The sequence below is a fragment of the Heteronotia binoei genome, chromosome 12, assembly GCF_032191835.1.
Source record: "Heteronotia binoei isolate CCM8104 ecotype False Entrance Well chromosome 12, APGP_CSIRO_Hbin_v1, whole genome shotgun sequence".
NCBI classification, from domain to species: domain Eukaryota; kingdom Metazoa; phylum Chordata; class Lepidosauria; order Squamata; family Gekkonidae; genus Heteronotia; species Heteronotia binoei.
The window spans coordinates 60,502,781-60,574,277 of NC_083234.1; the positions used below are offsets into that span (position 1 = coordinate 60,502,781).

Consider the following 71,497-nt stretch of genomic DNA (forward strand, 5'->3'; position numbering starts at 1 on the left):
TACTGGCTGCCACCACACTGGTAAGGGTCTCTCTAGGAGGGCCCAGAGCACGCACCCAACCCCGGTGTCCCTTATTAGCAAACATCATATCTCTGTGACCGAAGATACGTGAGGACCCAGGCAGTATAATAACAACAAGAAGCCTCCAGACTGCAGCCTCTTCAGAGAGAACAACTTCTCTTTCTTGCTGGGCCTTTTATTGCTTTCCTACCAGGTCCCACCACTCTTAGTTAGTTCACCCTGTCAGAGGGACAGAAGGGATCCTGGGAGATGTAGGGCCTGTAGCTACTCCTACACAGGCTTCTGTGAAGCCTGTAGGCCTCACTAGGCCCAGGATCACAACAAAAACAATCAAGAGAAAAGCAACTTTTTAAAAACTATTAAAAATTAACCTTCCCTTCATTTCCTAAAAACTAGCAAATCTGACAATTTCACCTTCATCAAAGAAGCAGGAGTACAAAATTCATTCAACAATCTGAAACCAGCCTATCTGATGTATTAGGAACAAAACATTTCAAAAAGCAGGCAAGATAAATATATTAAACCAACAAGAGGCTACACGGTAGTGAGAAATAATGTTTACCTCAAATAAATGGTGGATAAAGAATTATCCAGTGGAGTCTGTAACAATGCACTGAAGGGGGGGGGGAATTGCATTACTTAAAAAGCAAAATAGGCAAAAAAGATACATTTCAGCTTTGTATCACCAGATGAATTGAGGTAGGAAAGGCATTCTGCAACTCAGAGTGCCATAACATGCACACCATCACACTTTATCACTTGGCTGTAGTTTTCCATTTAGCAGTTGTGATCAGAGAATTAAAAATCTGTACCAGTTACTGATGGGCAGAACTGTTTACAACATATTTTCATCCCAGTGGGAGAGAGACAGATCTTAAGAGAAATGCTTCAGATCCACTAGGAATTTATAGGCTTTAAGCAGGCAGGCCACAAAGGAGTAAATCTCTTCTTCTTTCTCCCTCTCTTTTAAAACAATAGTAAAAAATGAACCTTGAGTACATTTAACCTTCACAGAAGTGCTATGTTCACGCATCATAATAAACCATGGTCGGAGCAAACCTTGGTTATTGACCACATCCAAATGCAGATTGCACAACAAACTGAGGTTCTCAATTGGTACCAAATCTGAATTTCAAATCAGGGCTGAAATTGCTAACTACAGTTTTCACTAAGTGGTGTTTGTTATGAGTTAAGCTGAGTTAATGTGAGCTAACTCAGTTTTTTAGCCTCTGGCTCACACATTTTTGTCTTAACTCAGGAAGAATGGCCCAAGAGCAAACTTAAGTTATACAGTGGCCAAATTGCTCACTAAGAACTTTAATGCCAGAAGCTCACAAAGTAGAATTTTTGCTTACAAGACTCCACAGCTTAGATGGAGCTTTCATTATGAGTCTAGTCTAGGGTTGCCAATTGGCCAGTAGAGAAAAAAGTCCTGTCTCTTGAATAAAGGTTTAATAATGTAGAAACGGGCATTTGAAGTTTTTGTGGCATGGAGCTTAACATCACTTGGTAATGGCTTATATCTTTAAAAAGGATATTAAAGGAACAGCTAGAAGGACTGATTTAAAAGTTGGCAACCATACCTACACACAAAGTAGGCTTCCCAATCCCCAGGTCCCAGCGGGGGATCCCCCCGGTTTTACAGGCTTCCCCCCTCCCCCAGCCAGCTGGCCGGCAGGGGAAGCCCAGCCCCCCCACAGCCATTATGCACCTCCATGAACGATTCCCATAGGGAATGATGGGGAATTGATCTGCGGGTATTGGGGGCTCTGGGGGGGCTGTTTTTTGAGGTAGAGGCGCCAAATTTTCAGTATAACATCTAGTGCCTCTCCCCAAAATACCTCCCAAGTTTCAAAAGGATTGGACCAGGGGGTCCAATTCTATGAGCCCCAAAAGAAGGTGCCCCTATCCTTCATTATTTTCTATGGAAGGAAGGCATTTTAAAAGGTGTGCTGTCCCTTTAAATGTGATGGCCAGAACTCCCTTGGAGTTCAAATTATGCATGTCACACCCTTGCTCCTGGCTCTGCCCCAATGTCTCCTGGCTCCACCCCAAAGTCTCCTGGCTCCACCCCCAAAGCAGGAAAAAAATCCTGCTTTCCCCTTCCATCCTGCTGCAAGCCCCTGATCTTCCCCTAGGGTTACCAATCCCAAAGTGGGTAGCAACTAGAGTAAACCACTGCGTAATTACACTTTTGCAATCATTTGCTTAACAAATTTCCTGTTGTATTCAGTAACACACATATATTTTCGTTACAAACCAAAAGTCTTTTCAAATCAAAGTACAGTCTCTAGAGAACCATTTACGTGCTAGCTGAAGAATGACATTGAATTGTATAAGCGAATGCCTAAGCACGAGTTCCGGATTATAAAGAAAGCGGCCAGTGGAAGGTGAACGAAACACAGACTAAACCTGGGGACCTGTGTAGCTGGGACCTGCCAGATTTCTGTCTGCCCCCTAAACGAAGAAGTGCCTTTCTTAGTTGTACTATCTACGTCTTTCAACATAAGGAGTATTATGACAGTGGACTATAGTGCCAACTACAATACTTATGAAAAATGACTGTACTTTGATTTGAAAAGACTTTTGGTTTGTAACGAAAATATATGTGTTACTGAATACAACAGGAAATTTGTTAAGCAAATTTTGCAAATGTAATTACGCAGTGGTTTACTCTAGTTATTGCGGCCCCATGGCGCAGAGTGGTAAAGCAGCAGTACTGCAGTACTGTGGTCTGAACTCTCTGCTCATGACCTGAGTTCGATTCCAGCGGAAGCTGGATTCAGGTAGTCAGCCCAAGGTTGACTCAGCCTTCCATCCTTCTGAGGTCGGTAAAATGAGTACCCAGCTTGCTGGGCGGAAAGTGTAAAAGACTGGGGAAAGGAATGGCAAACCATCCCATAAAAAGTCTGCCATGAAAACTTTGTGAAAGCAATGTCACCCCAGAGTCAGAAACGACTGGTGCTTGCACAGGGGACCTTTCCTTTCCTTTCCTTACTCTAGCTGCTACTAATAATTACACTGCGGTTTCTGGTTTGCCTAATCCCCAGGTGGGGGCAGGGGATCCCCTGGTTTGGAGGCCGTCCCCCACTTTAGGGTAATCAGAAAGCGGGGGGAGGGAGGGAAATGTCTGCTGGGCACTCTATTATTCCCTATGGAGAGCGATTCCCATAGAGTATAATGGAGAATTGATCTGCAGGTATCTGGAGATCTGGGGATGGGATTGTTTTTTGAGGTAAAGACACCAAATTTTCAGCATAACATCCGGTACCTCTTCTCAAAATACCCTCCAAGTTTCAAAAAGATTGGACCAGGGGGTCCAATTCTATGAGCCCCAAAATAAGGCAACCGTATCCTTCATTATTTCCAAAGGAGGGAAGGCATTTAAAAGGTGTGCAGTTCTCTTAAATGTGATGGCCAGAACTCCCTTTGGAGTTCAATTATGCTTGTCACAACCTTGCTTCTGGCTCCACCCCAATGTCTCCCGGCTCCACCCCCAATGTCCCTAGATATTTCTTGAATTGGACCTGGCAATCCTATCTCCCCCAAATGCTGTTCTAAGTCCTGGAAGGACACCAGACCCTCAGGAAGAGCATGAGAAGGAAATCAGGGGTCTGCCATCCCTGGGCTTGGGAAAACCTGGAGATTTGGGGGAGTGGAGCCTTTTTAGGGTAGGTATGGGAAAGGGAGGGACTTCAGCAAGTCATAGTGCCATACAGTGCACACTACAAAACAGCCATTTTCTCCAGAGGAACTCGGGTTGCCAATCCCCAGATGGGATTGTACCGGTTGAACAGCGGATTGCTGCCTGAAAGAATAAGAACGGTACTACCTGCAGCTGGAAGTCTATTCGACGGCAGGAGTTGGTACCTTCGTTTATTTTGAGCATCCAAGAGTGGATATTTTTCACTTATCTTGAAGAGACTGGGCTGCAAATATAGTTTAAATATTCTGATCTATAATTGAATGAAAATATTGATAAAGGTTGATGAATTATATATATGAATTCATGGTGTAATATATTCATTGAATTGTTTTGTACACAGCTTTTGGTGCTTAAATCCCCAGGTGGGGGCAGCGGATCCCCCTGGTTTGAAGACCTTCCCCCCACTTCAGGGCCATTAGAAAGCGGGGGTGGGGAATGTCTGCTAGGCACTTCATTATTCCCTATGGAGACTGATTCCCATAGGGTACAATGAAGAATTGATCTGCGGGTATCTGGGGCTCTGAGTCTGCCTTTTGAGGTAGAAGCACCAAATTTGCAGCATAGCATCTGATGCCTCTCCTCAAAAGACCCTCCAAGTTTCAAAATGATTGGACCAGGGAGTTTAGTTCTATGGGCCCCCCAAAAAGGTGCCCCTATCCTTCATTATTTCCAGTGGAGGGAAGGCATTTAAAAGGTGTGTAATCCCTTTAAATGTGTTAGCCAGAACTCCCTTTGGAGTTCAATCATGCTTTTCACACCCTGGCTCCTGGCTCCACCCCCAAAGTCCCTAGATATTTCTTGAATTGGACTTGGCAACCCTAAGGGGAACTGATCTCTTTTGTCTGGAACTCAACTGTAAAAGCAGGGGATCTCCAGGTGCCACCTAGAGGCTGGCAACCCTAGGTGAGCAAAGTGCAAGAGATTTGCAAGGGAGAACATAGAAAGCCCTGGCAGAGAGAATGGGGACTCATCCTTCGTAAAAGCAAGGGCTACTGCATATCTTTACAACGTTTAGCAGAGGGGGGGGGCGGTCTGTTCATTTCCCACTTTTGCAATGCATGACATAATTCATTATTAATCCATTTGAAAGTCCACTTAGACAAGCATAAGTAAGTCTTTCCAGGATGTTATTTTTAAATAAACACAATAGGCTTGTGCCAGATGTAATGCCATTCAAGCACACATGTCACATGCCCTTGAAATGTTTTTAGGCCCTGCCCTGTGATGTGTCAGATGTAATTCAATAAACCACTTGTGCAATGCATAAGAGGAAATCTTGAGGAATTATTTGAACCCGTCAAAAGAAAGAGATTAGGCCTCTGAGTCCATTCAGAAGCGGAGTTTCAGAACATGAAAGCTTTGGGTTGCCAACCTCCCTGTGAGGCCTGGAGATCTCCCAGAATTGCAATTGCTCTCCTGGCTACAGAAATCAATTCACCATGGAAAAGGCTGTTTTGGAGGGTGGACACTATGGCATTATAATCCACCAAGGTTCATCCCCTCCTCAAACGCTGCCTTCCCCAGTCTCCACTACCAAATCTCCAGGAATTCTCCAACCTGGAGTTGGCAACCCTAGAGGGCTGCAGTTATAAGCACATCCACTAAGGTGTAAGCACCACAGAGCTCCGTGAGACTTATTTACTGAGCAGATGTTCTTAAGATTGCACTTTCAAAGGTAGGTAAAGGAGTACCAGTTAGCCGTAGCAGCTTAGCGAGGAAAATATGGCTGGACCTCTTGCGGTGTTTTTTTGTAGAAGTAATAATAAGTGATGATCTGTATATTTACTCAATTTTTATACTATTGCAGCTTGATATATTTCCCTGCCCATTCCCAGTATATTCAGCATCAATGTGTGGATGTTTTTGCCCCTCCTTCCAGGGTGAGATGAGGACCAAGCAGGGAGGGACCTCTCTGCCTCTCCTGCTAGAATAGCCCTTGCTTCCAACAAGAACTAATTTGCATATTAGGCCACACCCCTGACATCACTATTACTTTGTGCAGGGCTTTTTTAAGAGAAAGCCCAACAGGAACTAATTTGCATATTAGGCCACACACCCCTGACTCCAAGCCAGCCGGAACTGCATTCCTGCTAAACAAAACAAAACCCTGCTTGGAAGTATAACAAGGGGAAAGCAGCTTTGTGATTTATTTGGATTGGAAGTATTCTCTTTATCATTATTATTTCATTTATACTGACACTGACATTTAACTCATTGGCCTGAAGCTAGAGTTGCTGCATTTCTTACTGGCCTCTCCTCCTATGCTTTTCACAACTATGCCTTCCAACTCTATGATTCTATGATTCTATTCTATATATTCTTCCAATCAGTTACCGGTTATCAACTGCAAAGCCCTTCTCGGCCTTGGAGCCACATAACTGCTGCAGGGCTGCCTCTCCTCTTATGCTACATTAGGGAAGCTTCCATCGTCCAAGCAAAACCTTTTGAAGGTTCCTCCCTGCATGGCGGTAAGATTAGCAACTGGCCACTCATACGTGTTCTCTGCGGTGTCTCCCACCTTGTGGAACAGCCGGCCCGAGGAGGTCAGGAAGGCTCCAGCAGTACTACAATCCTGCAAAATATGCAAAACAGAAATGCTCAGGAGGGCTTTCTTATAATGGAATTGATCTGTAGTGGGAGGGAATGATCTGAAAAGCTGCCTTCATATGGAAGTAAGGAGTGGGTCATGCATTGCCTTGTCCCTTTGTAATCCCACATTCCTCACACAGGGCAGTTTGCTGGTTCACACTGTCGTGCAATTTGGTATTTATAATCCTATCACATTGCTCATTGGATATTCTATACGAATTTAGGGTTTCCAGCTCTGGGTTGGGAAATACCTGGAGAATTTGGAGGTGGTGCCTGGGTGGGAGCATGGGATTTGTAGAGGGGAGAGACCTCAGCAGGGTATAATACCATCCAAAGCAGCCATTTTCTCCAGGGGAACTGATCTCTATTGCCTGGGGATCAGTTGTAATTCTGGGAGATCTCCAGGCGCCACCTGGAGGCTGGCAACCCTATTTCATATGATTATCTCTCTTTCTGCATTCTGTAATCCATCTCCTTGAGTCTCAGTGAGAAAGGAAGGCTATAAATAAGCCAAATAAAATATAATTTAAATCATGTGTATAGTGCATTACATAAGGGAAAGGTAGTCCCCTGTGCAAGCACCGGGTTCTTACTGACTCATGGGGTGATCAGGACGTTTTCTTGGCAGACTTTTATGGGGTGCTTTGCCATTGATTTCCCCAGCCATCTATGCTTTACCCCCAGCAAGCTGGGTACTCATTTTACCAACCTCGGAAGGATGAAAGGCTGAGTCAATCTTGAGCTGGCTACCTGAACCCAGCTTCTGCCGGGATTGAACTCAGGTCGTGAGCAGAGCTTGGACTGCCGTACTGCAGCTTACCACTCTACGCCATGGGGCTTCATAGTGCACATGCATATACCTAAAAATTCTTTTAGATTTGATGTAGAAAGCTGCTGGGAGGGAGACAGAGGATACCAACCAAGTTTCTTTACTTGCTGTTGTAAAAGGTGAGAAGAAAAAATAAGGGTTCTTTTTTTGGGAGGAGGGGTGAACTGTCACCTGAAAGATGCTTTACACAACTGAAATGGAATGAGGGAGGGATTTTTGTGAAAAGAAAGCAACTATTAATGAGATGGGGGAAATGCTGAATCCTGAAGATCATGTGCAGGCCACTGCATGCATGTTAACTCAAAGACGCTCCCTGCTCTGCTCTTTTTTATATATATAATAAATTTTATCAATTAGGAAGATTTCAATACAAATATGCAAGAATAAAGTTCCAATAGTCTTCCTCCTACATAACTGTGTTTCTGGTCTTAGTCAGAGCCGATGTCCTTCAAGCCAGGGTGTGGCTTCGCCTATCATTTCTCACGAGCTGAAAGTCACAACATAGATAAGAAACTATACTTTGTCCAAGCATAACTTTTTATTGGGGCAGCAGCTTTCTTGGATTGGGCCCAGATCATCATGGGATTTTAGCCTATGAAAAATTCTGATCAGTTTGTTCCATTTAATTTCCAGGAATATGAACATATTAGACAAGTGTCAGAGGGTCAGGTGCCTTGGTTTAAATATTTATAGAACAGAGAATGCATTCAGAAGTTAATAAGGATTTTCTATACTTTATGAAGGACAGTATTAGAGAACACTTCTTTTTCTAACAATAGGAAACATCTAACTTTTAGAATACACACGTTTTTTGTACTTGGATTTTTGTTAGGAAAAGAAACAAGTATATGTGCTATAGTTGGCAGCAAGATTTGGGAACAGCAATAACTTTTGTTTGTTTACATCCTACTTCCTCAGTAGGGTTGCCAGCCTCTAGGTGGGGCCTGGAGATCTCTTGCTTTTACTTGACCTCCAGCTGGCAGAGATTAGCTCCCCTGGAGAAAATGGCTGCTTTCAAGGGTGGACTCTATGGCATTGTACCATGCTGAGGCCCCTCCCCTCCCCAAGCCCCTCCCTCTCCTGGATCCACCCCCAAAGTCTCCAGATATTTTCCAACACAGACCTGGCAGCCCTATTTCTCAGTCATCCAGTTCTTCAGGCCGCTTCCAGCATAGACAAAAAGATCACATGTAAGCCTCCCTATTCACATTTATGTTACTAGTCATCAAAATAACAGTTCATATGAAAAAAAAATCAAGAGTATGACAAGATAATAACAGAAAAAAATAGAAGTATAAACATAACAAACTGGGGTCCGTCCAAAAAGGGAGGAATAGTTTGGAAATCCCTCCTTCCGCTTCTCCCTTTTCACTTCTGTTAGCTCCCACGGGTCTTGCCTGACCCGAATCCTCCGCTTTGTATTGTTCCTTTTGATTTAAGTTTCAATTGCTCTTAGCCTAGGGTTGCCAAATCCAGTTTGGGACATACCATGATAATTGGGGGTGGAACCTGGGGAAGGCAGGGTTTGAAGAGAGGCAGGCGCTCAGTAGGATATAATGCCGTACGCTCCCCTCTCAACAACTGCCATTTTCTTCAGAGGAAACTGATCTCTGTCACTTTGAGATCAGTTGTAATTCCAGGAGAGCTCCAGTTACCCCCTGGAGGTGGGCAACCTCGTTATATTATTTGCTTCTTGGCACATGCTCAGTCCTCATCAAACCACTTTGGTTGTCTTTTGACGCCCTAATGCACTTTCAGTCCACTTTCCATCTGGATTTTGCTAGTTCATGCAGTAAAATCCAGTGGGAAAGTGCAGGGAGCCCACACTCATTCAGGGGCCCCACACATAGATGCCCTTTGCTGCCTCATCCCATTTTGACCTGTTAACCTTCAAAAGAGCACATACAAGAGGCAGTCTGCCAATGTCTGTCTTGCCTAGTTCCTTGAATCTCCAGATCAGCTTGGGCCTCCAGAACCATATATCCCTAGATCCTCTCCCCACAGTGGCCCTCAAAGCAGGATCTGGACCATCTTAATATGCATGGTCTCATGGCCATGGAGCTTGTTATGCATCCAAGTATGGACTGTGGCCCTTCTCTTCTATGTTATGTTCCAGGCGTTGTCCTACCTTTGTTGGAAGAACCAGATGTGATGTCCCTGTGCCTCAGCCTCCAAGAAGCAAGTGACCAGAGAGTTACAGCTAAATAGGCAGACACTAAGCATCTTCCTGTTTACTCTTCTGTCACTGAACCCTCTGAAGTATAGATTGCTACTCTTCCATCTCCTTCCTTTTCTTCCAGCACAGACACAAAAAGGAAAGCCACGTTTCTCCATCTTGGATGCAGTGTGCCTTTCTGCATCTGCAGCCATCACTAGCTAGATAGACAGCATGGACTCTGTCTGCAAGCTGTACTATCCAATATGGATGACCTAAATAAAGTAGTTCTTATTTTCTTTTAAACTGACAAGCGACTCTGTGTAACTTTGTAGTTTTACAAGCATACACTGAACAAAAGTGCTCTGCTGCATTCTGAGCCTTTAGTGCAATCTGCAAATTTAGCAATGGATCTGGACTAACATTCCAGCTCTCCCAACAACCTTTACTTTAGCGACACGATCTTGCCAGCATAGTACTGCCCCTCTTTTCCCTTCAGTCTGAATAAAGGAAAAGCTAGTCATGGAAAGAAATAACACAGATTATGTTGATGTTTGATACTGTCATTTTTAAAATGACTAATAGTATACCCCATTCACTATCAGAAACTTTGATCATCTGTACTAAATTGCGTGTAGTTTTTGTTACACTAAGAGTGGAAAGTTCTATCTACTCCTTTTTAAAAATGAATAGGAACTGGTCATGTGAATGCTGTTGAAATAAAGTAATTTCCTTCAGAAAAGGAGATGACTCAGAGACACTATGACAGGTTCATTCAAGGTGAGTAATTTTTTATTGGCAATATACTCTTTCGATATGACCAGTATGTTGCTCAGACAACTGAGGATAATCACTTAATGCAGGGGTGAGGAACCTTTTTTCTACCAAGGGCCACATGGATATTTATAACATCATTTGTGGACCATTAAAAATTATCAACTTAAAAAACAGTGTTCCGTTGAGGGAGAATGATTCAGGCTAGCAAAATTAATGCAAATAATTGTTTTTCTATTTGAAGTCATGTGGGAAGAGCCTAATCACACACACGGCCTGCCACCCTAGACAAATGCATAGGTCCAGGGCTTTTTTGTAGAAAAAGCCCAGCAGGAACTCAGTAGCATATTAGACCACATCCCCTAATATTAGCATATTAGGCCACACCATCTGGGATAATCAAGTGCAAACTGAACTGTGACAGTAACTTTTCCAGGCCCTGCAGCAATTCTGGCCGGCCAGCAAGGCCCCAGGGAGGCTGCTGCACAGTACATCTGGGCCCTGTGATCCCTTCCTGGCCCTGGGGAGGCTGCTGTACAGCACAGCTGGGCCCCACGATCCTCACTGTCCAGCCAGGCCCCAGGGAGGCTGCCACATGGCTCAGTTCGGTCCAGCAATCCCCGAGGGCCACACCAAGTGACTTTGAGGGCTGTATACGACCCTCAGGATGGAGGTTCCCCACCCCTGAATTAGTGCAATCTTAAAATTCTCAAACACTTTTTTCAAAGAAGCCATTCGCTCTTCAGGCGCTGCAAGATACTTTTGCTGTTGTAGGCGCTAATCATACACACACAGTTATTGGGAAACATGTTAAGTCCCATTAAACAAACATGGGGCTTATTTTGAGTTAAACAAGCATAGACAGTTCCTCATCGGGGATTTTATATTTTCTTGTGCATGGAAGTTGCTTTTGCACAAAAAAAAGGGGGTCCCCTTGTCATGAGAAAAAGAAAACGTACCTTCAAGCAGGGTGACTTACGATTCCTTCTGCTTTTCTATAGAAATTGATGTTGGGCTGGATCTAGAGAATCACAAGAAGAATCTCTGTGTGGAATTGATCTCCCCGACCTGTTGCTGCTTCTGAGAGCCAGAGCCCAAGCATAAGGGAAGGGGGCTGCCTGGGGCTGTGTCTTGAGTGGGAAATCCAAAGAAACTGCAGATCCCCTCTCGGTATGAGCCTTCCATTTCTGCAAGGGCCCCCTGGCTCCAACAAGCAGGGCCTGCAGAGAGGACCAGCTGTCTCCTGCTGCCTGCTCCCCAGCCTCCAACAACCAGGGCCATTGAGCCCCCCTTTGGCCACTGGGGTCAACAGCCAATGATCCTCCATAAACCTGCCTGCTCCCTGTCCCCCATTTAAATCCATCTAAGACAGTGGCCATCACTACATCTTGAGGCGAGGAATTCCACAGACCAATTATCAATGGTGTGAAGTAGCACTTTTGCCTGTCTTGAATCTACTACCAATCAATTTCATAGGGTGATTCGCAGGACTTTTTTTGTAGCAAAAACTCCTTTGCATATTAGACCACACTCCCTTGATGTAGCCAATTCTTCAAGAGCTTACAGGGCTCTTCGTACAGGGCCTGCTGTAAGCTCCAGGAGGATTGGCTACATCAGGGGCATGTAACCTAATATGCCAAGGAGTTCCTGCTACAAAAAAAGCCTGATCCCAAGTCTGAGGGTTGTGGGAAAGGAAGAAACTTGTTTTCAGTTTCTCTGCATCATGCATGTTGTAGATCTCCATCCCTTCAGTTATCTTTTCTTTCCTCCTAAACTGAAAGCCCCAGATGCTCAGACTTTTCTGATAGAACGCCAAGCCCTCTATCCTTATGATCATTTTGTTGCTCTTTTCTGAAGAAGAAAAAGATTATGATACTCACTTTATACTCTGTCCTTCACTCAGAGTCTCAGAGTGGCTTACGATCTCTTTCCCTTTCCTCTCCCCACTTCCCTGTGAGGTAGGTGGGACTGAGAGAGCTGCTCTTGAGAGAACAGCTCTGCGAGAACTGTGGCTGGCCCAAGATCACTCCAGCAGTTGCATGTGGAGGAGTGGGAAATCAAACCTGGTTCTCCCAGATTAGTGTCTATGCACGTAATCACTACACCAAACTGGCTGTCTTTTATACCCTTAGAGATGCAATGATCAGGACTGTGCAGGCCTTGGATTCAGTGGGAGCTCACAGGAGCACAGCTCCTGAACTTTTCTGAGAGTTCCACCTCCTCCTCCTGAGAGTTCCACCTCATTGTCCATGGAATAGTATGTGCAGCTGCATAACAATCCCTGAATGAGCTCCACCACCTATTTTTTCTACAAAATGACCCCTGGAACTGTCCATAGTTCTATGCATTTATCTGAGAGAAATCTCTAGTAAGCACCAAGGGTTTTGATTCTGAATAACATGCATGCTGAGGATTGCCAAGGAAGTTCAGCAAGCATAGCATTGCCTGCCATGGCAATGGAGCATGCTGTCCCTGTTGAATTCTGTTGGTCCTGAGAGGCAAAGGAGGAGCTCTGCCAGGGCCAGGGGGAAAAAACATATTATTTAATAGCTTGACTGAAGAAACGGTTTGAATCCAGTGGAAGTATCTGAAGAAGTGTGCTTGCACACAAAAGCTTATACCCAGAATAAAACTTTGTTGGTTTTAAAAGGTACCACCAGACTCAAACTTCGTTCTGTTGCTTCAGACTGACAGAGCTACTCATCTGGATCTGAAACCATACGAACATCCATGCATGCAGGGCTGGGGGTGACACGCGACAGCAATTGTCAAAGCAGAAATTCAACAAGAGCAAAACTCGCCTGTTGAACTTTTTGCCTGTTGTGCCGCTCAAAGCAGGAGGGGGTAAACCTAGCCTAACAATTTCGCACTGGACCTTTAATCCTGGTTTAGCCCTGTCCCCAAACTGACATTCTACACTAGAATCAGAGAAACCAACTCTATATGACTCGCTTCAGTAGAGGTCTTTCATATCACTTGCTACCTGATTCTTAACTGGAGATGCCAGAGAATGAAGCTGGCACCTTCTGCATGCCAAGCAGATGCCCTAGCACTGAGCCATGGCCTCTCCCATTGTCTACTCAGTGACTGTCTAGACCAGGGGAAGCCACATGTGGCTCTTTCACACATATAGTGTGACTCTCGAAGCCCCTACTGCCCATTGACTGGCTCTTTCTCTTTAAATATCTCTCTCTCTCTCTCTCTCTCTCTCTCTCTCGGCTTGATTTCGCAAACGAAGATTTAAGAAAGGTGCAGTAGTCCACGTCTGCTGCAGGCTCGCTGGTGGCTGACAAGACCAATGCGGGACAGGCAGATCCGGCCACAGTGGCTGCAGGGAAAAGTCTGATTTGGGGTTGGTGCTGTAGCAGTGCGATTCTTCCTCAATCTCCTTTTGTCCTCAAGACCAGCTATGCGTGCGTTCTCAAAGGAAGAGACAGCCTGGTGGATGGTGTGCCTCCATGCTTTGCGATCTGAGGCTAGGTCAGACCACTGGTGATGGTTGATGCGACAGGTGCCAAGGGATTTCTTCAAGGAGTCCTTGTACCTCTTCTTTGGTGCCCCTCTATTTCGATGGCCGGTGGAAAGTTCGCCATACAGAGCAATCTTGGGAAGGCGGTGGTTTTCGATCCTAGAAATATGCCCTGCCCAGCGCAGCTGCGTCTTCAACAGCAGTGCCTCGATGCTTGTAACCTCTGCCCTCTTGAGGACTTCAGTGTTGGTCACAAAGCCACTCCAGTGGATGTTGAGGATGGTGCGAAGGCAGCGCTGATGAAAGCGCTCAAGGAGTCGCAGGTGATGACGGTATAAAACCCACGATTCGGAGCCGTAGATTAGGGTTGTCATCACAACCGCTTTGTAAACATTGATCTTTGTGCCTTTTTTCAGATGCTTGTTGCTCCACACTCTTTTGTGCAGTCGGCCAAATGCACGGTTTGCCTTTGCCAGCCTGTTGTCAATCTCCTTGTTGATCTTGGCATCTTGCCAAGATCTTTAAATCACTTCTCCAAGAAAAGTCAGTTGGCAGCTTGGAGAATACATTTAAGGTTAACGCAGCTTTCTTTCTACCTCTCCTTCTCTCCTCCCATTTATTTGCCTTCCTTCCTGTCCTGTGGCTCTCAGACATCTGGCATTCATGTTTTACAGCTCTCAAATATCTGCCGTTTATTCCATGTGAAGAATGTCAGCTTGGGAACAGGGCTAAACCAGGATTTAAGGTCTAGTGCATAGGAGGCAGGCATAGCATGGGGGCGGGGGGGGGTGATGAACCTTCCCCCCTCTCGCCTGCGAATAATGCTGCCTCTTCTCCAGTGTTCCCTCTAAGCTGAGTTAGTGTGAGCTAGCTCACAATTTTTTAGCCTCCAGGTCACACACATTTTTGTCTCGGCTCAGAAAAAAATGGCCCTAAAGCAAACTAATTTGTGCAGTAACTCACAACTTTAATGCCAGTAGCTCATAGCTTTAACGTCAGTAGCTCACAAAGTAGAATTTTTTGCTCACAGGAGTCCATAGCTTAGAGGGAACATTGCTCTTCACCTCTTGGATTTCTGCCTTCCGCACAGGCAGCTATTACAAGAGCAGAGAGAGGCTCCAGCTAGGACAGTCAGGCAGCAGAGGTAGGCGGGCCTAGAGGGCGGCGCTTGGCTGGTGGGCCGGGCTGAGACGAGGGACGTGGGTGGTGCCTCCGCTCCGCCTTCCCCCGAGTCAAGTTCGGCAGCTGGAGCCCCGCAGGCTGCACTTCGCTCGGCTGTCTTGGTGGCGCCGCTGGAGGAACTGATAGAGCAGGCAGGCTGGGCAAGTCAGTGGGCGTCATGGAGGATGAGGAGAAGGGCAACGCCAACCGCGGGAGGCGGGAACTCAAGTTCGGCGGTGAGAGACCCAGACCGGGGGCAACTTTGGGGCGCCCCATCTATATGGGGAAGAGGCGCGTTGTGTGGGTGTTTTTTCCGGGCTTGCCGCCTGTGGAGGCCTTTGTTACAGAAGCCGCCCCCCTCTTGCCTTTGTAGGCAGGCTTGAACTTCGGTGGCTCTCAAGCAGGCAGTGCCTCTGGGCGTGTGCAGAGTGCCTCTTGCTCGCCAGTTTAGCCACCCGGGAGATGGGGATTGTTCAGTTTGCTCTGCAAGGAGAGGTTATCGCTTTGAAACGTGCTCTCCCTTTAGTCTGTGCCGTAGCATGACACACCCTCCACCCCCCCCCTCCCCCGAATCTGTATTTCTTGGAGTTTGATTATCGAGCCCCAGAGTGCTTCTGACCCTACGCAGAATGTGCTTGAGAGTCGAGATCCCCTCTTGACAGGCGCTTGTTGCTTGTGTTGTTTCCGGATGGTGCCACAGAGAGGTGTCACGCTGCACCAGGCTTCATCTGAGTTTAGTGCTGACTTTCAAAAAGCGAGGCCACAACAACAGTGTCTGGGACACCAGCTCGCAGAGGTTCTCTAGTCTGCCAGGCTAAGATTTCTTGCTGCCGCCCACCTTTGATAAGCTGAGTTTTCTGTACACAGAAGGGAGTTTAGGGCCTCTTGGTGGGAGGGCTTAGCGCTTGCCGTATTTGGGGGGGGAGGGGGTAGAGTGTGACTTCAGTACAGCATTTCATTTGTAGAAATCTAAACCAACGAGGCTTGCAGCAAAATAGGAAAGCAGAAATTGGGAGTCTTGTTCGGCCTGATTTTTAAGTGGGTTCGCCAGCCTCCTGGAATTACAAGTGGTCTTCAAACTACAGAGATCGGTGCCCCCCCCCGGGGGAGGGATGGTTGCGTTGGAGGGTGGGCTCTATGGCATTGTACCCCACCGAGGCCCCTCCCCTCGTTCCACCTTCAAATCTCCAGGAATTCCCCAACCTGGAGCTGGCAACTTTTAAAGTTTTGTTGGAAATTTGGTGGAAATGCTGCTTTAATGGCTAGGAATTTGCTTTGGAATCAAGAAAACCCAAATGATGACCAAACTTCTTCCAAAGCTCCTCTGAGATTCAGCCTTCCAGACTTCTCAGCTGCTTCCCACACACCCCCTCCCCACAAGCTTCATCTCCTTTCCTGGAACTCACTTAAACTTTGTGTTGAAAACGGAGCGTGTGAAACTTTTCAGAAGCAGAACTCACCACCTCTGGGTACAGAAGCGAAATGTGACGTCAAAAAGTCACCCTCCTGCAGGAATTATAGGGGCAAATGCCAAGTATGAAAAAGCACAGGGGATTTGTTTGTTTGTGTTGTTGTAGCTGGTAACAAGAAAAAGTTCGGCTGAAGGCTGCTTGGTAGATTAAATGTGGGATGAGAGCATTATTAACCAGTTTGTGTAGAAACAGGGCAGGATTTAAACCAGCAGGATGAATAGATTGATTACAGTGGGGACTTCTTGTGCACACCAGGGTATCTTATTTGCACACATATGTGCACAAACACACACAAAATGCATGCCCCCATCGCATAGTTTGCTACACTCTATGTTTTGCAGAGAGAAAAATATCATGTGGCTCTTAAGATTCAGCATCCTTCAGCGCTCTGTTCCTTGCATGGAGCAGTGGCAGAGAGCCCGTGTGGGTGGATTTGAATTTGGGAGACTTGGGTTCGAATCCCCACTTTGCCATGAATGCTCACTGGGTGGCCTTGGGCCAGTCACTCTCCCTCTTTCTCAGGCTACCCTACAAGGAGGTGGTCATGAGGAGAAAATGCAGGCAGAGAGAATGATGTTGTAAGTTCCCTCAGATCCCCATTGGAGAGGAAAGTGAGGGGATACATTTCTAAATAAGTAGAGAGTCTGGCTGCTGATTGCATGAGCTTGAGGCTCTCAGCCTCCAGCATACAGACTGACAGATTATTGCTAAGGGGATGGTCGTGGAGGTAATTCCTTCCTGTGTAACAGAGAAACAGGTGGTCGGTGTTGCCCAAACCAAACCTGTGCTGTCTGACTCCCTTGTGCCAATTGCATACCCGCAAGATGCTGTCTATACAAATAGCGAATCAGCATCCACAAGAGAACAAAGTTGGAGTACACATGAAAGCTCAGACCTTGAATAAAACTTTGTTGGTCTTAGAGGTGCCACTGGACTCAAACTTTGTTCGACTGCTTCAGACCAACATGCCCCCACCTGAATCTATCCACAGGGGGACAGACATGGAAAAACCTCCTGCTGGCATACAGGGGAAACAGGGAGGCACATATTTTGCCTTTTCCTTCCCTAGGCCTTCCATGATTTTGCCCTGTTTCTAAAACACAAGCGCTGGATACCTACAAAGATTCCTCTTGACAGCTTAACATCCCTGGCTGGAGAGGGAAAGGATTGGACTTGTCAGAATGAGAGGAGAGCTTGCATTTTCTGCCACCTAACCCTCGGTTCATTAGGAGCTTGGGATTGGCTTCTCTGAGCACAGTGGGCCCCAAACATCAGATGTGTTCTCTTCAGACCCGTAGCTAACCAGGGGCCCACGGGGCCTGGCTCCCTGACAGGGGTTTGTGGGGGCCCCTCGCCCCCTTCCCATGAGAACCCCCTCCTATCTGATTTAAATTGCACCACTGCCCCTCCCATGCCATTTAAAGGGTCTGTCAAGCAGCTGATTGACAGGCTCTTTAAATCACATAGGTGGGAGAGGGATGGCCCCCAGCCTCTCCAGCTTTCTGCGCTCACTCCCATGGGCTCCTCCCCAGTGGCCCCCCTGGGGCCCCTTCCCCCTCTAGCTCCTAGCTACGGGACTGGTTCTCTTCTAGGTGTTTTCTTCTTCTTCTGCAAAGCAGTGGTGCTGCCTAAGCTCACACCCTTAAGCAAAGCCCCTTGGGTCTTTGTGCCTAGCTTCTCCCGGAAAGTACAGAGTCAAATGCTCTGGCCGTGCCATCAGTGTGCCATAGGTAGTAACCCACTGCTGTCTGTAAGCCCGTTTGGCCTTGGGGTAGACCAGGAAAAGGGTGTTGCTTTCATGGTATATCAAACCTGGAAGCACTCGGAGAGGCCCATCGGCTGCGTGTTCTCGAGAAGAGTGGAGAGGCAGGCTGAAAATCTTCCTGCTCTGTGTGTCACTTCCACCCAGAGCGGTTTATCACAAGTCTTGTCTTGAGTTGCATATTTACCAATTGTGGTCATGCGTGCCACTTGGCACGGTGCCGAGCTGTAATTCTGAGATTTTAGCTATCAGCTAGCTGTGAGTCTACTGGCGCTGGTGAGTAGAGGAAAAGGGAGTGCAGAGCAGGGACTGAAGTAAATTGGGAAGAGTCCAGGAAAGAAAAACCTTTCTGATTTCTGTGGGCCTTCCCTGGGTAGCCAGGGCAGTGTATTTAAGTGACGTCATGAGCGGAGTGATATTCTTTGGTCCTGCAGTTGTTCCAGGACACAGAGAGACAGTAATTGACATAAATTGCCAGTGCATATGCGTTCTGCAGAAATTCAGGAATATGGATTTTCTGGGTAGTACCACCTTAATGGGGGGTGTGGGAAGAGTTGCACATTTGAAGGTTTTCCCATAAGAACAAAAACATAACACGTTAGCATGCCAGTGAAAAAGCTAGTTACAGCTCTTTCCTTGACATGTTAGTTTTCTATAAGCAGGGAGGATGGGTTTCTGCCTCCCCCTTTCACAAGTACACAATCATGCAGTTCCCTGCCTGGTTTCTGGAGTGGAATGATTTGGGGGAAGGGGGGGAGGAATCAGTACCACTTGACTTTTGCAGATCATATTAAATGGATCTTTTTAATTGAAATCCAGAGACTAAAATTATGTGTGGGAGCAGCTGCACCAGCTGTTTGATTGAATTTAAGTAGCTCTTCCAGCTGCATTCCTCTGAAATGCATATAACGTTACCGTATTCCCTCCCCCTTTCTTTTGCCCAGCTCTCTTGATCTGTACTCCAGATGCATTCAGTGCCATTGGAAATAGGAGCTGTCTGACTCCGTAGACATTTTTGGCTGGAACCCATTCTAGCAGGCTTGCATAATGTCATGATATAGGAGGCCAAAGCTGGCATGCCTCATTGTGACTGCTTTGCGGAGCCAATACTGGGGGTGAAGTCACTAGTCCTTTTGTATTGAGCACGGCTCATGTCAAAAAATGCAGTTTTGTGTGTATATTTCATTTATACTCCACCTTACTCCTCAAGGTGGATCCAAAATAGCTGACATTACTCTCCTATCCCACATTTTATCCTCACAACAACTCTTTGAGGTAGATTAGGCTGAAAACCTGTGACTGGCCCAAAACATATGAAGCTGCCTTATACTGAATCAGACCCTCAGAGGTCCATCAAAGTCAGTATTGTCTACTCAGACTGGCAGCGGCTCTCCAGGGTCTCAAACTGAGGTTTTTCATGCCTATTTGCCTGGACCCTTTTTAGTCGGAGATGCCAGGGATTGAACCTGGGACCTTCTGCTTACCAAGCAGATGCTCTATCACTGAGCCACTGTCCCTCCCCAAAGTTCCTCCAGTGAGCTTCCATGGCAGAGTGGGCATTCAAACCTTAGCTGCCCAGATCCTAGTTCAACCTTGAGCCACCACGGCACACTAAATGAGTTAGGCTGGAAATGTTATCCTGTCACAGCCAAAACATCCCTGATCTGAATGCAAGTGAAGTGCAAAAACTTTGCCCTCCTGGTATCGACATTTTCCACTTGGATTTTGAGCCCTGGACAGTTAATATTCTAGAAATGGCTCCGCTCTCTCCAGCCAGCAAAACAATTAAAGGAATCCTTTCTTTGCCAAGCAACAGCTTTCTTTCTCCAGGGGTAATCTTAATTGGCTGACAATCACTTCTGTAATACTACTTTCCATTGCAACAACACAAACAGCACCAAGACCAGAGCAGGAATCTTCCTTCCCTTTCTCCAGCTCTTCTTGCAGTAACTCAAAAGGGATCTGTACCCTACCAAGCATGTTTGGGTAGAAGAAAGTCACAGTTGTGAATTGGCAATTCAGTGTTCTGCCCCTGTTGAGGAACAGTTTCCTCCAGGCAACCATATTTGCCCTTACAAAATTGCAGCTGTGCTGCTGCAACTGCACCCATGGTGCTTGAATTCTTCCATGTAGTCCTGGGAAGTTCTACGCAGATAACTGTCCCTTCTCCAGACATCCCCCAGGGCTTACCACGGATGCTGCAGGATGGAAGAAACCAAACCAAGATGCATCATCTAGGTGTGGTGTGACTTAGATGCCTAATTCCTCTGGTCAGTTGAGCAAGAATCTCTGTGGGACATTTGCAGTATCACTTCCTGTTGCTCTTTCCTCCTTACTCGGACTTTCCGGAAAACTGATGCCAAAACCAAGAACGGCAGAAGTGGCAGGCCCTTGAAATTCCCCTCTAGAGTACTGTGTGTACTTTTCTGGGAGTGAGCTCATATTCCAATCATTTAGTTTGAATGGGTTTCCTTGACTTGGCCTCTGGGTTATCACTTCCGACTGGGAGCCTGTTGCAGTTATTTGACTCGCTCTTTATTGTCAGATGTGTTGCCACTGCAAGCCACAGGGGAGTCTTCCACACAGATTCCAAAGATTAATAGTAGCTTTGGGGTGGGGCCAGATTTAAGAGAACTGCCACCATCTAAAATTAAACATAGAATGGGTCTAGTCGAGGGGGGTTGAACTTATGAGGGCCAGATCTGACATAAATGAGACCTTGCTGGGCCAGGCCATTTGTGTCATAAAGTGCAATACCAGGTAGTGGAGATATAAATCTTATAGGGCACAGACAAACACAACTAAAGTGGGGTTTTTTTTAACTTAAAATAAAACATGCTTAAAACATTACCATGTTTGCAATATTTTAACAGTTTCTGATAACTGAGCCCTCTTGTTCTGAATTATTCCATCAAAATCTGGAGACAGTGTCTGTGCTGTAGCAATCTTGACTATGCTGTTAAGGTGTGTATCTGTAAACTGCAAGCCTACTTTTGATTTATTGAAATGGCTGGGCATTGTGAGCATAAGTGCTTTGTGTGCTGGTCAAGAACATGTGAAGGCACCATAGACTGAGGGATATGTGTTTATCTATAGAACTGTAATCTTCCCCAGAAAAGTAACTGCAACTTCTATGAGGCAGTGCAAGTATAGAGAGACAGTCAATATAGTGGGCACTATCAATTTACTATCTGAGAAGCCTGGATTCAAAATCTGCAGTCCACATAGGAAATGTGCGCCGGCCGAGTGGCAAAATTTGGGCATTTGCCTATGATGCCGGGCTGGGAGGGCCCAATTTGGCGCCCTGCCCAGCCTGGCGCCCTAGGCAAATGCATAGGGAGGGCCGGCCCTGCTTGTATTATTTTATTTAATTAAATTTTAAAACCGCCCTCTCCTATGGAATAGGGCTCAGAGCGATGTACATCAGTGTATGTATCCAAACTATGTTTACCCAGTGAATATAATGGGATGTGTTTCTAAGTAAGTAGGCAGTGATACTGACACTGAAACCTTTATCAGGCATTTGTTGATAAGAATCCAGATAATAGGAAGTAGGAGGCAATACAATTATATTATAAAAGAAAATGCCATTTAAAACTATAAACAACTAAATTTAGTATAAAATCAAGGATAGACTTAAAAAATGTTCCTGTCGATACGTCATTTCTTCCCTAAGCTGATAAACCTGTCCTACTCAGTTTGATTATTGCCCAACAGCGAAAATATGCAAGGAAATAATAATATTAATTGAGACATACTTACGAGTAGAGTAAAGGCATATTTGTTTAAAGTTTAAACAGCACAGATCTTACTTTCCAAGGCACTGGATTTCAGTCATAACTGTAAGATTTCAGCTGGGTGCTCTCCATGGAAACGTAAATGGTGGCTGTGCTAGATATCTTATAGTAGGGCTCTCTGAAATATGTTGCTAAAGCATACTAGGGTTAAGGAGAGCTTTATTCAAATCCTCCCACCCCCATGTTTTGCTGTTGAGTTCTAGATGAATATTGTTTGATCGTGCCAGATGCCAACCTCACAAACATGAAGACTGACTTTTTCTTGTTGACCCTAGCATCTAGTATAATGCCTTTGGATCTGGTATAATGCGGGGGTTCCACATGGTGGTAAAGGACCAATCCGTGAACACTGTGTGACCTTTTGTGTAGTGTTTTGGACTGGAATCTGTCAGTTCCACACTGGGTAATTTTAGACTAGACCGGGGCGGCAAAACTTGCTTAACATAAGAGCCATGCAGAATAAACGTAAGATGTTTGAGACTCTCAAGACATGAATGTCAGATGTCTGTGAGCAGGAAGGTAGGCAGGCAATAGATGGGTGGAAAGAAAGTAGCTTTAACTTTAAATGCATTCTCCAAGCCAGGCAATGGAGCAGTGGGAACTTTGAGAGCGAAACAATGTGTGTGAAAGAGCCACATGTGGCTCCTGAGCCACAGTTATGGCTTTTCCAGGACTAGACTCTTGTTCTGATGTAAATCCACCTCACGGGGTTGTTGTAAGGAACAAGTAAGGGAGTGGAGAATCATGTAAGTTCTCCTGTGCTCCTTGGAGGAAGAATGAGCTAAAAAGTAATAGATGGGTACAGGGCTTTTTTTTGCAGAAAAAGCCCAGTAGGAACTCATTTGCATATTAGGCCACACTCCCTGATGCCACCACTGTTTTGCACAGGGGGGTTGTAGAAAACCCCCGGCAGGAACTTATTTGCATATTATGCCACACCCCCTGACTCCAAACAGACTCTTAGAGGAGGTTTCCTTACAGGAGGGGGAATTCCTTTTCTGAGAGGGTTCTGTCTGCAATGCACACATGCTTGAAGCATTTGAATGGGGCTTTCATTGTATGTGGCGCTTTCATTGTTTAAAGTACTTCACACTACTTCTAACTCTTACAGTAGCCGTGTAAGGTAGGTCATTTTTATTATTCCCCATATTGCAGATGAAAGGACTGAGGTGTTATCCCAAATGCAGTTTGTTGCCCAAAAGTGGGCTGTCTCCTTTTTGTTGTTGTGGGGAATTAGCAGTTAGACAGGGGTTTTTTTGGGGGGTGGGGGTGATCTAGTGAGATCCTTCTACCAGAGTTTATGGGGACTTTTTCCTTAGAGAAAGGGTCTTTTTATTGAAAGTAGAAATGCTAATAAAGTAATGCACACGTACAGAAATAAATGCACAATGGAAAGCAAACACATAGACTAACAGAAATATAAGTAGTAGGAATTCAGGAAGATATTTGGTGAATTATAGATACCAATCCAGAAGAGGCAAGGTCTGGGGAGAAGAGCATCTTGGGTGTGCAGTTTGGGATCCAGGAACACACACACTCACACTGCATGGAGCAGAGCATGTCCAGTTATAGGGAACATACTACCTGATGGCCTGGTGACATGCTTGCCCCTTAGAAAAATATTCTGATGGGATTAGCTGGAAATAAAGCGATGTGTTGGGAAATGCTGAATAGCATTCCCAGGGACTGACAACTATCAGGAGGAACTCATGATATTGAGCATGAATGTAACTAACAGTTGCTTGACAACCCTCTGTTGTTGTAAGGGGACACTACGGGGGATGGCTGGAAGGTGTTAAGTGGTTTCATAATTATGGTAAACGCAGTGGGAACGGTCAGGTCACATAGGGAAGTGATTAATCTGAGGTGAAACAATGTCATTTCCTGGAAGCCCGTTTTTGCCATTGTGTATAGTCTTAAGGTTGTTAGTGGATAAACACATGACTTTACACCTACAAAATCTCTACCCAAACATGTCTCTGGCCTATATTTGCTGGCATCCATTTTGCATGACACCAGAACCATTTTGCAGACCAGACAGTGCCCAGTATATGAGATGAAAGGTGCTTGGACTTACTCCTAGGTGCCAAGTTCTCCTTTCAGCAGGAGGAGGGGTCTGGGACTAATGGAGTCTGAAGCAGAGGGGCTTGCCTATGAGTGGATTGTGGCAGAGGTGTGATTTGAACGGGACACATCCTGCATCACAACTTGTGCCACATCAGTTCAGCCAAGGGACACAATCAGCCTTTGGCTCCAGAAAGATTATTTTACTCGCAGCTGAGCATCATATGCAAAATCACAGAAGCCATAGGATGAGGGACTAAGCTCTGCCCTGTTGAATTCATCTGGTCTTCCCCATTACAGTCAATGCTAAGTGATCTGGTATATTAGCTAAACTTGAACAGTCTCAGAATTCTAGGTTTTTCTTGGTGAAGAAATCTTGATTTGTGTGTGTGTGTGTGTGCATTTTCTATGTTAAATTTAAAACTGAGTTGCACTGACCTTCCCAATGTCTGTGTCTGTCTTTTCCAGAAGGTTCTGACAATGGCCTTGGGATGTGTGGATGGCTGCTAGTCATCGTCTCCTTCATTTTGACCTTGGTGACTTTCCCCATTTCCGTCTGGATGTGCATAAAGGTAAAAAAAAAATGTATCTTGGAAAACATTCAAGGTGTGGAATTTCCCTCAATCGGTTTAAATAGCCCTTTCATCCTTAGGATAGGGTGTGCCAGTGACTGAGCTTTTTTAAAAAAAATCTTGGACTTGACGCATCTTATTCCGTGCACATGGCACTGCCTTGTACACAATCAAATATTTGGTCTACCATGGTCAGTACTGAGTGACTACCCAGACTTGGCAGTGACTCTCCAGGGTCTCAGGTTGAAGTCTTCCGCACAGGGCTTTTTTGTAGCAGGAACTCCTTTGCATATTAGGCCACACGTCCCTCATGTAGCCAATCCTCCTGGAGCTTACAGTAGACCTTGTACTAACAGCCCTGTAAGCTCTTGGAAGATTGGCTACAGCAAGGGTGTGTGGCCTAATATGCAAAGGAGTTCCTGCTACAAAAGAAAAGCCCTGCTTCCGCATCATCTGCCACTTGATACAACTGGGAATTGAACCTGAGAACTTCTTTATGCAAAGCAGATGCTCTGTCACTGAGCCATGACACACTTTCTTACATTCTTGCACAGCCTCAATTTGCCTCATCACCATGCAAGGAAGGGAGAAGGGGGTTTAAACCCTTCCACTTAGTTTTAAAGATATAGGAAACCTGCTTTCTCCTATTCTGCTATTAGCATTTTATAGCATTTCCTTTAAGTGAGTGAGCCAGTTTTTGATAGGTTAACCCCCTCTCCTTCCCTTCATGTACCCAGGGCTAACGGAGGGTACACAAACCTGCAGTTTTCTGTTTGAGTTCTGAGTTGTTCACATTTTGCAAAAGAGTAAAGGTTAAGGGGAATATGAACTGCTTCAAAAGGGCAATCTGGTAGCAGCCAGCTTCCTTGCTAGGTACTAGGCACACAAAAAGGGGGCCTCAGTGGAGTAACATGCCTTCAGTAGCCTCAAACATGCCACCACCTCTCTCTTGCATGCATACATACATACACGAACTCGCACACTCACTGCCTTTCTTGCAGGAGGGAATTGGGCATGATTCGTTCCTTCAGGCCTCTTTAATCCCACAGTGCCTGCATATCTGAATGGAGTGTGGGAAAACTGCAGTTCGTGGCATCCAGCACCCCTAATGCAGGGAGTGGAGCTCATCCTTGCAGTGTTGCAGAAACATCTGGGGCAGTCACCTGTTTCTTGGGTGCGTCTGCCAGGAGATATGCTTGTTTGCAGCTGCCCAGACATGCCAACCCTTGGTCTTAGCCCTGGGATGGTTCTGGCTCTGTCTTGGGCTTGTTTCACACACCAAGGAGAATGGGGTGACAGAAGTGGTAAAATGACTATTCATTGTAGTCTGCAGGTGGCAGATTCCAGATTGGAATGTCCCTTCACATGATAATACACTCCTTGCAAGTGGGAAACTGGCACTTCTTTCTTTCTACCCTGCCCTGCCTTTCTCCTCCGTGGGGTCCCAGAGTGGCTTACATTGTTGTTCTTTTCTCCTGTACTTACAGAGGCATTGCTGTTTTCTTCAGGGTGCTATTGAGAGTTTGCTCTTTCTGTTTATATTTTGCTCCTAATGGCTTGCCTGTGTTTTACATTGATTTTATTATTTGTACTCTGGGAGTGTGAGCTGAGGCGAGAAGAGTGATGTGATAAGCTGCTTCAGGTCCTCATCAGGGAGAACAGTGGGGTGTGAATAAAAAGTGATACAATAAAAATACTATGCGTAAGCATTTTTGTGGTCAAAACAATGCACTTTTTAGAATCATGATCCGGTTTTCCCCAGCCTTATACACACAGCATCATAGATACCAAATAAGGGAAGCAGAATAGAATCATGAGTTAGAAGGTATCTCCAGGGTTATCAGTCCTCTGCACAATGCAGGAAAATCACAAATACCACCCCCCACAAACACACCCTCATTGATCTGTGCTCCATGCTCAGAAGATGGCTAAAAACCCTCCAAGATCACTGATCTGGAGAAAAAATGCTTTCCCTGGGTGTGTAAAAAAGGACCACAAGAACTAAGCACTGATGCAACCCTTCCTGCCCTTCCTCTCATGGTTTGCCCAAGTTCGCAGAATCAGCATTCACTACTTCATTCAAGATGGAAGATGCGACACCCTGGAATATGGAAATCTGCTGTTGGCAGGCTCTTGGAGCCAGTTTGTATGACTTGGAAGTGAAATTCGGAGTGAATCATGGCTGATTCAAGTCAACCGAGAAACATTTGCCTTACATTTTAATTGTTGTTCTTAATCTTGTGAGCTGCTTTGGAAATTGATTTTAATGGGAAAGCTCAGTGCAGTTATAACCTGTTTGGGGTTCTACCTCCAACTCCCATACTTCCTCATAGCATAAAATTGCATTTTATCATTCCTGTCTCGAAATACATATGCTGATATAATCTTTTTGGTTTTAGAAACCTTCATGTTGCTTGGAGGGTTACCTTTTTCCTTCTTGATCAACAGTTGGGAATAGTTTACACAGCTGGCAGAATGGGAATGGTTTTCCTTGCTTGTACAGATGGTGAATTGCATGTTTGAATGCTCCTTTCTATGGGTGGGTGAGGGGAGTCACTGTAAATAGAAAACTACCACCTTGGGAGAAGAGTTGAGCCTACCTTTTTGATGTACTGCTGTTCTAAGTGAAGGGAAGCTAATTTTATGGGGATAATTTAAGCTTTATTTATTTACTAGGTTTATATTCTGCCCTATAAAAAACGGGTTCAGGGTGGCTCACAACAATTAGGATATAAATAAATAACAATAACGTATAATAAAAGCCAAGTTAAAATAGACACACAATCAAAGCAAGATGGTAGCAAACAAGATAAAACTCCAGGGCACTCCTTAATGCCTCCTGCATGATGATTAGTCCAAGGATATATTTCACTATAACTTTTACTGCCATCCTGCCACTTGAAGCAGTACAGTCTACAAAGAAGCCCTTTCCCTCTTGATTCTTCTGATTTGGCTCCAAGAGCGTGCCAGCAGCAGTTTTCCATTTTCTAGTGCACTGCATCTTCCATCCTGAATGAAAAAAAATATATGGTTGCCTAGAAACCTTATGGAATTACCTGTAATCTTTTTCTGAGCTGTTACAGCTTTAGCTTCTTAACAGAGCCCCCCCCCCAATACATGGGTTGCATTCAGATGTAACACCAACTCTTTGTTACTATGGGAATGGAAATCCACATAGTGGTGCATAACCTCTTCTTGTCGCTCATGACACACCAACAGATATGGTGACTTCCTGGTTTCCAAAAAGCAACAGTTGTTATGATGCCCTGGTCAGACAAATCAACACACGGGAGTTTGTTCTTTCGCCTGCAAACCAAAATTAAAACTGGGCTTCAGAATCTGGGTCTGTAGCTAGGGGAACACACCAGGATTTGTTATTCTATCCAAATGGAACCCTGAGGGTTGGGTTGTCTGTTTCCTTTAAATTTATCTTTCGGATGTGAATATACAATGTTTCTGGTTTACATTTAGTTTCTTGCTTTTAGCGCTAATAATTGTACAATAAATGTAATAAAGAACTTTCCAAAACAAATGTATACCACAATCAACCCATGGTGCAATAAAAGTAATCTTGAATTTCATTCTTATAGCCAACCAAAACATATTTCCAAATCAGCAACAGATGAGAGAATGCTGGCTTGTAATCCTTTCTGGAACATTATAAGTTTTAGCCATTTTACATATAAAATGTCTGTACTGTTTCTTCTTCCCTTGTGCTCTCTGTTATCACAGTATTCTAATTTAGCCCTTTTCTCTAGCATCCAGAGCAGCAGAGGCATCCATGTTCTTTTCTGTATACTTTCGTGCCTATGCTCCCTGTAAATGTTGTACAAAAGCTTAACACAAAGAGCCTGAAAGATGATTTTATTTTTTCCACACAGTGGTTAAATTTCCCCCCCACTTATTGTTCTATTTGCAGATAGTGAAGGAGTATGAACGAGCCATCATCTTCAGACTGGGGCGTATCTTAAAAGGAGGTGCAAAAGGGCCAGGTGAGTGTTACATTAATATCAGCCGCGTGAGATAACTTTTGTGTTTGCCAACAATATGATAGCACTTGGCAGGATACAACATAACATGCCTTCTCCAGACAGGGCTTTAAACAGATGCTGCCCAGGTTCCTAAAAAGTGTGCAGTTGCTTCATCATGCACCCAAAGTTTGAAACTTGTATCATTTAATGGACCGGGATCACCAACCTGACCCTTCTCCTCCTGTTCTTCTGCACCCTACCACCACCTGTATTTTCTCCCAACTTGACCAGCAAAGATTTCTTGGAACCCCTGACCGGGGTGGCGGGGAGGGTTAGCAGTAGAAGGGCAGCTGGTGGAGGGGAAGAGTTTAAGCACCCCCTTTTGACTTTTGCCCTGCAAATCTCACTCTCTCACACAAACACATACACTGCTTGCCCTTTGCACAGCGCCAGCTAGTATGACAGCTTGGGATCCTGCTGTCGAGTCTTTGTGTTTTGTGTTAAAGGGCAGGCAGCTCTCAGAATCAAGGTGGGTTCCGAAAGCACTTCGTAATAGAGGAAGAAGAAGAAGATATTGGATTTATATCCCGCTCTCCACTCCGAAGAGTCTCAGAGCGGCTCACAATCTCCTATATCTTCTCCCCCCACAACAGACACCCTGTGAGGTGGGTGGGGCTGGAGAGGGCTCTCACAGCAGCTGCCCTTTCAAGGACAACCTCTGCCAGAGCTATGGCTGACCCAAGGCCATTCCAGCAGGTGCAAGTGGAGGAGTGGGGAATCAAACCTGGTTCTCCCAGATAAGAGTCTGCACACTTAACCACTACACCAAACTGGCTCTCCTAGTTGACCTACAGTCAACGGGAGGGGGTGTCAAGCCCCACAGACCATCCTTGGCTACATTAAGATAGCTCTTCTAAAATCTATTTACTGTCTGTACTTGTTTGAGCTTGTCTCTTAGCGCTAAAAACCTAACTATGAAACTCAAAGGAGGTTACTCAGGAGCCAGCTTTAAATGAAATTCCATGTGAGGAAAAACGTGGAAGTGTGAAGTTTGGTTTTAAATCCTTTATATCCCCTTCTGCCCACTTCTCCTTCCCAGATGGCATTTTATTGGCATGATCTATATATATATAGATATATTGTTTTCCAGCAGAAAAAGTGCTTGGTTTTCAGTGAGCTGTGTGGTTTTATTTAATTATAGCTATTTAATTCTGCGTTTGAGTTCAGGCTAGCTTGCAGCAGTTGAATTGTAAGTACTGGCTTCACACAAAGATGAAGAGAGGTTTCAGCTATCAAAAGATGAAGGTTACAAGAAGAACTACAGAACAATAGTTACCAACAGCTAAACCCAGAGCACAAGCCTAACCACAGCCACCAAGCCAGAAACACCTAGGCCAAAGCAGAGAAGCAGGAAGTTTATGTAAAAACAACAATGCTCTGCAGAATTGTTCACCATGCTATGCTCCCCTGTAATTTTTATGTCCTTCTCATGTTTTCCTACAAATTCAGCTAACCTGGTGGCTTGTGGTTCTGCCTTGGCCAGGACTACTCAGGAAAATTTGTGCTTGCAGAATCCTGTTGCTTACCTTGAATTTTCTTTTTCTTCACCATCCATCAGGTTGTCTTGCAAACGCAAATGTTCCTTTCACCTCTGCTCAGAAGTCACCTCCTGACCAGAAATAAGTGTGGCCTTCCATTATAAGGGTGACCTTATAATCTCCACATATCCTAACCATATCATTCCGGGGAATAAAAACAATAAGGGCAGAAGTGACTTGAACAGCAGAAATGTTATTTTGCTTCAAAGTGTCCTGTTCTGCCTCTGTCTCTTGTGAAGCGCCTGCTTCCCACTATTTTTGTAGTCTTTTCAAATAAATGTCTTGGGAGTGGTTGTAGCTTGTGCTGAAACAGTAGAGAATTCTTTGGAATGGGTCAGATATAAAAGTAATCTGCGTTTCTTCTTAGGACAGGTTTTTTTCCCCCTGCACCACATTTAATAATCTGATTTTCAGCCTCTCATTCTCTTTCTCTCAAGTCAGAGTTCTTAATTCGAAAAAACAAAAGTGATCTCTCAGAGCCCTTTTCCAGAACCACTGTCCCCTCAAAAGGTTACAGAAGGGTAGTTGCTTCTTCAAAGCTGCAAGGAATTCTGACACATTTCTCCTTTGGCCCCTGAGGGGGAATCAGTATTGTTCCATGAAGAAAATGTTAGTAGGCACAAAATGGCCTTTCAACATTTTAATAGTCTCTTTAAAATCCATTTATCCAGGTTCTTGTGATGCCCATTGCCAGCTGATCAGCAAAAGGCCTGGCCTGCTCAGTATGGCCAGGGCTTTTTTTGAGCAGAAACGCACAGGAACACAGTTCCGCCTGGCTTGGCATCAGAGGGTGTGGCCTAAAATGCAAATGAGTCCCTGCTTGACTTTTTCTAAAAAAAAAAGCCCTGGGTATGGCTGTTAGAGTTGCCAGGTCTGTGTTGGGAAATACCTGAAGATTTTGGAGTTGGGCTTGAGGACAACGGGGTTTGGGGAGGGGAGGGACTTCAGTATGGTATAATGCCATAGGCCTCACCCTCCAAAACAGCCATCTTCTCCAGGTGAAATGATCTCTGTCACCTGGAGACCAGTTTGAACAGCGGGAGATCTCTGGCCACCATCTGGAAGTTGGCAACCCTTCTACTTAATGCACTGGTGGGAAACCTTCCCTGATGGAGAGAAACACAATCAGTTATCCTTGCCTCCATGTTGAGCTGCTGTAAAAGACATAGCTATATTGGTTGGTTAAAAAGTTGGCAGCCTTACTCCCAGATGACATGTAAGTGGGTCTGTACCTTTGTGAACATTTCCTTTTTCTTTGCTTCGACCTAGAAGTTTCTACCTTGGCAGCTGTAGTTAACAGGGTATTCCAGGCCTAGTTGTTAGTAGTTGTTGCTGTGTAGTTCTTGTTACCTTCTAGACTTCAAGGAAGTCTTATTGAAGTCTTCTGGACTTCAAGGAAGTTAGCTGAGAGTTCACATTATGATTGTGTGAAGCCAGTACTTAACAGAATTATCTCTGGGAGTTTTATGAAAGAGGAGGCTTCTATGAGAGAGAGAGAGAGCGCGCGCTACTTATGAATGCGGGGAGGTTTCCAGTTCAGTGACAAAGAGGAAGCCTGTGTTCAAGGACTGGAACAGTATTTTAAAAGAAAAGGGAAAAAAGTGCAAGCTTGTGTTGGACAGTAACTGCTGCCCCTGCATTGTGCACAGAAGGTTCCCGCTTTATTTCCCAACATTTTCATGTTAATAGATCTTCTATGTTAGGGAAGGGCAGTAAAATGTCTCAGGTGGCATCTCTGGAGATCCGTTGATGGAGAGACAATATGGAGCTTCACAGACCAGCGTTCTGATTCTGTACAGCATTACATACCCATGTGTTCAATTATCATGGATGTCACATCCCCACCACCAGTGTTTTATGGTTGTATTTTTTTTCCTTTCCTACAGGCCTGTTTTTTGTCTTGCCTTGTACGGACAACATTATCAAAGTGGATATGAGGACAATATCCTTTGACATACCGCCGCAAGAAGTACGTATTCCCTTTCTTAGGTTGCCTTCTTTAAAGAGAGGCTGTCTCTCAGTGGGGGAGCATCTGCTGGACATGCCGAAGGTCCCAGGTTCAACCTGCAGCATTTCCAGTTAAAAGGGCCACACGCTTTCATTGCTTCCTCCATCCAGTTTGGGAAATCCCTTGGCCAGGGGTCCTTTTGTAGAAAAAGAGGTGCCAGAGCTCATTAGCACAACTGATTTGCATATGCCACGCACCTGCCATCACCAGAAGGTGCACTAAATTATATCAATCAGCATTTGCTTTAAAATGCTTCTTGAAGTATAATTGCCATAATAAAAGCTTACTCCTATAATACTTTTTAAATTACTTCCTCCTATGTGGCCACAGTGGCATGATGAAGATTTCCATCTGTCTGCTTTATATGTTTGGGTTCTTTTCTTTTCCTATTTTTTGTGAGAAAAATATTAGAAAGTTTGTCAGATCTTAGAGTTCAGCAAAATTCTCGCAGGGGGTTTGAACAATGTAGCCCAGAAGCAAGTATTTGTGGGGGTGGGGTTACTAAAGAAAGCACAATAAAATTTAGAGGTTCCGGAGCTCCGCTCCTATGAGCTCCTGCCCAAAATGAGGCCTGTCCTTGGCAGTTGTTTCCAAGTTAAAATTAAAATGTTGGAAGAGCCAGCTGAAAATCTTCTATAGCATATGTCTGCTTCTGTATTTCTCTTGATGGTACACAGAGGCTTTCTCAAAGTCTGGACTGGGCAACCCTGTCATCTGTCAGAGCCAGTGTGATGTAGTGGTTAAGATCAACAGACTCTAATCTGGAGAACAGGGGTTGATTCCCCACTCTTCCTCCACATGAAGCCTGCTGGGTGACCTTGGGCCAGTCACAGTTCTCTCAGCACTCTCTCAGTTTGGGAAATTACCAGGTTGCCTGTTGTGGGGAGAGGAAGGGAAGGTCAGTGTAAGCTGCTTTGAGACTCCTTAATGCAAAATAAGAAACCACCAAACATGAATCACAACAACAAGTAACAAAATGCAAAACTCTAATATTGTGAAAATATCCAACCAGTGGCTTACAGCCAAATAATAACTTAATAACTCACGGGAACCAAAAGTAAGCACATAAATATAAATAAAATAAGTGCACTGTTTCCCCAAAAGAAACAATTATATGTCCATCAATGCAGTCCGTAGACTTCCAAATCATTCATACAAGGAGACAACAATGAATCAGCCAAATGAAGACACCTTTTCCGGATACTGGAGAATGTTTCAATAAATTTTTCTTCACTTCATGTGGCTGTTGTGATGGAACCCAATCTCAGTATTTGCTAACATCAGACATAGAGCTCATATTAGAGTATTGCATTTTGTTAATTGTTGTGATTCATGCTTGCCTGTTTCTTGTTTTGCATTCCTCACCCTGAGCTCTCCCTTGTTTGTTGAGACTCCTTAAGGCAGAGAAAAGTAGAATATAAAAACATGCTTTTCTTCTGTCAGAATTGGAACAAGTTTGGCTTAGCGTGTTATGTTGTTGAAGTTGGAAATGGTTGTCCATCATCCTCAAGGAATGCTGCCTCTACAGCAGTTTCCATAAATTGTTACTTGGGGTCATCTTTGCTTGACTTCAGCTGTTTTTGTGGTTTCAGAAGAGAGATTATTCAGTAATTTGTGGTTTCCAGGTAGCTGAAAAGATACAGCGATCAACAAAGTGGGGGTTTTTTGTTTCCTGATACTTGAAACTTCCTGATAACTCCTAAGCAGGCTTCCCTGGGGCCTGCAGGCCTCACTAGGCCCAGGATCATGACAAACCAGAGCAAGTCCATCGTGTAAATGTGACCCCGGGATTAAGTCTGAGTGTGTGCTTTTGGGCCTTGCGTTCTATAGGCAAAGAATTCCCTTTTTCCACTGTAGAAAGGCACCTGTTTGGTTTAGTGAAGCCATTTGCAAACTCCCCAGCCACTTCTGTCAAAGCAGACAACTTGCAGTAACAGCCAGATCTATCGGTCCTGCTTTCCATCCACTCAACAGGCCTGCCAGTCACCAGCTATAGGCTTCTGTAGGCAGCAGCTGTCGCAGAACAGACAAAAGGTTAATTGGCTGGAAAACCCAATAATGGTTAGGCATAATGTGTTTTCTGTTGCAGATGTACTGTGATGGAGCCACCTCCCCTCTCACTTTCCTGTTGGCTCATTGGTTGGCTCCTCCTCATTAGGTTAAAATGTGCTTGTGTGTTTGTGTTTTGTTTGGGGGGGTGGTTTAGCAAATTTTCATTTGCAAACTGTTTTAGGTTGGAGGGAGGAGGCCTGTCCTCACCTTGTTTTCTTCTTCTGTTGCAACACTATTGCCCCAAGCAGGGCTTTCCCCCCGTTTTTTAAGCAGGAATCCTTTGCATGTTAGGCCACAAGCCCCTGATATAGCCAATCCTCCTGGAGCTTACAGTAGGGCCTCCCAAGAGCTTCTGTACCATGGAAACAGAGCCAGGAGGCTGCAATTATGTTGCTCATATTACTTAGAATACAAACATTGGTGTTGGTTGGATGTAGTTAAATAATGGGTTTAACCATGGCTTTTTTTTGTAGCAGGAACTCCTTTGCATATTAGGTCAAACACCCCTGATGTAGCCAATGTTCCTGGAGCTTACAGGAGACCCTGTACTAAGAACCCTGTAAGCTCTTGGAGGACTGGCTACCAAATATGCAAAGGAGTTCCTGTTACAAAAAAAGCCCTGGGTTTAACTACATTATTAAGTTATTAGGGTTTGATGCCAAATAACCTAAAGTGAGATCATCCCACTTGGAGAAATTTTGCCTGTTTCAGCAAGCGTTCTATGTTCTTGAAAAGGATTGGGGATGGAGGGACAGAGAGAGAATTTCTATTTTATTTCAAAGTTAACACAATCATTTTTGGTGCTCTGTATTAATATGAACATAGTATTCAAGTCACAGTAGTAGCAGCTGTTCTCTGTTCTGGGTTACTCAGATCCCATCTGGAGTACTGTGTCCATTTCTGAGATTACACTTTAAGAAAGATATACACCAATTTTAACAGGTTCAGAAGAAGGCAGTGGGAGATGGTCAGAGGTCTGGGAAATGAGTCTTACGAGGAAAGGTTGAAGAAACTTGGGTATGTTTAGCCTGGAAAAGACTGAGGTGTGTCTATTTGCATACTTCAAATATTTGAAGGGCTGCCACATAAAAGGCAGACTGCACCTTTTCCCTAATAACTCCACAATAAAAAGAGTACTGAGATGCTTTTTTGAAAGAGAGAGAGAGAAAGAAAGAAAGAAAGAAAGAAAGAAAGAAAGAAAGAAAGAAAGAAAGAAAGAAAGAAAGAAAGAAAGAAAGAAAGAAAGAAAGAAAGAGAGAAAGAGAAAGCTGGGTACTATATATTGTTACAATAAATGGTTATAATTCTTTAGCAATAATTTTTAAGGTATTGGGGAAAAATTTCAGTGTGCTGGTAGAGGGGAGGAATCGTGACTTCTGAGGCAAGGAAAATGAAACCTATGTGGGTGAGTCCTGCAAAGATGAACATCTTCCATTCCAAAAAGCATCAAAAGATGCTTTTGATGCTATGTGGAAAGGGACAGATAACAGCAAAGCTGGGGGAAGCACAGAAGTAGGACAAATGTCAGACGATGTGATGCAGATGTCTCTAAAAACACCACTGCAGTAAGAAAGGCAGAGTGGAAATATTCATGTGGGAACAGCCCAGCCGAATGTGTAAACCAAAACTCAGCGAAGAGTGGCTTTACGAGGTCACCCAGGAGCCCCACCTCTGGTGTTTTGATCTGTGGTTTTTTCCCCTTCGCCCCCATCATTAAGATCTCAACATACTGGAGTGACTCAGCCCATGATTTGAAGGACATCTGATCCAGGGCTGGGCAGCTTGATAATCACGGAGGGACAGGGGAAATCGTGATGATGGAGACTCCAGTGTGACCGCAAGGCCTTTAACTTTGCACACAGTTTTTAATCTAATTGCAAGGAAAGTAGGAGGAAAAGGGTGGTGGGGGAAGCTTAATAGTGACACATTTGCAGCCAAGACATTACGCCTAATGACAATTAGGTTTCTGGCCAGTTATCTTCCCCTGGCGCCCCAATTTATGAGTTCTGTGGGGGAAGGTTAGCACTGTCATCTCTGATCAGAAAGAGCACATGGCTGAAAGTGTTCCCTTCTCATCCAGCTTCTTTCCACTAACTTTTTGCTGCTTATCAGGTTGCCGCATGGCTTCCTGGACATCGCTCCTTTCCCCTTTTTAAATGGGCAATTGGAACATAGACACCTGGAGCTTCTCCCAGGCCTTTTCGGTCCTGTCCCTGCTTCCCTCCTGCTAGAGTAAACAGGCGCAGCGGGCAAGAGGTGGAGAGGAACAGGTGAAAGAAGCTGCAATTCCGGATTAAGTGGCACATTTTTAAAAGATAATCTCCAGGTTGCAAACTGGCAGCTCTGCTTCCTTGTGGGTAGAACATAGTCCTTTCCAAAAGCCACCAGACTCCTGTCTTCTGATTCTTTGACCAATTTCTCACTAGGCTTGTTCTGGTCTCAGAGCCCTTTTCCCCGGCTCTTCTGTCTGATTTCACACAAGCTGCCGCTGGGCTACAACTTGCCCCGCCTCTTTCCCGTGGCAAGCAAAAACCAGTTTTCAGAGGAGCTTGCTTGCCACGGGAAAGAGGTGTGGCAAGTTGCAGCCCCACAGCAGCTTGTGTGAAATCAGACAGAAGCACCGGGGGAAAAGGGCTCGGAGACTGGAACAAGCCTAGTGAAAAACTGGTCTTTCTCTCCCCTTTTTACTATCCGGCCTGCTCAATCTAAGACCCCCCTATGACTGACTGCAGGCTTTAGGAAGCCCTGTGCAAGTGTCTTTCCAGATCTTTTGCCTCACGACGTCCTCCACCCCATCGTGCCCAGCTTCTCTCACCTCGTGGCTCTGTTCTTCCTTTCCACTCCTGTCGTAGCTGCCTCTCCTCGCTATTGCAGCATCTTTCTTTTCCCACCATCACCTGTCCCTCCCAAGGGCAGCTATACTGAAGAGGGCAAGATGTGACTCCTTTCTGCCCCACAAATACCAAGAAGTCTAAAGAGAGTCCCAAAGAGGCTCTGCTCTTTTCAGTGCCACTTCTGCTGGGAAATAGTTTCAAGTGGGGTAGCTTTGCTGGTCTGCCATGGAAGAGCAAGATTTGAGCCCAGGAGAATCTCAAAGATCAGTAAGATTTCCAGGGTAGAAGCTTTTGTGAGCCAAAATTCTTTGTCAGATATGCTGATCGGATGTTGGGAGCTTCGATTCTCGAAAGCTTATATTCTGGAAAGTCGACCCTCCAAGGAATGCCAGGGGTATGACGCAAAGGCAGACAATGGCATACCACCTCTGAAACATCTCTTGCCTTAAAAAAAGGCTAGCTCGCCACCTAGTGGTGCATAATGCTAAAAGAGCTTGAACTTTTTGGCTGCCGGACAATCTTAGGATCTCCTGGCTATACTACACACAGTGCTGTACGATAATAATAATTAATCTTGATGGACTTGAAGGTGCTTCTGGGCTCCAAACTTCTGCTGGGAAATAGGATGTTGTCTCCAAGGCCCTTCCTCCTGCAGGTATGGAGGGCCAGCACTGATGGGGCTTTAAGGAGCATGGGCACTGCGCCCTGCTGCCACCCCAAGTGCCCCTTCACTTGCAGTGCCTCATTTCCCACTGCTGGGAGCAATGGAGACAGTGGTGTGTGATGCTCTCAGAGCTACTTTTTTTGCTGTACTGGTCTCCCTCTGCTCTTTCTTCCAGAAAGGGCCAGGTGTGCATGCTCTTGGGAGGTGGGGCATGATTCTTAGTGGTGGGGGAGCCACTGGTGACCTCTTGCCCAGGGCAGCCAGCCCTGGGTATTAGTGCTTAAATGACCTAATGCCCAAATGACTGACAGTTCCTTGCAGAACTGTAACTACTTTTTCCTTTTGCACTGTATGCTCAGTAGCTTGCTGGGAATAGCCAGCTTCCAGTTGGTGCTCCTGGCCTAGGAGGAGGCCTCCGCTCGGAACGCTTTGGCCAGCTGTAGCTTTCCCCCCCCCTCTCCCTTCCACACCCGCTAAATGAAATCTAGCATTCCCTTCCAGGAGCGTGATTAGATTATCCCAAAATCTGTTTGTGTTGTATTTACTAGCAAATGAAATACGGCAGGGAGAAAATCTAATTGCTCGATTGCTGTTTTTTTTTTAAATGGAAAGGGAGACAGTAAATTTATTATCATAGCTATTGATGCCCTGCATGGAGCAAGCTGGGATCCTGCAAAGTGTTGTGTTAGCAGAATTCCTACTACAGTTGCTTTTTGTTCCCTCCAAACATTTTTTATTTGCCTGCCTTTCTTTTGGTTGCCATTGTTTCCTTCCAGTTCTTCTGTAATGTCCATCTTCTCCACAAAGTCTTGCTCGGACCTTGCCGCTTTAGACTTATATCCAACTAAAACTAAATCCACGTTCTGTTTTAACTGCAGTCAGGACCTCTTGGTTCCCATCCTCCTCCTCTCAAAATTTCAACAGCAAGATCTTTGAAACAGGGACCTATCTCTTTTTGCTTATGCGTCTCTGTAAAGAAGAGAAGAAGAAAAAGAGGAGATTGGATTTATGCCCTGCCCTTCACTCAGAGTGGCTTACAATCCCCTTCTCTTCCTCTCCCCACAACAGACACCCTGTGAGGTAGTTGAAGCTGAGAGAACTCTTGAGAACAGCTCTGAGACAACTGTGGTTGACCCAGGGTCACTCAGCAGTTGCATATGGAGGAGTGGGGAATCAAACTTGGTTTTCTCAGATTAGAGGCCGTGCACTTAACCACTACACCAAACCAGCTCCAAAGGGTTGGGGCATAGATGTAGAAAGCTTCCATATATTTATATGTTCGTACTTTACAAACTAACAAGACCATTTAGCTAAGTTGTCTCTACAGCCAAGATCCCCAACAAGGCAGCTACTGATGTGTTCCCTGGCACCCGCTTGCTTCTTCCTCAAGGCAAAGAGCCAGTTCTGGCTTCCTGCTATCTCTCTGGAGCAGAAGGTCTTTGGAAGACCACAGGGATCATTATCTCTGGGTCTTCAGGTAGTGTCCTTGAGTCAGCCTCCTCTCCTAATATCCTCCAGGCCTCCAATAGGGGTCAGTCGCCAGAGGTCAACTTGACGTCCAGATGCAAACACACACACAGACACACAAAACTGTACAAAATACGAAAAAAAGTGCTCTGCCACTGAGCTGCAAGCAGGGTAAGAGAGGCCAAAGTAACTCCTCAGCAACTAATAAGAGGTGTGGCACTTCTGAGTGGAGTCATTAAGGCTGCCATTGATGGCTCTCACTTCTATTTGTCTGCTTCCATTACTGCCTTCCATGTTTGACTTTCGCTTGTAAGTTCCTTGGGATCCGCCTTGCTTATATAGTTCTTTATAAATCCATGTATATACATAGTGTGAATAACAAATAAGCAGTTTGCTGCTTCCTTCTTGCACGGTGCTGTTTATGAATCCCAGGCAGCCTTAGACACCAAAGAGACGTGTCTTTTGGGTCCTTCCGAAGTGTCTGACAGACTGTCGGCAGTTTGTCTGGTGCCACCACAACTTCTGTTCCTATCTCCAAAGGGATGAGGCATGGCTGTGAATCAGGCCAGCCCCTGCAGCTCAAATGCAAGCCCAGGAACTGGTTCTGGGTAGTGTGGATGAATGTTTTCCTGTGGCCACACAGACCCACAAATTTAACACTGACTTGGCGGTCAGTGTTAAATTGTCCTCTTGCTGCAGTCAGGGGGAATCGCAAGAAGGCGAAGCAATTAAGGCTTCTTTGTTGCATATAAGGCACGTGATATGAGGAATAGTAGATGTTTTAAGGCAACAAGAAGTCGTAGATTATTTCATACAACTGAAATTGATTGGATATGGCCTGTGCTGGGCATGCTTCGGTGATGTCCAGATTAGATGACCATTGCCTGCCTTTGAAGTCTGTCCAGAAATTTCAGTTGTCAACCTCCAGGGGGTGGCTGGAGATCTCCTGCTATTACAACTGATTTCCAGGTGGCAGAGATAAGATTACCTGGAAAAAATGGCTGCTATGGAAGGTGGAATATATGGCATTATACCACACTGAAGTCCTTTCCCCACCAAACCCAATGCTCTTCAGGCTCCACCCCCCCAAAAAAAACCCTGGCAACTCTGCCCCCACCCATATGATAGAACGCACCCTCTGCTCATCTGGAGTCTCCTCTTTTTCCAGGCAGGGGTGGTTAGGCTGGGTGCGGTTGTGTTATCACTTTCTGTAGTCAGCAACTCTTGTCAGAGGAATGGCTTCCCTGCCCCAAGATCAAGCATAGGATCTGCTTATTTTACCAGTTTACTACCTGATAATCCATCAGTTTGAGAGCTGTGAGTTTCCAAGACAGGGAGGCAGCTGGAGGGTTGGCTCTTCCCACTTCAGATATTGCACTGTTATTTCAGAGTTTCCAGAAGCAAACAACTACAACTTCTTGTTTAAGAACGGGAACAGTGCAGTCCTGCTAAGCCCTGACTTAAACTTGTCTTTTAAGGGTGTAGCTCTGTTTAGGATGGCTCTGGAAGCTGGTTTGCTGTTGTGGGGGAGGGGGGGGAGAAACTGCAACTCATACCATTGTATCACATCCTTTCAGTCCCACCTCCTTAAAAAGTCTGTTTTCCCCTGTTTTCCAATCTTGGCCCTATTTTATAAGCAGTTAAAGAAGTCTGTCACTTTCTGGCAAAAGCGTCTTGAGATTAATTGAGTAGTCTGTACCAGTATATTGTCCATTTTAATCACTCATTTTTAAAAAGAAAAAAACAACAACAATCCCTTTTGTGAATTGCATGTTAGATCATAAGGCATTGGCAGGAACCCAGAGTTTTAGTAGCACTGATGGTGATTAAAGTTCTTGCCATAAATATGCAGTTCTTCTAAAGTTTAACATAGCAGTGTCTGCTCATGGACCTTGGCACATGTGCAGTGTTTACTCAAATGCAAGCTAGGTTTCCCCCCCAGGTATGCCATCAGATAAAAGAGGAGGTCATCTTATATTCACATACAAGATACAGTTATGTCCAATAATAATTTGTGTGTGTGTGTAAAAACACTGTTAAGGGGATTGTCTTACATTCAGGATTAAATATGGTGTTTTTAAAAGTAATGCCTTTGCTTTTCTAATGGAGTTCCAAAGCCAATTACAACTTTTGCTTTTTTTAAAAAAGCAGCAAATTTAGTTTTTAAAATGTGTGTTTAATCAAAAACCCTAACATAAATAAACCAGTGAGATGAGATGTTGGGGTGGGATTTATTTTTTTATTTTTTTTATTTATTTAGAATTTATATCCCGCCCTTCCCACGGGTGGCTCAGGGCGGCTTCCAACAATAGATCCAGCATAAAATTAAGCAATATTTAAACATATAAGAGAATAAACATTTAAAACAGATAAAACCATAAATATTAATAATAATTATTATTAATAATTAATAATTAATAACATACTGAAAACCGAATTTTGAAAACTGAACTCAAAAAAGCACACACAACAACAAAATGCAAAAATTATTTCCAAGTAGCCCATTGGGTGCCCCAATTGTTGGTATGTTGTCGGTTGTGACATCAGAGCAGGCAAACCAGTGGCAAGCTACAAGGTGTGACACCTGGGCAGCTAATTGGCTTGCAAAAATAACCAAATATTGCAAAAATATTCTATGATGTTAAAGAATATGGAGACGCTTGCTGAAGTTAAGAACTGTTTGTCAGGCTAAAAGGGAGATGGTGCAGTTTGGTGAGAGACAGTTTGGTATAGTGGTTAAGTGCATGGACTCTTATCTGGGAGAACTGGGTTTGATTCCCCACTCTTCCACTTGCACCTGCTGGAATGGCCTTGGGTTAGCCATAGCTATTGCAGGAGTTGTCCTTGAAAAGGGCAGCTGCAGTGAGAGCCCTCTCGGCCCCACCCATCTCACAGGGTGCCTGTTGTGGGGGGAGAAGATATAGGAGATTGTAAGCTGCTCTGAGAAGGGCGGGGTATAAATCTGCAGTCCTCCTCCTCCTCCTCCTCCTCCTCCTCCTCCTCCTTCTTCTTCTCCTTCTTCTTCTTCTTCTTCTTCTTCTTCTTCTTCTTCTTCTTCTTCTTCTTCTTCTTCTTCTTCTTCTTCTTCTTCTTCTTCCCTATCAGAAGTCAACTAGGACATCAGTTTTAAAAATGCCACATATCACATTATGAGCTTCTCAGCCCCAAGCATCAAAGATTCTGGCTGGAAAAATTACTAGCAGCCAGCCAGATGCTGTATCTGTGCATGGTCCCTTTGGGACAACGGGGAGTTCCTTTGCTTCAGTTTTGTGTATCTTCAATAGTGAGGTCTGTTACTGGCGTAAGAGACAGCATGGGGCCATAAAATAGAGTTGTGTTATCCTCTAATGCCCTTTAATCTATCGCTGAACATTTTATTCTGCAATTAATTTAGCCATCTGCACACAAATCTGCCCTGTACCGATAACCTCACAAGCCAAATGGTAACACAGGTGTAACGCAAACTGGGACATGAGCAAATACGTATCAAGAAAGCAATAATGCTGGTTAATACGTTACTTTGGTGATGACATCATGGGCGCGCTAGTGCTTACTAACAATGTGATGTTGATTGTTGCTACAAGCTAAATGCTTTGAATCAATTATTTTGCTTTATAAAAAATAATTCTCACCTTGTATTTTCTCCCTCCTGCTGCTGCAGATCCTTACCAAAGATTCAGTAACAGTTAATGTGGATGGCGTGGTTTATTACCGAGTTCAGAATGCAACCCTTGCTGTAGCGAACATCACAAATGCTGATTCTGCCACTCGGCTCTTGGCCCAAACCACCTTGAGGAATGTTCTGGGTACCAAGAACCTCTCCCAGATCCTCTCTGACCGGGAAGAAATTGCACACAGCATGCAGGTATGGCTAAATGATGTTTAAACTGTGTGTCCCTGGAGTGTTACACAGTGAAATCCCTGTTTGACATAGGAAATTGAAAGTGCTTTCTGAAAAATATTGTTCAGGATAAAGTGTATGTGTGTCGGGGTGTGTGTTGGGTGGGGGGAATGATACTAATATTGCATAATTATTAATGTAAAAAAAGTTATTAGTAGCTCCAGATTTTCAGTGGTGCTTCTATGTTAAATATTTGAATGGGAAGACTTAGAATCATAGAATCACAGAGTTGGAAGTGGCCATAGAGGCCATCTAGCCCAACCCCCTGCTTAACACAGGATCAGCATAGAGCATCCGTGACAAGTGTTGGTCCAGCCGCTGCTTAGAGACTGCCAATGAGAGGGAGCTCACCACCTCCCTAGGTAGCTGATTCTGCTGTTGAACTACTCTTACTATAATTCCCCCCCCCCCCTAATATTCAGCTAGTACCTTCCTGCCCTTAATTTAAGCCCATTATTGCAAGTCCTTTCCTCAGCTGCCAACAGGAACAGCTCCCTCCTACAAGTACTTAAGTCATGTCCTCCCTCAGCCGTCTCTTCTCCAGACTGAACATTCCTAAATCCCGCAGCCTTTCCCCATAGGACTTGGTCTCCAGGCCCCTTGTTCATATGCAGGAACTGTGTTCAAGACACCTATAAGCTAGAGGAACTCTATGATCTTTAATAATGTGAATTCTTTACTTAGAATGTGTGTGTGTGTGTGTTTTGCAGTTTCACCATACCAGTGTGGAACTGAGTAATAGGTGCTGAACTTAGAAACCTGACAGTTTTGCCCTGTCTTTAGTTTTTAAAGAGGCAAGTTTTCTAGTCCTGCATTCTGTGAGAATAGCTTTGAAAGAATATGGATAAAACCCATGAAACCTCAGAAGCGAGAAACAGAAAGGGTGTGTGCTAAGTAACTTCCCAGCAGTGCTTGTGAAGTGCATGCAGTTGCACAGCACCTACTTGTGACAAGGAAGCTTATTTGACCCCTTTCTGTCACTTCAAAAATGAGGCATACATAAGATCTGGTACAGGCCCAGCCATAAATGCTCAATGTATGGATTCACTTGAGCTGGATTTAAACTTCGTAGTTCCTACAACTACTGTTGCAGTCTGTTATGGTGGCTTGTGTTGATGACTTTTGATGTGGCTGTTTTGCATTGTTTACAGAGCACCCTCGATGATGCCACTGATGACTGGGGAATAAAAGTGGAGCGTGTGGAGATCAAAGACGTGAAGCTGCCCATCCAGCTCCAGAGAGCAATGGCTGCTGAAGCAGAAGCAGCCCGGGAGGCGAGAGCCAAGGTAGGAGAGTTTGTGTATTTATATCAGGGCTTTTTTTTGTAGCAGGAAATCTTTTGTATATTAGGCCACACCCCACTGATATAGCCAATCTCCAAGAGCTCACGGGGCTCTTAGTAGAGGGCCTACTATAAGCTCCAGGAGGATTGGCTACATCAGGGGGGAGGAGCCTAATATGCAAAGGAGTTCCTGCTACAAAAAAGCCCTGTATTTATTTAATTTAAAATGTGTTTCAGCCATCTTTCTACTTAAGATCGCTTACAATGTAAACAAAGCAATAACAATCAAAAATACATTCAGATCATAATTTAAAATCAAGTGTAAGGTAACCAATAAATTGGAAAACTAAAATTAATCATATGCTGCCCTAAATAAAACTGGCTTTGGCTACTGCCTAAAGCTCAGAAACGAAGCATATTTGTTTCTGTGGCCAGTTAGGAAAGTCATTACCCAAAAGGTGGTCCAACAGAAGAGGGAAGCAGTTGCCATCTTTGAAATCTTACAGCTGTTAATCTGTAGTCTTGGTTTTGGATTGACATCTTGGTTTCTGGTTTGACATGTGTTCCATGAAATCTCTTGGTCAGTTTTCTAACAAAACTCCCCAAAATCTGAAGAAGTGTGTATGCACCCAAAAGCGTAGACCTTATTAAAAACTTGGTTGGTCTAAAACGTGCCATAGGTCTCAAACTTAGTTCTACCAAAAAATATAATAATCAGAATTTGGTTAGAGTTTGACAAAAATTTACAAATCATTTGAACTTTATCACTCATAAAACCTCAATAAGGATGAGTAGTACATTATTTTGTACAGCACGAGATAAAAAGTTGATAAATTTCAAAGTCTATTTTATTGTGGTGATAACCAATGTGCTTGAATAAGAAGCTAAAACATTAACTGAAAGGTTTTACAATTCTATAGGTCAGATGCCATCTTGTCTTAACTAAACTGAGGCAGGCATTATTTAGAGGAATCGTTATGAAGGGGATGACTCAAGAAAGTCTTTTCCTCAGCGTGGCTATTCAACCAGGGTTCTGACTCTCATGTATGTTTGGGATGAGGCTGACAGAGCACCTGCTTTGCATGCAGAAGGGCCCAAATTCAGTCCCTGGCATCTCCAACGACCTTGAGTGTTTCCCAAGAACTGACATATCCTTTTTGTGGTCTGGAAGTGAAATTTCTTAACGCCCTGGCATTAGGGAAGGGATGGTGGCTCAGTAGTAGAGCATCTGCTTGGTAAGCAGAAGTTCCCAGGTTCAGTCCCCGGCATCTCCAACTAAAAAGGGTCCAGGCAAGTAGGCATGAAAAACCTCAGCTTGAGACCCTGGAGAGCTGCTGCCAGTCTGAGTAGATAATACTGACTTTGATGGACCGAGGGTCTGATTCAGTATGAGGCAGCTTCATATGTTCGTAAGATATCGTGACACCAGCTGTATCAATAACCAGGAGATTATGGAGATGGTTCTACCAGGCTGTGTGGCTTAAGGAGAAAGAAGGGAACAAATACTTGCTTACGTTTTTAGGGCACATCTTGAAAGGTTGTCAAAGGCCCAGATGAAATGTTGGTTGTTTTCAGTGTTAGGATTACTTTGTGGTTATTTCTCCGCAGTAGTATGACTACAAACAACTGGATTTGAATACTTGTTCTAGAGATCTCATTATCTCTTTTTCCCTTAAGCAGTGAGTCACCGGGTTGCATTTACATGAACTGAGTTTACGGCCAAAATCCAGGTGTCCTCCTAGTTCATAGGCTTCCAAACTGTGTTGCCAGAAACCACAAGGCTGCTTGGAAGCTTATAAGGGCTTCTCCATGAGACGTAGTGGACATTTCCCTGACTGACAGCTTGTCCACATTTCCCCGACTGACAGCAAAATGCAGCCCCAGGAGGAAGTATTCTAGGATAGACTTTGGTCATATTAAGTAGTTGTGGGGCCTGGCCAGCACTTCATGTGAACTGAGCATACATGTTACAACCAGCGTTCCCTCTAAACTGAGTTAGTGTGAGCTAGTTCAGTTATTTTAGCCTCCGGCTCACATATTTTTGTCTCTGCTCAGGAAAAATGTCCCCAGAGCAAACTAATTTATGCAGTAGCTCACAAAGTAGAATTTTTGCTCCCCACAGCTTAAAGGAGGGAGCAGGGGTGGAATTCTAGCAGGAGCGCCTTTGCTTATCAGGCCACACACCCCTGATGCAGCCAATCCTCCAAGAGCTTACAAGGCAATTTTTTGTAAGCTCCAGGAGGATTGGCTACATCAGGGGTGTGTAGCCTGATATGCAAAGGAGCTCCTGCTAGAATTCCACCCCTGGGAGGGAGTATTGGTTACAACACCCCTAGAATCCCCTGCAGTGGACAGGTGAGCCTTCCAGAATCATCTTACACATATAGTAATACTAGAAAAGAATAAGAGTCCAGTAGTACCTTAAAGACTAACAACAAATTTGTGCCAGGGTATGAGCTTTTGTGAGTCACTGCTCAGTTCTGAAGAAGTGAGCAGAGACTCATCTGAAGAAGCGAACAGAGACTCACAAAAGCTCACACCCTGCAACGGATGTTGTTAGTCTTTAAGGTGCTGCTGGACTCTTGCTCTTTTCTCTTGCTACAGACCAACCAACACAGCTACCCATCTAGCTATAACAACACTGTGTTCTCCTATACAGATCTGTTGGTTCACTGAGATCTCCCCTCCATCTTCTGGGGCAGAGTAGCTCTGAATGACAGGTGCTGGAGGGGAGAGCAGGAAATGGAACCTGGGTTGTCCATGGCCTCCTTTTGTGCATTCATAGATATCTGGTTGACCACAGCAGTAAACAGGATGCTGGAGTGGGTGGACCACTGATCTGATCAACAGGCTCCTCTCCTGTTGATTGTAACCTCATTTCTTTCTAGTTTGTTTAGTTACCTCCTATTGGTTTTTCAGCTTTGTAAGACCCTTTTTTCAACACGTGTTTAATTCATTTAATTGTGTTCTTTTAATTTGATAAAGACACTTTGCCATATATATTGCAATAATTTAATATATTTTTAATTTAATCTGTTTCCTTCAGAAGCAGTGTTACAAACTTGAGATACAAACAATAAATAAATAAGTGCTATGTTTTAAAGTGGTGTAGCGCCATAAGGACTGCGGTGTGCAGCTTCACTAAAACGTTTTTAATGGGTCACTCATGGAATTAATTTGGGCTGAGTGGAAAGTCGTGTGGGCAGGAGAGAGCACGTGACCCCTGCTACTTTGTCTGCTTTTGTTTCAATTTTTAAAATTTGTTTTAATGTAATCCCCTCGGAATCCAATAAGATCACCCTCTGCCAGTTCTTCCTCTTACGATGCTAACTGTTTCCCCCAGATAGTTTATAGCTCTGTGTATTGCATTGTTCTCTTGCCTGGAAAGAATTTCCACCTCTCGTTTATTTTTAGAAGATGAAGAGAGCTTCTATAGAGAGACAGTGCCCTTCAGTGTCAAAATACAGGCATTCCAGAGCACTATTAGGGTTTGTAGAATCTTTCGGGCTCAAGTGCCGTGTTCTACTGGAGAAAGTTTTCCTTCCAGACGTTTCGTTCTCAGCTGTGGAGAACATCCTCAGTGGCGTTGCAGCTGGAGCAGGCGCTCTGACCTTCTTGGCTGCTGTGCATTGAGAACCCTTATGATGTTACCAGCTGTGAAAACCTGAAATCTTTGATTCCAGAGCACTGTCTGAGATCTTTGGTTTGTAATGCTGTCATCCATAGTACAGTCATGGAGTACATGCTTTGCATACAGAGAGAGTCTCTAGCCTCACTAGTTAAACATAGGAGCCCACGTTGTTACCTTCATGTAGAGAGCCAGTTTGCTGTAGTGGTTAAGTGTGCGGACTCTTATCTGGGAGAACCGGCTTTGATTCCCCACTCCTCTATTTACAACTGCTGGAATGGCCTTGGGTTAACCATAGCTATTGCAGAGGTTGTCCTTGAAATGGCAACTGCTGTGAGAGCCCTCTCAGCCTCACCCACCTCACAGGGTGTCTTTTGTGGGGGGGAGAAGATATAGGAGATTGTAAGCCGCTTTGAGTCTGATTCAGAGAGAAGGGCGGGGTATAAATCTGCAGTCTTCTTCTACTGAGTCACATCAGTCCATCTGGCTCAAAGCTGTCAGGATCTCAAGCAGAGAACAGTCTCTTCCATAACCCTGCTACCTGATCCAGTCACCGCGGACAGAAACTGGGACTCTGTGTGTGGAAAGCAGATGCCGTGGTACTGAGTCATACCCCCCCCCATACAAGGTGTGCTAGGCTTTGAAGAGCTGCTGCCAACCTGAGTAGACAATACTGGGGTTGAAATTGGCTTCTTAGGTCCTCAGCTATTTATGACTGCCTTCCTTCTAGGTAATTGCGGCCGAGGGTGAAATGAATGCCTCCAGGGCCCTGAAGGAAGCCTCCATCGTGATCACAGAGTCTCCTGCGGCCCTCCAGCTCCGCTACCTCCAGACCCTGACCACGATCGCTGCTGAAAAGAACTCCACGATCGTCTTCCCACTGCCCATAGACATGCTGCAAGGCATCGTGGGGATGAAGCGCTAGCATTGGGGAGGTCAGATTCTGTAAAAGGGCAAGGCTGCGTTGCAGAGAGGAAAAGAATGGGGGGGGGATGGATATTTCTGTCTAGCTTTCCACATAGATGCGTGCCCTGTGATCTGTGTCTGTTGGCAACCTGTATCCCCTTGCTGTTTAGCTGAACAAATTATGCTTTGATTTTAGACTGTGTCATCAGAAAACTCAGTCTTTCAATCAGTCTGTTCTGGGGGGGTTTTGGATTTGCCTGCATTTGGCGGCTGGAGAATGCCACAGCATCTCTGTGAAGCAGGGACAGATGACTTTTTTCAAACATAATAACATTTTTCTCCTGGGAAGCAGCTTCTCAGTGGTGAATCAGAAGTGGAACTTTCCACCTCCTGCCTTGCTACAGCAAACAGAAAAGGAATGAACACACAGTAGTTATGGGAACAATATGCTTGTAGCCACGATGTTCAGCCATTCTCGAGTGCATTTGTTTTTGTGTGCAGACTAACAAAAATGCCTTCTATAAGCACTTGATAATGCCTCTGGATCTGCCTTTTTATTTGTACATTTTTTTAAATAAAATAAATGTGTGCTTTTAAAAAAATAAAAATAAAATCCTATTATTTTTAGATAACAATCCATTGAGCTTTTTAATATATACATATATAAAAGCATGAGCAACAAAAAAATTAAACATTGGAATCCTAACTAGTGCCTTTGGTTCTTGACTCTATTTCGTTTTCGTTTTTTTTCTTTTTTCTCTTTGTTAGTAAGCGGAACTAGATCTTTGTGAACAATAGTATTACATGTTTTGTAGTGGCTAATAACCAGGGTTCAAGCTTGGCCACATGTATCTGTATATTTGTCTAGTATTTTCATAACCTTTGCGTCCAGTGTGAATAATGATGACGGAAGTTTACCTTTTTCTTAGTTTACTCCCAGGAGGCCTGCCTTACTCCCAGGAAGTTTACCTTATCCCTATACATTTCAGAGACAGAATGGTTAGAGTTTACTTGCTTAGCTTTAAAAGCAAAGCCAGGGCTTTTTTTTTATAGCAGGAACTCCTTTGCATATTAGACCATGCCTCCCTGATGTAGCCAATCCTCCTGGAGCTTACAGTTAGCTCTGTAAGCTCTTGGAGGATTGGCTACATCAGGGGGTGTGGCCTAATATACAAAGGAGTTCCTGCTACCAAAAAAGCCCCAGAGGTCCCTGACCTTGCTTATTGGCCTTTGAATGTTACAGTAATTCAGACTAGTATTGCTGTCACCTTTTTTCTGCCTCCTAGCAACTCTTCAGATAGGATCTCTTCAAGCGAATCTGTCTGCAGTCTGTGAAGCAGGGATGAAAAGTTTCACCAGAGGACTTAACAGTGAAACTTTTTATTTTAAAAACACATTAACACTCCCAGGGAAACAAGTGGGAATTCCAAGTCAGGTTTGTTTTCAAACTGCTGCCGTTAACTATGCACCGTCCAGATAATGCGTCCCCTGCAAACTCTCATATCCAGATCCTCTCTTATACTGAAGGGCTGGTTTCATATGGTTTATTTTCAGCAGAATAAAGTTTACAGGGTGAAAGGTCTTTGCCTTTTTGTGTCCTTGCAATAGTGTCTCCGCATTTGTCTGCCATGGTGCATGCCCCTGGCCAGCAGGAAAGGAACGAGGAGCCTCAATTTGTCACTCAGCAAACTTTGCATTCCTCTTGGAAGCCACCCTTATGTTGTCTTCCACGAGTTGGGGTACATGTGAATTGCCCCCCTGTGAGGTTGTTTTCACATGTTAATATTGGAAAGCCCCTTTGGGCTCTCCGTCGATATGATGCCTATATTGCCTAAAACATATGCTTTTTGTTAAATGCCTATCTCCCATTTCCCATAATTTGGTAGGAACTGTGCTTATGGCCGTAGCATATCAAAGAGTCCACAGCAACAGGAAGCGTGCTCTGTGGTGGCTGTTTCCAAGACAACATATTTCTCCTCTAGCATCCTTAACCAGGTCAGTGCTGATTAGGAAAGAAGGGTTCTTGACAGGCTCCTGCAAGATGACAGAGCCAGACAGACCTGAGAGCTTTTGCTAAAGTCCTGCCCACCAGAAGTGCTTTTAACGTTGTGTGTGGAAATGCCAGCAGAAGGGAAAGCTGGAAAACTGTGTAAATGAATGGCAGATGTATATCCCGCAAGAGTGTCCTTGTCTCCTTGTTCACATGATTTTGTCTGTAATAAATAAAATGTCTGTCTTTCTTGTAATCAGCTCTTGCTTTTGAGTTTTGTAAGGGTGAATTCAGGGGGAAGGGAGGAGCCATGCAAAACAGGCTGGGTTCCATTTCTAGCATCTCCAGTTCAAAAAAACTTCAAGTCGCAGATCATCCGGTGGAGACTTCAGCTGCTTCCATGTGGAAGTTTTGTTCTGGTCTGGCATTCTCAATGGAGCAAGGTTGGGGTTTTTTTCACGGTGGGAGGGAACAGCCACATAACGTCATCCCCTGATTGTCCACATTCTGCATTTCCTCCCCTACTTGGATGATTTCTTTAGTTCCAACAGAAAAGGTAATAGAAATTTTTTAAATAAAAACTGGATATTCAGAGGAGCCAGTAGACTTCCTTATCAGCTTCAAGAGGGGAGCAGAGGTCCATCAGTGGCTATTAGCCACAAGGTATAGATGGAACTCTCTATCTGGGGCAGTGATGTTCTGTATACTTGGTGCTTGGGGGGGGGGGGCAACAGTGGAAGGGCTTCTAGTGTCCTGGCCCCACTGGTGGATCTGATGGCACCTGGTTTTTTGGCCACTGTGTGACAGAGTGTCAGACTGGATGGGCCACTGGCCTGATCCAACATGGCTTCTCTTATGTTTTTATGACTGCATCAGCAGGTCATTAAAACTTTACTGTATTGTAGCAATCAGTACTTTGGGCTAGGAATGACAGCTGAGGACTGGAGTTGCCAGCCTCCAGGTGGGGCCTGAAGATTTCCCACTGTTACAACTGATCTCCAGATGCCAGAGATCAGTTCCCCTGGAGAAAATGGCTGCTTTGGAGGGTGGACTCTGTGGCATTGTACCTTTCCAAACCCTGCCCTCCCAGGTTCCACCCCAAAATCACCAGGACCAATTTCGCTAGTGCTGCCAGCTCTGGGTTGGGAAACACCTGGACCAATTTCACACTAGACCTTTAATCCTGGTTCATCCCTGTCCCCAAGCTGACATTCTACAGTAAGATAATAGAATCATAGAGTTGGTTTCTCTGATTCTAGTGTAAAATGTCAGTTTGTGGACAGGACTAAACCAGGATTAAAGGTCTAGTGTGAAATTGGTCCAGGTGTTTCCCAACCCAGAGCTGGCAGCACTAGCTGAGGCAGGGGAAGGCTGAGGCAAAAAAGGCACGGAGAACATGGCCGTCTGAATGTTCCATTGCTGCATTCGCAGCAGCAACAAGAGTTACGCACACAATCCTTCCTGGACGGAAGGAGCCACAGAGTGCTGATGGCAGCCAAACCATAGAACCTATCGAACTACCTGGACCAGTGGCCTGCATGTGTGGCAGCTTCATAATTCATGGGTGTTGACTTATATATTCTGTGCCCATTTATACCCCAGGTTGAATTGGCATGCCTTTACCTGATTTCGGTTCCTTTCAAATTTGTAATGGGTTAAGAAGCTTTATTTTCAGTACAGACTTGAGCTGGAAAAGAAGGAACATGTCAAGTATGTAGACGAATAGATGTTAGGAAGCCAGCAAGAGGATTTAAGGTTTAAGAAGCAATGGGACCTAGCATTAGAGTGTTGGATTAATAGTGGGGAGAGCCAGATTCAAATATCCACTGCAGTCACAAAGCTCACCAGGTGACTTTGGTGCCAGGGCCGGATCTAGGGGGGAGCAGAGCAGGTGCTTGCCCTGGGCACCGCCAGAGGGGGAGGTGCCAAATTGGGTATGGAGTCCGTTATATTCTATGGGTCCATAAGATAGAATGGGCCCATAATGGGGCATCATTTTTTTTTTAATTTTGCCCCCCCCCAAAAAAAAATGTAAATCCGGTCCTGTTTGGCAAAGTTACACGCTCTCAGCCTAATCTGTCTTGCACTGTAAGAATAAAATGAGGGAGGAGGGTGGGATAAAATTTTACAAGTAGATGGAGAAGTCTACTTCATTGTTAAGCTCAGGTCACTGCAAGGGCTCCTGTCCTTTTAAAGAACTGTGCAGGGTGAAACTAGCAAGTGTGCTGTTTCCCAAAAGTGGAGAACATATGTTTTGGCATCCAGCAGCTTGAGATGTGTATTTTTTATATCAAGCATGGCATTTATCTTACCCCACTGCACAAGCACAGCAAATGTGATTTGATTCACTAAAGATGCTCATCTGGATTTCTTCACCAAAAAGTACATTATAGATAGCTCTCACTCCAAAATAGCATGCATTGTTACTCAGGCAAAGTTTGCTTATCACAGGGCTGTTGTGCCTCGAACGACTGCACGGCGGTCAGAAATTCAGCCAGCCGAGCATTCCCCTCTGCATTGCTGCTTTTCCCGTAGATGATGAGGGAGAGAATTAGAGAATGAAAAACTATTGATATTTGTGCCAAGCTATAAAGTGGGCTTCCCAATGGGGTGTGCTCTGTTCTTTCTCCTATACAACACAGGAGGAACGTTGGCTTTACTGGAAGTATCAAACTTTACAAGCTGCAGTCTTCATTATGAATGCTGGCTGGATTTGAATGCCTGGCTTTTGTTCTACAAGCTGCAAGGAGCTCCATTTAACTCCAAGTGGGGGGGGAGGGGTGCAGTTTGTGGTGGAGGGCAATGGACCTTGAGCCAAACAGGGAAAGAATCTCACGGCTGGGAAGTGGGAAACTGTCCACAGAAGTTGCTGTTAGTCACATGGCCTGCAGACCTAATGCTACCCCCACCCCTGCTGTAGAGTATAAATGATCTTGCACGTTCCTTCTCCACTGTTGGCGCTCACTCCCCTTTCTCCTTAGCTGACAGATTTGTGCTTTTAACAGATTAGTGGCAAATACTCAGTCTGCCAAGGGCCAAACTAAACATGCTGGCGTTCTTATGTCTGCCGCATAATGGAGAGAGGATACCATTTTTATAAAGTAGTTTTTAAAGTGTCTCTGATCAGGCCCACGTTCAGTTTGGACGTTCCTGTCCCCCTCTTGCCTCCCATGCTTTATCAAGTGCGAAATGGCTGCACACTCCCACACCCACAAGCATAGCTGTTTTAGGGTAGTCGGCCTGGAGATCTCTTGCTTTTACAACTGATCTCCAGTTGGCAGAGATCAGCTTCCCTGGAGAAAATGGCTGCTTTGAAGGGTGGCCTCTACTGCATTGTACCTTGCTGAGGCCCCTCCCCTCCCCAAACCCCGCCTTCTCTCAGATCCACCCCCAAAGTCTCCAGGTATTTTCTGCACAAACCTGGCAACTCTATTTGGCACTTGAAAAGGCACTGGGGCAGGAAAAATTGCCTTGTCCTGCTGCACTGTGGGCCCAAGTGGGCTTTCATGACATTTGTAAATGGCCAAATTCTTACCTAAATTGGTGTTAGTGGTCACAGGCCAGTTCCATGGCTGGTGTAATGTCTAGTTTGGCCCTGTGAGTAGGAAGTCCCCCAATCAAAACTTGCTAATAACTTTGAAACCAGCCTTTGCTTTTAATCTCATCCCCCTCCAACTTCACATCTGGGCAAGGGGGATACTTCTACTGGCCTCCCTTGCACAGTGGTTGTGCAGACCTAAAGTCATCGTGAATCCCATCCCTAATATTTATACATCAGTTTTTCTCCTAAATAATTGCTATTGTATGGCTTGTTGAAGTCACATGGGTGGGACCAGCCGAAGCCAATTTGGTATTTGTGCTGGAAAAGGCAAGTAGAGTCAGTTTTATACAAATATGGTCCCTTGAACAATCCTAAGTGGACAGAAGAACCAAAAGCTATACACTGAGGCAGAGACCCTGGAAGGTGCTTTAAGGGGCAAATTAGGGTAGGGTTGCCAATCCCCAGGTGGGGGCAGGGGATCCCCCGGTTTGGAGGCCCTCCCCCTGCTTTAGGGTCATCAGAAAGTGTGAGGGGGGAGGGAATGTCTGCTGGGCACTCCATTATTCCCTGTGGAGACCGATTCCCATAGGGTATAACGTAAAATTGATCTGGGGCTCTGGGGAGGCTGTTTTTTGAGGTAGAGGCACCAAATTTGCAGCATAACATCCAGTGCCTCTACCCAAAATATCCTCCAAGTTTCAAAAAGATTGGAGTAAGGGGTCCAATTCTATGAGCTCCAAAAGAAGGTGCCCCTATCCTTCATTATTTCCAGTGGAGGGAAGGCATGTAAAAGGTGTGTGGCCCATTTAAATGTGATGACCAGAATTCCCTTTGAAGTTCAATTATGATTGTCACAACCATGCTGCTGGCTCTACCCCTAATGTCTCCCCACCCACCCCAAATCCCCAGATATTTCTTGAATTGGCAACCCTAGTCACTGCAGCCACTTGCAAGATGGGTGAACAGGTGGGGAGACCTTCTGATTTTCTAGCCATGAAAAGTATCTCAATTTCAAGTAGACCAGGCATGTGAGAAATTACTTATTGCCCTATGCCTGCTCTGGCTTTGGGGCTTTTCATGTGTTATATTTAAACTACGTAATTTGTGGGAGATCCACCACCAGGTCTCCTGCTGTGGTGTGATACAGATCAATTGACCTGATTTCTTAACAAAATCTCCTGATCTGTAATACCAACATTCCTAATGTAGGGTTCCCAGTTCCCGGTTGGGAAATACCTGGAGATTTGGCCTAAAATGGGACCAGACTAGGGCATCGCTCAGGGCTAGCCATAGATTGTCTGGCATCCTAAACAAAGCTACCTTCTGGTGCCCCCCCCCCGCCCCCCGCACTGATAACATCACTAAGTCATATGGGGGGGCACCCAAGTTGGTGCTCCCAGAAGCCAGCTCCCTAGGCAGTTGCCTAGTTTGCCTAGTGGCAGGGCAAGCCCTGGCATTGCTAAAACAATGAATAATGGATACTGAGAGGTAGTCCGATCTTGCTAGGCACCCAGCCTTTATAGCTCCCAAGGAAACTAGATGTAGGCTTGCTGCTCCTGCATATTTATTTTACCTTGATGCAGGGCTATTTTTGAGCAGGAACACACAGGAACGCAGTTCCGACTGGCTTGGCTAGAGTTCCGCTGGCTTGGCCAGAGTTCAAAGGGTGTGATGTCTATCCGTGTTAGTTGTCACATTTGCATTCCTGCTTGGCTTGAGGGCAATGGCATGGCACAGTGTCTGTCCCAAAGGGCCATCAAACATTATGCTCTGATGATTAAAAAGAAAAAAGAAAGAAACGCTGCAACTGGTGGGGGAGGGGGGAGATTTATAAAAATCCTTGTTTCCAGGGCTTTTTCTAGGCAGGAACACTCAGGAACGTAGTTCCGACTGGCTTGGTGTGAGGGGCGTGTAGCCTAACATGCAAATGAGTTCCTGCTGGGCTTTTTCTACAAAAAAAGCCCTGCCTAGATGTCCATGAGTCCAGGAAAGCTTTTACGTTAGCTAGGTGCTCAGCACGTCCTTCCACTCTCCTGGGAGGAGGTATAAGAGGGCCCCCTATGTACAGAGCGACTGTCAGTGTGATCTAGGGGAAACTGAAACCATCGGGCATAACCAGGTTTGTGCCAAATGCGTAGCACCTTTAATGAAGCAAATGCCTGCCCCAATAAGACTCGATTGTATTATCTGTTAGCTGATGAGAATCAGGCTATCACTAAAGATATAGCCAAATTTTGTGCCGCTTGTCTCAGTATCTGCAAAGATTGCAAAATAGTTACATTCTTTTATTTTTAATCCCCCTTTGATATGTGGGGGATAGTTATATATTCAGTTTAATTTGTATATTATTTGTACAGTCCTCCTTTATTTCATATTCTATTTGTACAATTTTTAGCTATTTTTATTGTTATGTAATCTAGTTACTTTTTATACTGGCCTAATGCTGCAAAAAGCCTGCCTACCTACCCAGAGATTTAAGGGGTGGAGCCTGAGGAGGGAAGGGTTTGGGAAAGGACTTAAGTGGGGCATAATTCCATAGAGTCTGCCTTCCAAGGCAGCCATTTTCTTCAGGTGAACTGATCTCTGTCACCAGATCAGTTGCACTAGTGGGAGATCTCCAGTTACCACCTGGAGATTGGCAACAGTACTACTGAGACCAGCAGAACGAAAGACCTTCTACAGACACCATTGCATGGTGGCAATTTTATTTATTTAGTACATTTTTTATCCCACCCTTCCTCCAAGGTAGGGTTGCCAAGTCCAATTCAAGAAATATCTGGGGACTTTGGGGGTGGAGCCAGGAGACTTTGGGGGTGGAGCCAGGAGACACTGGGGGTGGGGCCAGGAGCAAGTTGTGACAAGCACAATTGAACTCCAAAGGGAGTTCTGGCCATCACGTTTCAAGGGACTGAACACCTTTTAAATGCCTTCCTTCCATAGGAAATAATGGATAGGGGCACCTTCTTTTGGGGCATATAGAATTGGACCCCCTGGTCCAATCTTTTTGAAACTTGGAGGGTATTTTAAGGAGAGGCACCAGATGCTGCGCTGCAAATTTGGGGCCTCTACCTCAAAAAACAGCACCCGCAAAGCCCCAGATACTTGTGGATCCATTCTCCATTATTTCCTATGGGAATAGCTCTCCATAGGGAATAATAAAGTTCCCAGCAGATATTTCCCTCCCCTCCCCCCGCTTTCTGATGATCCTGAAGTGGGGGGAGGGCCTCCAAACCAGGGGATCCCCTGCCCCCACCTGGGGATTGGCAACCCTATTCATATCTATAACTTGTGAAGAGACAAACCAGCAGAAGTACAGCTGAGCATGCATTCCCAGCACAATCAGACCCTACAGAAGGAAAAAGGGCTCTCAGCAGCCGTCTCCAACAGACACATGCAGCTAGGAATCTGCATCCGAAGCACCCCACTTTCCCCGGTGCCCCTATCCTAGAAGCCTTCCAGGGTCAGCAGCCACTCACCCCCTCTCTGGAACGCAGGCAGCCTCTTCCGCACAAAGACAACCGCCAATAGCGGGCAACGACTCGAGCTCGCTCCACCGCCCTACGCCAAGTATTCCTCTGCTCGCTAAGCATTTTGGGAAATGTAGTCCGTAGTGGACTTCAAGCGTTCAGTGATCTGTTTGCCGTTCTCCCCCTCCCCTCCCCCCGCTTTCCCTTTTATGGCCAGCGGGGGGAAGAGGCTCCAAATCGGGGGTCTCCAGGCCTAGCGGGGGATTTGGGAACCCTACTTACCATACAGAGGTTGTCCAAGGGTACACCTATGGAATGTATTTTCTTCTGGATCTGACTATACCAAGTGGAAATAATAGGCTTCCCAACCCTCCCGCCCTGGCGGGGGACCCCAGGATTTCCAGCCTCTTCCCCCGCTCCCCAAAAAAATGGAAGCGGGGGGAGGGGGGAAACGGCGCCAAGGAGCGTGGCGAGCCGCCCCATCTCGGAGCGGTGACGCCACTGCGCTGCTGCTGCCTCTTCTCCACTCACTGGGTTGCTATCCGACCCACAGGGAGCCAGAAACCCCCGCAGTAGGAGAAGCGGCGGCGCTCTGAGGCGGGCCGGCCCCCGGTTGCTGGTCCCGCTTGGCTCTTTCACCTCCCCTCCCTCCCCCTGTCTCACCTTGCCCCGTCCCTCTCTCCTCTCTGCTCTCGCCCACCCTCTCCACCAGGCCAGGCTAGGCCGCAGCAACCCCCCCCCCCGGCGCCCCTCCTCCCCAAGCCCCGGGCTGGACCGGGCCACGGTAGGAAGGCGGGAGAGAGGCCAGGGCCGGAAGGAGAAGGAAGGAAGGCGAACGGAGCCTGCCTGCCTGCCTGCCAGGATGATCAAGCTTTTCTCGCTGAAGCAGCAGAAGGAGGAGGAGGAATCGGCTGGCGGAACCAAAAACTCCAGCAAGAAAGCCTCCGCCGCGCAGCTCCGCATCCAGAAAGATATTAATGAACTGAATTTGCCGAAAACATGTGAAATAGACTTTTCAGACCAAGATGATCTTCTCAACTTCTCTCCGCTCACTGTAGCTGCTCCTCCGAGATGGGCTCAGCTTGAGCCCATCTCGGAGGAGCAGCTACGGTGAGTGGAGAAGAGGCGGCAGCCGCGCAGCGGCGTCGCCGGCTCCGCTCTGCCTCTGAGCTGAAATCAGAGAAGGGGAGGGTGGAGGAAAGGAAGGAAGGCATTTAAAAAGGTGTGAGGTCCCTTTAATTGTGATGGACAGAACTCCCTTTGGAGGTCAATTGTGCTTGTCACACCCTTGCTCCTAGCTCCATCCCAGTGTCTCCTGGCTCCATCCCCAAAGTCTCCTGGCTCCACCCCCAAAGTCCCCAGATATTTCTGGAATTGGACTTGGCAACCCTAATGGTAAGTGAAACGGAGGCATTCAGAATCCTGAAACAGAGGATCTTAGATATTGAGAAACAGTCCCTTTGTTCTTCTGGACATAAAACTTGTTCCCCTTTAGCATTTGGTATCTTCCCAGATCATGGGCTGCCTGCTGCCTACTTTTCCCAGATTATTTCCCCCTAGTTTCTCCGCTCTTTTGTGTTAGTGAGACTCAGTGTTCTACCCTCAGCGGTATTGTCTGGGAGGTTTGCCAACATCCCTTATCAAGATAGAGTCTTCCCATGTAATGGAAGGCACCTCGCCCATGTCTTACTTTATTGTGATTTTTATGGGGATGTGAGGAACTGTATAAATAAATAAATAAATAAATAATCAAACCTATTCTGTCTTAATTTTTATGGATTACCTGAAGCAAAGTTATGTAGGTTTTTTTTCTGCTATCTGACCAATGTTCCCATATCACAAGCCTGGTTACAAAGTACCTTTTGGCTGCCATAACAATGAGGGAGCAAAAGACTAGCACCCCTTCTTGATGTTTGACTGGTTTTTACAGCTGAAACTCCATGTAAATTTGCTATGCTGTATTTTTTATTTCTATGCCAATAAAGGGATTTGGATTTGGATTTTTTTTTAGGGAGGGGGAATCATTCTCACTGGCAGAGACAAGATTGGGCAGTGGGCATGAAACAATAGCCATTCGCAGCTACAAGAAAACAAAAGAAGCTATTAATGGGGCTGTGGAAGCCTTTCGAGGCTGCCACCATGGGGCCCATGAAAACCACATTTTGCAATGGAACGTGTGCCAGCAAACCAAACTGCTCTCTCCACACACCTTTATGGTGGAGTTATCCAAATTGGCGGGAGTGAGGGGAAGGTTCTCACATCCCAACCCCTCCCACAACCATTGAACGTATCCTTCAAAAAAAGCCAAGTTTCTAGTTCTCATTGGCTCCTGAAGCAAGCCTGCAGTGATGAAGGCAGTGCTGAAGAGCGTGTGAAAGGGGTGAAGAGTCCTTTCGTCCCCCCCCCCACACACACACCAAAGCACTGCCTTAACTGCGCTGTGGCTCAGTGGCAGAGCATCTGCTTGGTTCTCAGAAGGTCCCAGGTTCAATCCCCGGCATCTCCAGTTAAAAAATCAGGTAGAAGGTGATGGGAAAGAGCTCCGCCTGAGACCCCTGGAGAGCTGCGTCCCCAGTCAGGGTAAACAATATTGAGCTGGATGGACCAAGAGTATGATTGGGTAGAAAACAGCTTCATGATTCTGACCCCTGTGGGGTCTTTTCCAGGGGCCTGGCAGGCCGTTTCTCATCTTCCGGTCAGCCCCCCTCAATCTTCTCCCCCTCCCCCCAGTGGCTGCAGGAATTTAAGGGTTTGGAAGGCAAAGACAAAAGGGGTTGGGATCCCATGAAGGACCCCTGGCCGCCCGCTGGATTTGAACCTGGCTCCCCACGTTCAAGGCCTGCCGCAGGATTCGCCAGAGCCCTCAGGAGGATTTGCACCTGGCTCCCCACGTCCACCTCCTGTGGCTCTCGCTAACAGCCACGCTGAACCCCAAAGAACAAGGAGTCAAGAGCTGATATTTAAAGCTTGTTTCACGAGGAATTTCCAAGTTATGGTGAGGGCAGGATTCTCTAGAGACTCATTTCCCTTCTCCTTGGAGTCAGTGTCTCCTCTCGTTCCTCTCCCTTCTCTCAGTCAATTTAAAAAAACTCCCAGTTGGCCTCTTTCTGAGGCCTTCTCTGTCTGTTGGAGTGTTGCAGTGCATTCTGGGAAGGCCTGTATGCAAATGACCTCCTGCTGCCGCCAAGGCTGGCCCCTTGTTGGGGAAGGGGAGGACAGGAGGGCCCAGAGCTCCCCCGCCATAGGACCCCTAAACACAGTGCCACCCCTAGGGTGCATGGTGCCCCAGGAAAGCCACCTTCCTGCCGCCACCCCTGCCACTGCCCCAGCGCTGCACTGTGCTGGGGAAGGGAAGGGGGAGTGGGCAGTTTTGGCGGAGACAAACAGGCAATTGTCTTGGGCAGGGGGGGGGGAATCCCAATCCCCCCCCCCCTTTCTGGCGCCCTAGGCATTTAAAAGGTATGTGATCCCTTTAAATGTGATGGTCAGAACTCCCTTTGGAGTTCAATTATGCTTGTCTTGTTTGGTGGCCAGTTTGGTGTAGTGGTTAAGTGCGTGGACTATTGTCTGGGAGAACCAGGTTTGATTCCCCACTCCTCTACTTGCACCCGCCATAGCTCGGCAGAGGTTGTCCTTGAAAGGGCAGCTGCTGTGGGAGCCCTCTCAGCCCCACCCACCTCACAGGGTGTCTGTTGTGGGGGGAGAAGTTATAGAAGATTGTAAGCCGCTCTGAGTCTCTGATTCAGAGAGAAGGGCGGGGTATAAATTTGTGAATTTAGGGGGGAGGTGTTTGTGAGTTTCATGCATTGTGCAGGGGGTTGGACTAGATGACCCTAGAGGTCCCTTCCAACTCTATGATTCTAATTCTTCTTCTTCTTCTCGTTACAACCTTCCTCCTGGCCCAACACTCAGAGTCCCCAGACATTTCTTGAATTGGACTTGGCAATCCTAGCTCACTTATAGAACCAGCCCTTAACAGTAAAGTTATTCCTCATTTGCTGTATGGAATAGAACTCTGGGGCTGGAAGGAACAAACGCTTGCTAGTTGGGAGACAATCCAAAACCATTTTTGTGGCGCCTTTTGGCATTACTGAAGGGGTCTCCAGCAGCCTTAGTGCGGACAGAAGTAGGCACCCCTTCATTTAGGGCCCGAGGACATTCAGCTGTCCTGAAAACCTGGAAGAAATACCAACTCTTACCAAGGGATTTTCTTACTAAACTTTTTGTGAGCTATTATATAAGGACCAAATTTACTCTGAATTTTAAAATAACAATATTGCTCGATATACGTTTCCGGACGACTTACTTAGACAAAATTCAGGATCTGCGACAATGGGTGTATAATGGAGATGCTCTAATACAGGGGTGTCAAACATGCAGCCTGGGGGCCGCATCAGGCCCTTGGAGGGCTCCTATCAGGCCCCTGAGCGACTGGCTCTAGTCTGCTTCCTTCTCCCTCTCTCTTGCTTCCTTCTGTGTAACAGATTGCTTTGCCAGGTTCTCTTGATCGCACAGGAGCTACAAAGCAAAACCTCTATTTTCTCTGTTGGCTGAGGATCCTCCCCCCTCCTAGTCCCCTGAGGGAGGGAGGGAAAGAGCCAGAGCTTCCTTCATCCAGTTCCCTGGATCCCCTGGGAGAAATACAAAGAAAGCACCTTTAAGACCAACAAGTGCTAATGTTTTAAGCGTATTTTATTTTAAGGTTTTGGGTTTTTTAAATCTTTAGTTATGTTTGTGTCCTTTAAAAAGTTTATATCTCTGATACCTAATCTTAAACAGGTACACATATGGCCCAGCCTGGCCCAGCCAGGCCTGGCCCAACAAGGTCTCTTTTATGTCAGATCCGGCCGTCATAACAAATGAGTTTGACGCCCCTGTTCTAATAGACCATCAGCTTCTTGCTCAACTGAAATCTACTCCTTGGTATAAAGTCCTAAAGAAATGTCATTCCAGAGCCCCTCATTTGGCTAATATCACCACGCACAGTTCAAGAGAAGCTTTTACAGCATTATGATCTTTGACTATGTCGACAGGAGTACCGACAGGAAGATTTTCTAAACCCCCCCTTGGATCAATGAATTTGTCTCTGCAGAACTTCTGTGGAAGGTCTATTCCACTATGTAATTCCCATGATATTCAGATCCTAGAAGTAGATTCCTATCTGGAATTCTAAACCCTCGATGCAATCTTTCCAACAGTGATAAGCGAATTTATCTGTTGTGGGATGTGAACCCTCCGGTCTCCTATAGCAGGATCCCCGACCCCCAGTCCGTGGACCTGTCCCGGTCCGTGGCCTGTTAGCAACCGGGCCGCAGAGTAAGGCAGAGAGCTTCACTTACCCCTTATTTTAAAAACTCCATGGGGGAACAGGGATGGGGTGTGGGCTTGGGGACAGCCTGGGGCAGCAAAAACTCCAGCACCCCCATCCGCACTGGAATTTTACATAGCTGCTTATATTTTTAAATTTATTTTAGACATTTAGATTTTGTATAAATGAACTGAACAACTGAATGTAGTTTTATAATATTAGGCGTGTAATTTCTTTTACTCTTCTTTCTTCTTTTAGTTGTAACGGCCAATGGCCATACACAATACAATAAACTACCCCTACCACCAAGCGGTAGCAAGAGTTGAAGGGCTTGGAAGGCAAAGACAAAAGGGGTTGGGATCCCATGAAGGACCCCTGGCCGCCCGCTGGATTTGAACCTGGCTCCCCACGTTCAAGGCCTGCCGCAGGATTCGCCAGAGCCCTCAGGAGGATTTGCACCTGGCTCCCCACGTCCACCTCCTGTGGCTCTCGCTAACAGCCACGCTGAACCCCAAAGAACAAGGAGTCAAGAGCTGATATTTAAAGCTTGTGTCACGAGGAATTTCCAAGTTATGGTGAGGGCAGGATTCTCTAGAGACTCATTTCCCTTCTCCTTGGAGTCAGTGTCTCCTCTCGTTCCTCTCCCTTCTCTCAGTCAATTTAAAAAAACTCCCAGTTGGCCTCTTTCTGAGGCCTTCTCTGTCTGTTGGAGTGTTGCAGTGCATTCTGGGAAGCCCTGTATGCAAATGACCTCATGCTGCCACCAAGGCTGGCCCCTTGTTGGGGAAGGGGAGGACAGGAGGGCCCAGAGCTCCCCCGCCATAGGACCCCTAAACACAGTGCCACCCCTAGGGTGCATGGTGCCCCAGGAAAGCCACCTGCCTGCCCCCACCCCTGCCACTGCCCCAACGCTGCACTGTGCTGGGGAAGGGAAGGGGGAGTGGGCAGTGTTGGCGGAGACAAACAGGCAATTGTTTTGGGCAGGGGGGGGAATCCCAATTCCCCCCCCCCTTTCTGGCGCCCTAGGCATTTAAAAGGTGTGTGATCCCTTTAAATGTGATGGTCAGAACTCCCTTTGGAGTTCAATTATGCTTGTCTTGTTTGGTGGCCAGTTTGGTGTAGTGGTTAAGTGCGTGGACTATTGTCTGGGAGAACCAGGTTTGACTCCCCACTCCTCTACTTGCACCCGCCATAGCTCTGGCAGAGGTTGTCCTTGAAAGGGCAGCTGCTGTGGGAGCCCTCTCAGCCCCACCCACCTCACAGGGTGTCTGTTGTGGGGGGAGAAGTTATAGAAGATTGTAAGCCGCTCTGAGTCTCTGATTCAGAGAGAAGGGCGGGGTATAAATTTGTGAATTTAGGGGGGAGGTGTTTGTGAGTTTCATGCATTGTGCAGGGGGTTGGACTAGATGACCCTAGAGGTCCCTTCCAACTCTATGATTCTAATTCTTCTTCTTCTTCTCGTTACAACCTTCCTCCTGGCCCAACACTCAGAGTCCCCAGACATTTCTTGAATTGGACTTGGCAATCCTAGCTCACTTATAGAACCAGCCCTTAACAGTAAAGTTATTCCTCATTTGCTGTATGGAATAGAACTCTGGGGCTGGAAGGAACAACGCTTGCTAGTTGGGAGACAATCCAAAACCATTTTTGTGGCGCCTTTTGGCATTACTGAAGGGGTCTCCAGCAGCCTTAGTGCGGACAGAAGTAGGCACCCCTTCATTTAGGGCCCGAGGACATTCAGCTGTCCTGAAAACCTGGAAGAAATACCAACTCTTACCAAGGGATTTTCTTACTAAACTTTTTGTGAGCTATTATATAAGGACCAAATTTACTCTGAATTTTAAAATAACAATATTGCTCGATATACGTTTCCGGACGACTTACTTAGACAAAATTCAGGATCTGCGACAATGGGTGTATAATGGAGATGCTCTAATACAGGGGTGTCAAACATGCAGCCTGGGGGCCGCATCAGGCCCTTGGAGGGCTCCTATCAGGCCCCTGAGCAACTGGCTCTAGTCTGCTTCCTTCTCCCTCTCTCTTGCTTCCTTCTGTGTAACAGATTGCTTTGCCAGGTTCTCTTGATCGCACAGGAGCTACAAAGCAAAACCTCTATTTTCTCTGTTGGCTGAGGATCCTCCCCCCTCCTAGTCCCCTGAGGGAGGGAGGGAGGGAAAGAGCCAGAGCTTCCTTCATCCAGTTCCCTGGATCCCCTGGGAGAAATACAAAGAAAGCACCTTTAAGACCAACAAGTGCTAATGTTTTAAGCGTATTTTATTTTAAGGTTTTGGGTTTTTTAAATCTTTAGTTATGTTTGTGTCCTTTAAAAAGTTTATATCTCTGATACCTAATCTTAAACAGGTACACATATGGCCCAGCCTGGCCCAGCCAGGCCTGGCCCAACAAGGTCTCTTTTATGTCAGATCCGGCCGTCATAACAAATGAGTTTGACGCCCCTGTTCTAATAGACCATCAGCTTCTTGCTCAACTGAAATCTACTCCTTGGTATAAAGTCCTAAAGAAATGTCATTCCAGAGCCCCTCATTTGGCTAATATCACCGCGCACAGTTCAAGAGAAGCTTTTACAGCATTATGATCTTTGACTATGTCGACAGAAGTACCGACAGGAAGATTTTCTAAACCCCCCCTTGGATCAATGAATTTGTCTCTGCAGAACTTCTGTGGAAGGTCTATTCCACTATGTAATTCCCATGATATTCAGATCCTAGAAGTAGATTCCTATCTGGAATTCTAAACCCTCGATGCAATCTTTCCAACAGTGATAAGCGAATTTATCTGTTGTGGGATGTGAACCCTCCGGTCTCCTATAGCAGGATCCCCGACCCCCAGTCCGTGGACCTGTCCCGGTCCGTGGCCTGTTAGCAACCGGGCCGCAGAGTAAGGCAGAGAGCTTCACTTACCCCTTATTTTAAAAACTCCATGGGGGAACAGGGATGGGGTGTGGGCTTGGGGGCAGCCTGGGGCAGCAAAAACTCCAGCACCCCCATCCGCACTGGAATTTTACATAGCTGCTTATATTTTTAAATTTATTTTAGACATTTAGATTTTGTATAAATGAACTGAACAACTGAATGTAGTTTTATAATATTAGGCGTGTAATTTCTTTTACTCTTCTTTCTTCTTTTAGTTGTAACGGCCAATGGCCATACACAATACAATAAACTACCCCTACCACCAAGCGGTAGCAAGAGTTGAAGGGCTTGGAAGGCAAAGACAAAAGGGGTTGGGATCCCATGAAGGACCCCTGGCCGCCCGCTGGATTTGAACCTGGCTCCCCACGTTCAAGGCCTGCCGCAGGATTCGCCAGAGCCCTCAGGAGGATTTGCACCTGGCTCCCCACGTCCACCTCCTGTGGCTCTCGCTAACAGCCACGCTGAACCCCAAAGAACAAGGAGTCAAGAGCTGATATTTAAAGCTTGTGTCACGAGGAATTTCCAAGTTATGGTGAGGGCAGGATTCTCTAGAGACTCATTTCCCTTCTCCTTGGAGTCAGTGTCTCCTCTCGTTCCTCTCCCTTCTCTCAGTCAATTTAAAAAAACTCCCAGTTGGCCTCTTTCTGAGGCCTTCTCTGTCTGTTGGAGTGTTGCAGTGCATTCTGGGAAGGCCTGTATGCAAATGACCTCCTGCTGCCGCCAAGGCTGGCCCCTTGTTGGGGAAGGGGAGGACAGGAGGGCCCAGAGCTCCCCCGCCATAGGACCCCTAAACACAGTGCCACCCCTAGGGTGCATGGTGCCCCAGGAAAGCCACCTGCCTGCCGCCACCCCTGCCACTGCCCCAACGCTGCACTGTGCTGGGGAAGGGAAGGGGGAGTGGGCAGTGTTGGCGGAGACAAACAGGCAATTGTTTTGGGCAGGGGGGGGAATCCCAATTCCCCCCCCCTTTCTGGCGCCCTAGGCATTTAAAAGGTGTGTGATCCCTTTAAATGTGATGGTCAGAACTCCCTTTGGAGTTCAATTATGCTTGTCTTGTTTGGTGGCCAGTTTGGTGTAGTGGTTAAGTGCGTGGACTATTGTCTGGGAGAACCAGGTTTGACTCCCCACTCCTCTACTTGCACCCGCCATAGCTCTGGCAGAGGTTGTCCTTGAAAGGGCAGCTGCTGTGGGAGCCCTCTCAGCCCCACCCACCTCACAGGGTGTCTGTTGTGGGGGGAGAAGTTATAGAAGATTGTAAGCCGCTCTGAGTCTCTGATTCAGAGAGAAGGGCGGGGTATAAATTTGTGAATTTAGGGGGGAGGTGTTTGTGAGTTTCATGCATTGTGCAGGGGGTTGGACTAGATGACCCTAGAGGTCCCTTCCAACTCTATGATTCTAATTCTTCTTCTTCTTCTCGTTACAACCTTCCTCCTGGCCCAACACTCAGAGTCCCCAGACATTTCTTGAATTGGACTTGGCAATCCTAGCTCACTTATAGAACCAGCCCTTAACAGTAAAGTTATTCCTCATTTGCTGTATGGAATAGAACTCTGGGGCTGGAAGGAACAAACGCTTGCTAGTTGGGAGACAATCCAAAACCATTTTTGTGGCGCCTTTTGGCATTACTGAAGGGGTCTCCAGCAGCCTTAGTGCGGACAGAAGTAGGCACCCCTTCATTTAGGGCCCGAGGACATTCAGCTGTCCTGAAAACCTGGAAGAAATACCAACTCTTACCAAGGGATTTTCTTACTAAACTTTTTGTGAGCTATTATATAAGGACCAAATTTACTCTGAATTTTAAAATAACAATATTGCTCGATATACGTTTCCGGACGACTTACTTAGACAAAATTCAGGATCTGCGACAATGGGTGTATAATGGAGATGCTCTAATACAGGGGTGTCAAACATGCAGCCTGGGGGCCGCATCAGGCCCTTGGAGGGCTCCTATCAGGCCCCTGAGCAACTGGCTCTAGTCTGCTTCCTTCTCCCTCTCTCTTGCTTCCTTCTGTGTAACAGATTGCTTTGCCAGGTTCTCTTGATCGCACAGGAGCTACAAAGCAAAACCTCTATTTTCTCTGTTGGCTGAGGATCCTCCCCCCTCCTAGTCCCCTGAGGGAGGGAGGGAAAGAGCCAGAGCTTCCTTCATCCAGTTCCCTGGATCCCCTGGGAGAAATACAAAGAAAGCACCTTTAAGACCAACAAGTGCTAATGTTTTAAGCGTATTTTATTTTAAGGTTTTGGGTTTTTTAAATCTTTAGTTATGTTTGTGTCCTTTAAAAAGTTTATATCTCTGATACCTAATCTTAAACAGGTACACATATGGCCCAGCCTGACCCAGCCAGGCCTGGCCCAACAAGGTCTCTTTTATGTCAGATCCGGCCGTCATAACAAATGAGTTTGACGCCCCTGTTCTAATAGACCATCAGCTTCTTGCTCAACTGAAATCTACTCCTTGGTATAAAGTCCTAAAGAAATGTCATTCCAGAGCCCCTCATTTGGCTAATATCACCGCGCACAGTTCAAGAGAAGCTTTTACAGCATTATGATCTTTGACTATGTCGACAGAAGTACCGACAGGAAGATTTTCTAAACCCCCCCTTGGATCAATGAATTTGTCTCTGCAGAACTTCTGTGGAAGGTCTATTCCACTATGTAATTCCCATGATATTCAGATCCTAGAAGTAGATTCCTATCTGGAATTCTAAACCCTCGATGCAATCTTTCCAACAGTGATAAGCGAATTTATCTGTTGTGGGATGTGAACCCTCCGGTCTCCTATAGCAGGATCCCCGACCCCCAGTCCGTGGACCTGTCCCGGTCCGTGGCCTGTTAGCAACCGGGCCGCAGAGTAAGGCAGAGAGCTTCACTTACCCCTTATTTTAAAAACTCCATGGGGGAACAGGGATGGGGTGTGGGCTTGGGGGCAGCCTGGGGCAGCAAAAACTCCAGCACCCCCATCCGCACTGGAATTTTACATAGCTGCTTATATTTTTAAATTTATTTTAGACATTTAGATTTTGTATAAATGAATTGAACAACTGAATGTAGTTTTATAATATTAGGCGTGTAATTTCTTTTACTCTTCTTTCTTCTTTTAGTTGTAACGGCCAATGGCCATACACAATACAATAAACTACCCCTACCACCAAGCGGTAGCAAGAGTTGAAGGGCTTGGAAGGCAAAGACAAAAGGGGTTGGGATCCCATGAAGGACCCCTGGCCGCCCGCTGGATTTGAACCTGGCTCCCCACGTTCAAGGCCTGCCGCAGGATTCGCCAGAGCCCTCAGGAGGATTTGCACCTGGCTCCCCACGTCCACCTCCTGTGGCTCTCGCTAACAGCCACGCTGAACCCCAAAGAACAAGGAGTCAAGAACTGATATTTAAAGCTTGTTTCACGAGGAATTTCCAAGTTATGATGAGGGAAGGATTCTCTAGAGACTCATTTCCCTTCTCCTTGGAGTCAGTGTCTCCTCTCGTTCCTCTCCCTTCTCTCAGTCAATTTAAAAAACTCCCAGTTGGCCTCTTTCTGAGGCCTTCTCTGTCTGTTGGAGTGTTGCAGTGCATTCTGGGAAGGCCTGTATGCAAATGACCTCCTGCTGCCGCCAAGGCTGGCCCCTTGTTGGGGAAGGGGAGGACAGGAGGGCCCAGAGCTCCCCCGCCATAGGACCCCTAAACACAGTGCCACCCCTAGGGTGCATGGTGCCCCAGGAAAGCCACCTTCCTGCCGCCACCCCTGCCACTGCCCCAGCGCTGCACTGTGCTGGGGAAGGGAAGGGGGAGTGGGCAGTTTTGGCGGAGACAAACAGGCAATTGTCTTGGGCAGGGGGGGGGAATCCCAATTCCCCCCCCCCTTTCTGGCGCCCTAGGCATTTAAAAGGTGTGTGATCCCTTTAAATGTGATGGTCAGAACTCCCTTTGGAGTTCAATTATGCTTGTCTTGTTTGGTGGCCAGTTTGGTGTAGTGGTTAAGTGCGTGGACTATTGTCTGGGAGAACCAGGTTTGATTCCCCACTCCTCTACTTGCACCCGCCATAGCTCTGGCAGAGGTTGTCCTTGAAAGGGCAGCTGCTGTGGGAGCCCTCTCAGCCCCACCCACCTCACAGGGTGTCTGTTGTGGGGGGAGAAGTTATAGAAGATTGTAAGCCGCTCTGAGTCTCTGATTCAGAGAGAAGGGCGGGGTATAAATTTGTGAATTTAGGGGGGAGGTGTTTGTGAGTTTCATGCATTGTGCAGGGGGTTGGACTAGATGACCCTAGAGGTCCCTTCCAACTCTATGATTCTAATTCTTCTTCTTCTTCTCGTTACAACCTTCCTCCTGGCCCAACACTCAGAGTCCCCAGACATTTCTTGAATTGGACTTGGCAATCCTAGCTCACTTATAGAACCAGCCCTTAACAGTAAAGTTATTCCTCATTTGCTGTATGGAATAGAACTCTGGGGCTGGAAGGAACAAACGCTTGCTAGTTGGGAGACAATCCAAAACCATTTTTGTGGCGCCTTTTGGCATTACTGAAGGGGTCTCCAGCAGCCTTAGTGCGGACAGAAGTAGGCACCCCTTCATTTAGGGCCCGAGGACATTCAGCTGTCCTGAAAACCTGGAAGAAATACCAACTCTTACCAAGGGATTTTCTTACTAAACTTTTTGTGAGCTATTATATAAGGACCAAATTTACTCTGAATTTTAAAATAACAATATTGCTCGATATACGTTTCCGGACGACTTACTTAGACAAAATTCAGGATCTGCGACAATGGGTGTATAATGGAGATGCTCTAATACAGGGGTGTCAAACATGCAGCCTGGGGGCCGCATCAGGCCCTTGGAGGGCTCCTATCAGGCCCCTGAGCAACTGGCTCTAGTCTGCTTCCTTCTCCCTCTCTCTTGCTTCCTTCTGTGTAACAGATTGCTTTGCCAGGTTCTCTTGATCGCACAGGAGCTACAAAGCAAAACCTCTATTTTCTCTGTTGGCTGAGGATCCTCCCCCCTCCTAGTCCCCTGAGGGAGGGAGGGAAAGAGCCAGAGCTTCCTTCATCCAGTTCCCTGGATCCCCTGGGAGAAATACAAAGAAAGCACCTTTAAGACCAACAAGTGCTAATGTTTTAAGCGTATTTTATTTTAAGGTTTTGGGTTTTTTAAATCTTTAGTTATGTTTGTGTCCTTTAAAAAGTTTATATCTCTGATACCTAATCTTAAACAGGTACACATATGGCCCAGCCTGGCCCAGCCAGGCCTGGCCCAACAAGGTCTCTTTTATGTCAGATCCGGCCGTCATAACAAATGAGTTTGACGCCCCTGTTCTAATAGACCATCAGCTTCTTGCTCAACTGAAATCTACTCCTTGGTATAAAGTCCTAAAGAAATGTCATTCCAGAGCCCCTCATTTGGCTAATATCACCACGCACAGTTCAAGAGAAGCTTTTACAGCATTATGATCTTTGACTATGTCGACAGGAGTACCGACAGGAAGATTTTCTAAACCCCCCCTTGGATCAATGAATTTGTCTCTGCAGAACTTCTGTGGAAGGTCTATTCCACTATGTAATTCCCATGATATTCAGATCCTAGAAGTAGA

The 71,497-nt window shown here is 45.8% G+C and overlaps 1 protein-coding gene across 1 annotated transcript; it reads left to right on the forward strand.

Moving 5' to 3' along the window:
• The first annotated feature begins 14,763 nt into the window (after positions 1-14,763).
• Positions 14,764-49,295, forward strand: STOM (stomatin). The gene is made up of 7 exons (XM_060250957.1): positions 14,764-14,940; positions 24,268-24,371; positions 28,291-28,363; positions 31,827-31,909; positions 42,627-42,830; positions 44,018-44,152; positions 48,507-49,295. The coding sequence occupies exons 1-7, from the start codon at positions 14,883-14,885 to the stop codon at positions 48,699-48,701; spliced, it is 852 nt and encodes a 283-aa protein (XP_060106940.1). The 5' UTR covers positions 14,764-14,882; the 3' UTR covers positions 48,702-49,295.
• Positions 49,296-71,497: the final 22,202 nt, after the last annotated feature.

Excerpts from the sequence above, each read along its gene's own strand:
- STOM (XM_060250957.1), top strand. The coding sequence starts at position 14,883 with ATGGAGGATGAGGAGAAGGGCAACGCCAACCGCGGGAGGCGGGAACTC. Across the intron at positions 24,372-28,290 it reads CCGTCTGGATGTGCATAAAG|ATAGTGAAGGAGTATGAACG; the intron begins GTAAAAAAAAAA and ends TTCTATTTGCAG. Across the intron at positions 28,364-31,826 it reads AGGAGGTGCAAAAGGGCCAG|GCCTGTTTTTTGTCTTGCCT; the intron begins GTGAGTGTTACA and ends CCTTTCCTACAG.